Raw genomic sequence first — 72,089 nt, 5'->3', positions numbered from 1 at the left:
AAGAAATACGATCCTGGCCGGATGTCGCCAAGTATAACCTCCCCACAGAATTATTTAAATTAGAAATCAAGAACCATGAACCTCCCCACAGAATTATTTTAAATTAAAAACCATTAACCAAGTGTAACCTCCGCACAAAAATAATAATTAAATGAATTTTATATATTGTAACCTCTGAACAAAATTGGTTCCCATTTATAGTCTCCGTGCAGAAATGCATTCACATTTAATGTAACCACAAAATTCAATTCCTAAACACCAAAATAATAAAAAAAAATCATTAACCTGGTAAATTTTATGACGACAGTAGCGCTGCGCCTCGGCCCTGTATTCTGAATAAAAAAAGGAAAAATTCTTACCTCAATAAAAACTGCAAATATATCTGCTCTTATGTAAAAATTTTTCGGCACAGCTTCGTGCAATGCTGGCCTATTTTTTTTTTTTTTTTTTTTGGAAGGAATGATCATGCATTGGAAATTTTCTTTAAATTGCAATGAATGCTTTTCTTTAAAAAAATACTTTATATTATAAAAATTATTACTGGGGGCAATTTTTCTAAAAGAAATTAATGACAGTTAATATACACTGCTAGAAATGCGCGAGGCTGCTTCTTTACCTTCTACAATAATACTCATCCTCCAGAGTCCCGACCAGAGCATACTGCCGACACGCGCAGGCACGCGCCGACTACTGTCGACAACAGCAGACTACTGCAGACTACTGCCGACTACTGAAGACTACTGCCGACTAGCGACAAGCAACAACTAACTACGTACTACTCTCTGGTCAGAGACTCTGCATGCCTCACCCATCGCTGGCAACGCATACGTCTTACAGTACCACCTCCTAGAGGTAACCTTCTGTCTCTCATAAAAATTTCAGTTTGGCGCAAACACGTCTCTGGCTGTGTAGCGCAGGTGACTCACTGCATTTCTATTTCAAGAAGTTTCCTGACATTAATGATTCAACCGTTTTCACTTAAGTTGGTTTGGGTGAGACGTTTTCACGATATCATTTTTATGTTTTACGTTATTAAGCGGTGTTTGCTCTGTGCAATTTTGAGTAACATTACTGTTTGATTATTGTAGCTGACTTGCAGGTTTTATGCCATTAAGCTATTAAGGTGTGGGCGAATTACATTTTCATAACTTGTATTTCTTAGCTCATGCTTCAACAGAGTGATGCTTGTTATCAGTTCCTAGTTTTACGAGTTTTGGGTCCACTGTTTGGGGTGGCACTTGACCGCGGTGACCTGTTACTGTTACACACAGGCATTATGTATTTCCGGAGTGTTTGTGGCTGCCGGACATTACTTTAGTGGAACTGTTCGCGCTAGCAGTTTATTTCTTAGGTTTCATTAGCCTACCCTGTTATTAAGAAGCTCTTATGTTAATATTTTCCTCCGAATATTTTACGTCTCTCCTAAATTGGGTAATATTATCCGATTTATGGCTAACCTTCAGATTTTCTAAATCAGATTTCTTCAGCCGGTACTTATTGAGGTAAGATTTAGAAACTTTGAGCTTACTTTGTCTAGTGGTGAATGTTTAAGATGTTTTTCTCAGTATTTTGCAATGACTTCCGTATTGTACTCAGTCCACGCATGTGAAAGAAAATGTTACTGGATAGTAAAAGTTGGCACATAACTTTCGTGGTTGGTCTGTTCTGAAAATTGAATGTTTGGTTTTGTAATTTGGTAATAAGTAATCGCAGCTGCAGATATTCCTTTCGAAGGCTAGTCTGATTAATATTGAAATTAATTTAAATTTTTCTTAAAATCCTTTTAAGATCCATAAGTGTCGAATTGTTCTAAAGTTTTGGAAGAGTAATACTTTTGATTATTCCAAGGCCAAATTGATTTCATTAAGAAATATCTTGCCTTATTATCTTGCAATTTAGTGTTTATTACTGATTTCTTGCTTGTGGATTGAGGCCTTTGATCTGTGGCTTAAACTAATTGCCTGTAAGCAAAAATAAATAAATAAAATAAAGTAAAGTAATAGTCCTGTCGCTCATTCTCTGGCGTGGCTAATACTGTATTCGGTTGTTAGTGCATTGTGTTCTCTAAAAAAGTGTGAACTACCAAAGGAAAAATGATGTGATTATCGTGGATCAGCCCTCCCATGTGTCCTTTTCCTTTCCAGTATTATGTTATGCGATTCCACCAAGGGCTATGCCTTCTTGGGCGTCAGATAAATCAGTCTGTTTCAGCAGTACGATAACGGCTTCACTATTTCCGTGCGTGTCCTTGCGACACTCATTATATACTTTCACTGCTGGAGCTGCCGCCTGCCGTCTGTGAGTGGTCCTCTCACGATGACGTCGAACATAGGCGGTGATCACATTCATGTGACTGGACCGTGTATCAACAGGGATCGGCATACGCAACGAGAAAATCGTGGCCACTCATCCAAACTGCCTTTGGCCCTGTGTAGGTACACTCTTTATCTTTTGCGGAGCAGGATTCGACATTCTGAGCCGAAGGAGTCTCAGTGGCTGACGCCTGGAGCCGGTTATACTGAAATGTATCGCATCTTCCTCAGCACAGCTCGCATGCCTCCACCAAGACGAATATCCACCAGCAGTCAAACCATTTGTCTTCTAATTATGAGTTGCTGATATCCTTCCTATAGCGTCACAATGACCTGGAATTTTTTCAGTATCTACGTGTACGTGACTGGAGAATCTCAGGATACTCTACTCGTATTGTGCTATAGTGCGGGGTCCTATATGTCATTTTCACCCGCCAACAAGAAACGATGGAAGAAGGCACAAAATCTTTTAATACTTACCACTGCTGTCGTCATTTGGGTCAAGAAGAGTATAATTCTGACAATGAGTCTAAAAGCTGATTCTTTGGTTGACGAAACCTACCACATTGGAGAGTCAAGCTGTTAGCTGCCATTTCTCTTTTATCAAAGGTCTCGCCTCATTTACTTGTCAGTCACACAAACTACATGCTCTTAAAGCCCTTTTTCCGTCACTGCATGACCAGCAGTGTATGTCACAGTAAGTATATTACAGATCAATGCTAACTGATGGAGGTCTGGTGGTTCTGTGTTAAATTTTGCTGAAATACCAAACCGCAAGTTGAAACACTACCGCGAAGCACATTCCACGACTGTGTGATATTTCAGTGGCACTCTTATGTAACTAACTAAATACGTGTAAGGAGTGCTGTACAATTCACTCACAATGTGACGCACAGTTAAAGAACGCAAAGAAAAATTCAATTAGAACCATTATCTGTGACTGCAAGATAGCACAAGGGTAAGGGATGCTAGTTCAGGGACGTAGCTGGAATGTTTATACGGGCGTCTATTTCTGAGATCTGAAGCCGTATTATAGTCCCGAACAAAACAATAATTTTAGAACGTTACAGAGCTCCTTTATAGGACGCTTGGAGAAGAAGTTGTTAACCTGTTTCAGCCATTGATAGAAATGTGACCAAAGTCCACTGAAGCCCATCCACCCGTCTCCCCATCACCGCCACCACATGTCTTCCTAGTTTAAATGAAGGCAAAGTTTACCTTGTAAAGAGAACCTCCTAAGCTGTAAGGTTTTCTCAGAACCATAGCAAGGAAGGAGGAGATACCTTTTACGCAATAACTTCCCACTAATGTAAATTAAATTTACTTAAGTCAAAAACATTTTAAATAACTTCGATGAAATTTATTACATTTCACTTTTACAAAATTAAAGCGTTAATTTCATAATACGGCACATATTATTGTCAGGCTGATACTTTTAACCGCTTACCACACAATTTGAAACACACCAAACATGTATCTAAATCATCAGAACTACAATTAAAGGTAAACTGTGGATACCATAATAATTTCTGAAGGGAGAAGACACTTTCTGGAAATATTGAAGGATTCAGATTTTAATATCAATCTTATTGCAAATATAATGTAAAAAGTAACTGGACGGCATGCATTACTCTTTATTGTACAGAAGGTTATACAAATTCAAGTAAAATAAAATTAAAGCCAATAATTTCTTAAAGTAAAAGTTTGTTACAACGTCACATGACTCCATGTGAATAGAAGCTTCCTAGCTCTAGATGAGCGAAAACCAGTTTCAGGATCTGTGGTGCCGTTTGTATTAACTGGAGTCTCACATCACTCTGTAACATGCCTACGCTATGTTTCTTGCCTTTTTGAGGACTTACGAACAACACTACGACATTCTCCACGAATCAGGTAGATGGAAAGCCTAAAAGAGCAACTTTCCCTGCCACAGGAGAGTGTAGAAATCGTTCTAAAATAAACATACGGTCGTAGACTTATTGCCGAGAACGTGGTTGGGTTTGACAATCGTATTTGAACACAATCATCTGCTCTTGCAGCTTCAAATAAAATTCTTCAGAAAATGGGTAGAGTACCCACATTGGAATTTCAAGGGTGCATACGAGGTGCATTCAAGTTCTAAGGCCTCCGATTTTTTTTCTCCGGACTGGAAAGAGATAGAAACATGTGCATTGTTTTAAAATGAGGCCGCGTTCATTGTCAGTACATCCCAGAGATGGCAGCACCGTACAGCAGATGGAATTTTACCGCCAGCGGCGAGAATGAGAACTGTTTTAAATACTTAAAATGGCGACGTTTTCCTTACTTGAACAGCGTGCAGTCATTCGTTTTCTGAATTTGCGTGTTGTGAAACCAATTGAAATTCATCGACAACTGAAGGAGACATGTGGTGATGGAGTTATGGATGTGTCGAAAGTGCGTTCGTGGGTGCGACAGTTTAATGAAGGCAGAACATCGTGTGACAACAAACCAAAACAACCTCGGGCTCGCACAAGCTGGTCTGACGACATGATCGAGAAAGTGGAGAAAATTGTTTTGGGGGATCGTCGAATGACTGTTGAACAGATCGCCTCCAGAGTTGGCATTTCTGTGGGTTCTGTGCACACAATCCTGCATGACGACATGAAAATGCGAAAAGTGTCATCCAGGTGGGTGCCACGAATACTGACGGACGACCCGTGTGGCATGTTGCCAAGCAATGTTGACGCGCAACGACAGCATGAATGGGACTTTCTTTTCGTCGGTTGTGACAATGGATGAGACGTGGCTGCCATTTTCAATCCAGAAACAAATCGCCAGTCAGCTCAATGGAAGCACACAGATTCACCACCACCAAAAAATTTCGGGTAAGCGCCAGTGCTGAATAAATGATGGTGTCCATGTTCTGGGACATCGAGGGCGTAATCCCTACCCATTACGTTCCAAAGGGCTCTGCGGTAACAGGTGCATCCTACGAAAATGTTTTGAAGAACAAATTCCTTCCTGCACTGCAACAAAAACGTCCAGGAAGGGCTGCGCGTGTGCTGTTTCACCAAGACAACGCACCTGCACATCGAGCTAACGTTACGCAACAGTTTCTTCGTGATAACAACTTTGAAGTGATTCCTCATGCTCCCTACTCACCTGACCTGGCTCCCAGTGACTTTTGGCTTTTTCCAACAATGAAAGACACTCTCCGTAGCCGCACATTCACCAGCCGTGCTGCTATTGCCTCAGCGATTTTCCAGTGGTCAAAACAGACTCCTAAAGAAGCCTTCTACGCTGCCATGGAATCATGGCGTCAGCGTTGTGAAAAATGTGTACGTCTGCAGGGCGATTACGTCGAGAAGTAACGCCAGTTTCATCGATTTCGGGTGAGTAGTTAATTAGAAAAAAAATCGGAGGCCTTAGAACTTGAATGCACCTCGTATGAGATTGTAAATAGGGAAATCTATTGTCCGACCCACGAATGATGGCGGTTCACGCAGATCGGCAAAACGGACTAAACTGCATCGTTGCCAGTTCCAAGCGATACTTGCAGTACGCACAGACACGTGCGTTGCGCTTAAAGAAAGCGTCTATGCTGCAAAATATGTGTCTCACTTGCTTCTGTTTAATGTGTCGCTTACCACCACTTGCAACAAATGCAATGAAAATTCATTAGGTATATCGCTACGATCACGTATAATGCTCGCTTTGGGTGCAACATTCACAGCACAGCGCTCAGAACACTATAGAACGCTCATTGGTTGTCGGAGAATGCGTTACGTAGGTGCGCAGAACGAAACTAAACTCGATCGCCACCATTTGTAAATCCAATTATAGTAGCTACCTAGGATCATCCTTTGATTTGTCAAAAATGGCTATGAGCACTATGGGACTCAACATCTTAGGTCATCAGGCCCCTAGAACTTAGAACTACTTAAACCTAACTAACCTAAGGACAGCACACACATCCATGCCCGAGGCAGGATTCGAACCTGCGACCGTAGCAGCCCTGCGGATACGGACTGCAGCGCTAGAACCGCACGGCCACCGCGTCCGGCTTGCTTTTTGTCAATATGGGCAAAGACGGTATAAACGTATGCACCATCGTTGTGGTTAGTTTTTTGAAGACTCAAAAAGTAACTGGCTCCCATTGACCCAAGGAACTGTGAACTCAGTTCGGCAATGGAGAGAGATGTTATACTTAAAAATTAATTTATTTATTTTCCTTGTAATTTAGTCTTGCCCTCTCTGAATTTGTCAAATATATCTCGAAAACTGATGGTATCAAGACGGAATAATTGTATAGCTTCACAGACTCTTGGCTCGACCAATCGATGAAACTCGGCTATTTTTTTGAAAGTTCGTAGAAACTTCGCAGACATTTTCCTTTTGACAGCCGCTTCACCTTAAAATGCAGATGAAAGCGTTAGAAAACTTCGAAATGCGGACCGCCCCTCTTTTAACAACTGCCACCGGGGTTTGTTGAAAGTCTCCGTAACGCCCTCAAGCCGACTAACCGATATCACGACGTTGTGCACCTCTCTTCGTTGAATCTTATCTACCTCTTCCATTATTCCATCGTCGTAACGGTTTTAGGCTGATAAGCACTAGTTAGAAATATTCGGACAAGTGTTCTGTAAGCCACGTATTGCGTAGACAATATAAGTTTCCTCTATATTTTAATCATTTGTTTTTCCTTCAGATTATTTCTGTGAAAAAAAACTGGGGGTCGGTGAACCCACGTTTAAGTGAAATGATGTTAGACGAACATTCCTCATCACAGACAGAGGCCTGTTGCATGTCTGACAACTCTGCTGGTTGAGAAAAAATTGTCCGGACCATATTGTTCAGCCCACACTGTTGAATTTTAGGCACCACAGTAGACGACTCCTACTTGTCCCATGTTCACGCGACTGAATCGCCAGCTTCGTTTTCATTGTGTTAGGGATAATCAAGATTTGACCGCGTATATATGAAAACATGTCATTTGGTTGCGTGGTCCATGTTTCTTGTTGTACCGGATGGATGGCCGTGTTCGGATCCGTCATCATTTAGGCGAACTGCTGCCTAAAACGCGCACTGCGCCAAAGACATGGGCAGGTGGCGGCTGTATTATACTAATGGACGCATTCACCTGGGCTTTCATGCGGCATGTGACAGGAATCGAAGGCTCCGTGAGAGCTCTGGAGTACGTGAATATTATCTTAGGTCATATGCATTCATTAATGCTTGATGTATTCGCAGATATCAATGAATATCTCCTGCAGAATAACTGTTCGTGTCACTAGGCGAAATCGTGCTACAACGGTTTTTGGAGCATGATAGTGAATCGACATTGTTGTCTTGGCCAAGAATTTCATTTCATTTCAGCCTGTTGGAGCATATGTGTAAAGCATTCAGTCACCAGCTCCGCGCCCACAAACTACCGACCCGTAACTTACGCGAACTGTGTGGCCAGTTCGTAGATATCTGGGCCACATACCTCTGGGAAACTATCAAGGACTTCTCTGAACCATTCCATGGATATTGCCTCACAGAGGTGGACCAGCACACTAATAAGTACGTTGTCATTACACTTTGGCTCATTAGTGTCAGTTCCAATCAGAATTGTTGTTTTCGCTGCTATTCAAGTCCTGTTTCTACCATGTATATGTTCGTAATACATGTTGTTGTTGTTGTTGTTGTTGTTGTGGTCTTCAGTCCAGAGACTGGTTTGATGCAGCTCTCCATGATACTCTACCCTGTGCAAGCTTCTTCATCTCCCAATACTTACTGCAGCCTACATCCGTCTGAATCTGCTTACTGTATAGGTCTCTTGGTGTCCCTCTACGATTTTTACCCTCCACGCTGCCCTCCAGTACTAAATTGATGATCCCTTGATGCCTCAGAACATGTCCTACCAACCGATCCCTTCTTCTAGTCGAGTTGTGACACAAAGTTTCTCTTCTCCACAATCCTATTCTATACCTCCTCATTAGTTATGTGATCTACCCATCTAATCTTCAGCATTTTTCTGTAGCACCACATTTCGAAACCTTCTATTCTCTTCTTGTCTAAAATATTTATTGTCCCCGTTTAACTTCCATACATGGCGATACTCCATACAAAATACTTTCAGAAACGACTTCCTGTCACTTAGATCTATACTCGATGTTAACAAATTTGTCTTTTTCAGAAACGCTTACCTTTCCTCGTAATACATATGTGTATTATTAATACATACGTGTATTACATATGCGTACATGTGGGTACATATGTGTATTATTAATTGCAATAGAGATACTAGTTATGAGACTTAACAACGTACGCTACTGAAGTTTATTAATAGCATTTTAACATTTTCTCTATCTCTTCTATGAACGCGAACGTAATACATATGTTCTCTCGCTTATCTGTCCCACATTAGGCTACAAGAAATGAGAACTTAAAGGGAGCAAGGAAGACCTAGCGCTAAAAGTGAGTTTTTCGCAATGCCTTCATGAGCGCTGCGTGTCCCAAATTGTCATTTTCAACCCTAGAAAAATGAAATCGACTTATATACATTATCAGAATACAATTTTTTCAAGATTGTTACATAACTTTTAAAGCTGCACAGCTTCATTTGAAAATGTGATTTCACAAAACAGGTTAACTGAGAGCTGTATGTTTGTACGTGAAGTATTGAATTAATATTTTTAATTTTTATTTGCATACTGACGACCCTTCCGTTTCATGCCATTTGAACAAAATATACTTCCACAATTCTGCGCTCATCCACTACGTCCGCTCGCGGTTGCCCCCAAAAAATAGCATCAGCTTTCGTTACAACGCCTTGAAACGGTTAAAGTGTTAATTCGCACAGAATTAGCTATAAAGCAATTGTTGAATTCCTTGTAATGTTACAGATGTTATGGTTTCATGCTGAAACTAACTGTTAACTGAAATATGTTTTTGATCTCTACTTTTTATCGTCCTAATTTTTATGAAATAAATAATTGTAAGAATTAACGTAATTCCTGGTCATTTAGTAATGAGAACCTTCTCCGAACCCCTTTCAGTACTCCGTTATAATGCCCCCACTTCCCTTTTTTGTTCTACCATCGTTTGAGAAGTGACAAATCCCTGGATCTCGATAATGTCCTGGTTGAAAACTGTTGCCGTAGAATAGAAATTTTGCAGTGTTCCCATGTTAGATATCCGATTTAATATGGGTAAGCTTCCCTGAGTTCAGGCAAACAGCCTGCAACAAAGTGGGTGGCGACAGACACGATACTGAATGATGTTGAAACCAGGGCAAAGCATTTCTACTAACATACATGACGTGCCCTAAGTATTCCACAGACTTCAAGCGGAATAGTGGCAACTGACTAACTCGATTAACTGTTGTCATCACATGGTTGCAATTATTTCTCTGAGAAATACTGGTACACACGATACAGAACTTGAGTTCGAATTTTTTATTGGGGGCGTCTTATATATTGCGAACAGCCTAGCGAAGGAGAACGGCAAAGTCACAGCTCAACCAGTCGGTGAGAAAAAAAGTGTAGAGAAACCTCTTTTGCTGTTCCTAAAATGAAAATAGAAAAAATTCTAGAAATCTAATTCAGATTTCTTTCCATATCATATTTAAATGCTTAAAGCATCATTCTCATCACAGTTAGCTAGAAATGTAGAGTTTGTGGTACTTCGAATACGTGACTCGTGTTGTGGTTTCGCATCCTCAAAACTGACCTAAAACGAATACTACATTCAATAAATCTGCTTTCCATTTTTTACTCTCTTTTGTCTTCCATTTTCTATATTAAAATGGGGTTTGTTTGAGATGCTCTGAAGAGTAAATGCAACGATCCCCTTATTGGAAATGAAAAAATGAGGAGCAAGTAAGAATAAAAAATGATGAGAAACAAGTTCAAAATCTTTTCCTCGCTGTGCTATTGAACTACATATAACCTTTCTACAAGTAAAAATTATTCTGAGTTTAATACGGCAATGGATTACATAATATGATTTATGAAGTCTGAAAGGAAGTCCCTTTCAGCACATATATAGGGTCAGATAGATATTGTCCTCGTTCCTCGTATTTCATCATGTGGGATGCGAAGTTTTGGATTAATTATATTCCCCATTCAGCTGTATTATTAACGACCCACAAAACATAAATGATTTGTTTGGATTTTTAAATAATGTTTAGTTTCAGACCGTAAAATTGTTTATATTTTAAATACGTATATTTGAAGACAATATTTGCTAAATGGCTATGAATATGAAAATTTTGTGTCTCTACAACGAATTTTCGCAAATGATTCCTTATGTGCCACTGTCAGCTTCAGACTCGATGTACTGCAAGAATAAATGTTTGACAAGGGCCAGAATTATTCGCGAGAAGGACTTATTCGTTGTTTCAAACGTTGCTGTACGCAGATTTTAACCGCGGGAAAGGCAATGAGACATTAGCTACGATGCTAAATATACCGTTTCAGGTATCGCCTGTATGATCGGGCTTGGCCAGTGGCCAGGCGGTAAGCGTAAACTTTCCTGAGAGGAAGTTCAGCGGCCCGCCGCTTATCTGCAGGGAGTGGCGTCACCGGCGGCAACTTTTGTAACCTGCGTTCGTTCCCGAAAATATCAAGGTAGCCCCAGAGGTCGTCGCGGTGGCATCGGCATCCGCTGAGAGATGCCTGCTGAAACGATCCTACTCGCTCGCCCCCCGAGACCTGAAGGTTACGAGTTTCCGTGGCACAGCTCTCCCAGATCCACGTAAGTCGGAGAAGAATCGCTAGTTTTCACGAGGCCATATATTTCAAATCATGAAAAAAAATCAAAGGACGGATTTTTCCACGTACTATTCCACTGTGCCATTTTGTGCCCGATATTTCTGCGACATATTTGCGACTGTAAATGACCGTATCGTTGTCACAAATTCTTACTTCATTCGTTAATATCACCACCTTTAACTTCGATTTGCACCCGGACTGCTTCTTCAGCTTACTACACTGCCTAATTTCTGGTCGCTGTACGAAAGCCCAATAAAAAAAGGGACTCGACAGTGATTCGACAAATGTGAGAGTCGTTTACACAAGCGCAGGTGCAAATGTGCGTATAGCGCGCTCTGCGTCGTGAAGTACTTTTCGTTGCATCGTTGGTACCTGTAGTACATTAAAACGAAAGTACAGGATTTTTCAGAACAATTTAAAGGGTTGCAGCAAATGGTTACACCAAAACTCTCCGACTGTTAACACAGAATACAGGTGCTCAGTATGGGCTCCATTTCTCACCCTGCAAGCGTCAACACGTCGTTGGAGAAGCTGTTACAAATTACACGTGGAGGCATCACAGCTGCCTGCTTTGTAAATTTATTTTTTGCGTTACCTATCTGCCGGCACGAAGCACGACGATGCAACAATACGGAACGGATGTTTTGTCTACAGATCTGACACTCGTGACGCACGCGCATGTAAGATACTAATTACTGAGCTAGAGAGGACGTTACTCAGCTTTGGACGTGCAGGAGAATGTCGTGAGTTTAAAATCCACCTGCAGTGCTCAGTGTTTAATTTTTCCCCGCCTTCACTAAGGGGGTAGATCAGAGTCGAAATACACTCCTGGAAATTGAAATAAGAACACCGTGAATTCATTGTCCCAGGAAGGGGAAACTTTATTGACACATTCCTGGGGTCAGATACATCACATGATCACACTGACAGAACCACAGGCACATAGACACAGGCAACAGAGCATGCACAATGTCGACACTAGTACAGTGTATATCCACCTTTCGCAGCAATGCAGGCTGCTATTCTCCCATGGAGACGATCGTAGAGATGCTGGATGTAGTCCTGTGGAACGGCTTGCCATGCCATTTCCACCTGGCGCCTCAGCTGGACCAGCGTTCGTGCTGGACGTGCAGACCGCGTGAGACGACGCTTCATCCAGTCCCAAACATGCTCAATGGGGGACAGATCCGGAGATCTTGCTGGCCAGGGTAGTTGACTTACACCTTCTAGAGCACGTTGGGTGGCACGGGATACATGCGGACGTGCATTGTCCTGTTGGAACAGCAAGTTCCCTTGCCGGTCTAGGAATGGTAGAACGATGGGTTCGATGACGGTTTGGATGTACCGTGCACTATTCAGTGTCCCCTCGACGATCACCAGTGGTGTACGGCCAGTGTAGGAGATCGCTCCCCACACCATGATGCCGGGTGTTGGCCCTGTGTGCCTCGGTCGTATGCAGTCCTGATTGTGGCGCTCACCTGCACGGCGCCAAACACGCATACGACCATCATTGGCACCAAGGCAGAAGCGACTCTCATCGCTGAAGACGACACGTCCACATTCGTCCCTCCATTCACGCATGTCGCGACACCACTGGAGGCGGGCTGCACGATGTTGGGGCGTGAGCGGAAGACGGCCTAACGGTGTGCGGGACCGTAGCCCAGCTTCATGGAGACGGTTGCGAATGGTCCTCGCCGATACCCCAGGAGCAACAGTGTCCCTAATTTGCTGGGAAGTGGCGGTGCGGTCCCCTACGGCACTGCGTAGGATCCTACGGTCTTGGCGTGCATCCGTGCGTCGCTGCGGTCCGGTCCCAGGTCGACGGGCACGTGCACCTTCCGCCGACCACTGGCGACAACATCGATGTACTGTGGAGACCTCACGCCCCACGTGTTGAGCAATTCGGCGGTACGTCCACCCGGCCTCCCGCATGCCCACTATACGCCCTCGCTCAAAGTCCGTCAACTGCACATACGGTTCACGTCCACGCTGTCGCGGCATGCTACCAGTGTTAAAGACTGCGATGGAGCTCCGTATGCCACGGCAAACTGGCTGACACTGACGGCGACGGTGCACAAATGCTGCGCAGCTAGCGCCATTCGACGGCCAACACCGCGGTTTCTGGTGTGTCCGCTGTGCCGTGCGTGTGATCATTGCTTGTACAGCCCTCTCGCAGTGTCCGGAGCAAGTATGGTGGGTCTGACACACCGGTGTCAATGTGTTCTTTTTTCCATTTCCAGGGGTGTATTTTTCTTAGCTTAATTTTTTATTCCTTAAAATCTTCCTTAGACAATCTACTTCTTTTTTTTTAAGATTCATACAAAGTGTGCCACAAACAGCGATTTACTGCATGGCGTCCGGTGCATCCAAGTGCTCGAATGCAACCGATGTAATACTATAGTAGTTGCAGACGGAATAAGACTCCTGTCAGTTCAGGATAGTATCACAGAGGGCGTTGGTATCAAATAAAATACTATTATAAAGAAGGTTTCTCTTCGTAACAGGATTCTGTTATGGTACACAGTCTGGAACCGCGTTCTCCTCTCACGTCTGCTTAGCTTGACACGTAGCTAGGTTTTTATATACGAATTAAAACGTGAGTACTTGAAATTGAAAAACAAATGTATTTATACGAATAGAAATGGTTCGAAAAGTAGTGTGAATCTTCCTAAAAAAAAGCTACGATTGGTAAGTGGAAGATACTTAGTCAATATAAATTCGTGAAATGGAAAGTGTTTCAGTTTCGGCGAAAAGGTGGCTAACTGTATGGTACTGGCATTGTCTATTAAAGCCTTCAATATTAAAAAGAAACACAGGTTGAAACTTAAACCGCTGGTTTTGTCAAAACAAAATTTTTCAATTTGGTGGGAGCTATAGCGTATGAAACATACGTGCAATTACATTATACCTTTTTACAACTTCTGTATCCCCGTTAATTATACATTAGAAAATAGGTCATTTGCGATACATATTAGTTTCGATTTTTATTGCACATTCTTATAACAAATTTCCTGGCGAAACATTGTTTTTTTTACATTTTAGAGTGCCTGAATTTTGTTAACAGCCATTGTTTTAATATCCCTACTTATTACGTTACATAATATCATCACTTTCAAAGCACTTACTGATATTTTATTCTAGATTGAAAATTGTGCTGTTTACAGCGCATAATGTCTTCTGAGTGAAGTATTTTACTTAAATTCATGGTACAAACTTGAGGTGTACAATAGAGTTCTACAATCAGTTTGGTAATTTGTTTAATATTTTATTTGCGAAAAATCATGAATTTCGATTCGAAAATCGATCGTCTCGATGTTATGCCCCCTTAAATTGTAAGGCGCTTGCCACGGTGGCTCCATCACTCGTTTCGTTTGCTATCATTGTCCATTGTGCCTTATTTATAGTGACCCTGTAGTCTAAACGACGTCAGGGAACCGCCTCTTTCTATTTCCCTTTAAAATACGCAAATACACAAAAAACTCTTTAAATTCAATCTCTTCAGGGGCAGTTGTTATACTGCAGGCAGTTGCCACTCCGCTGCTCGACTCACTGCGGCTCACTTCGTTACCGTCGCTCGCCAACTCCACTGGTCCATCGCAGTATCTGGACGTAGAAAAGGAGGAATAAGCAAGAGTGCTGCGGCCGTCGAGTTCCTGCTATAGGCAGTCGGGACCAACTGTAGCGGCAAGAAGAAGAAGAAGAAGAAGAAGAAGAAGAAGAAACGGAAGCCCGTAGCACAATTACAGTGCTGTAAGTGTCAGAAGATGGGACAGATAGCCAGGACGTGCGACGGCGCCGTAGCGTGTGGTATGTGCGGGAAACCGCAAGATACACGCAACTGCGACAAATCAAGGGGCACTGCGGCCGCGTGCGTGAATTGCGGCGGCGCGCACGCCGCAAATTCGCGCAGCTGCGGCTACCTGAAGTCATGGAAGCGGCAGAACGGGGCCACCACACTTGAAGAGGTGGCCTAAGAAGACAAGGTGGACACCCCGCCCTCTTATTGAAGCAGGAGACGCGGGCCGCGCCACATCGGATGACGACGGCGTGTTCCGCGAAACGTTGCGGAAAGCCAGCGATGACGCCGTTGCCGCGCCCATATCCGCCATGCCGGAGGAGAGGGTGGTCCTGATTGCGTAACTGAACGATATGCGTTGCCAGGTGACACAACTTAGAATAGCCCTGACCCTCTCATCTCGCACGACACCTGAAGTGGCGCCGACCCCCGCCAGTATGGGGGTAGACGCGGAAAAGCAAACGCAAGCGACCGTCTCCCTGGCCTACGCGTCAACGCAGTTTGATAGGGAGGTGGTCATGGAGCCGGGGACACCCGCCAACAGGATGGACAAGGCCCCCTTGGAAAAGGCCGCCACTTCTGCCTCTGTACATACGCATACGGCGGAAGAGACGCCTACGGAGACCGAACGAGGAGAAGACGAGCCGGACTTTCGGCGCCTGCCCCTCCCCCAACAAGAATTGCGTGAGGGATGTACTCAGCAGGATTTCAGACTCCCTAAAAGATGGCAGCTATCCCCACCATGGAAATCCATACTCCTTCACGGAAACCGATATCCCTCCCCTCCCACACAAACCCTATCCGTTTCATTGGGGGTGTGAACCCTTAAACCAGACGATTAAAGGGAGGGAACTCGTCCGGCGTGCGGATGTGGAGCTAAAAATTGTTACCCGATCTTCACCGTTGCGGACTGGAAGTACATGACGGAACAAGACGTCCTGTACGTCAAACAGAACTCCCCGCCCGTGGACCACGCCAGTCTGAGCAAAACAGAGTTCGGACAGCCAGAAAACAAGAAGAAGAAGAAGAAGAAGAAGCCACCAGAGACATCGGGCAGATTGTTATTTGTTACAGATAACCCAGAGGCCCATCCAGAACCACAGGACAAAATACTCAACCAGTCAGGAATAGACGAGGAACAGCTTCCTACAGCTAAAACTCCTACAAGGATAAGGCCCGTCTTTTTAGCGTCAGCAGGCTGTTGTCGTATTACACTTTCAATTCGAACATATACCGGGTTGTGTGACCATAGGAACTACATGTGGTCATAGAATCAAACCTAACTCATTGTCAAGATGTTGAAGGGCGGTTGGTCACCATTGGCCGACCATGCATTGGTCTAGAAAAGTATTGACAGAAACAACCAAACTTCCCATTCTTTTCGTAACTTCACGTGTTTAATGGCGCTTTACAAGAATAATATACGGTGTTACAGTGGTGTGAAATGTACCTGAAGACGTGGGAAATGTTTAAACTGCTTTAACGTTTTGAGTTTCATCGTATATTTCCCGGAGCCAATGGCCGTGCTGCGTGTATAATCCGGTTCGGTACCCATTTAATCACAAAAAGCTAAGCATTGTTGGGTATGGCCAGTATTTGGATGTGTGTCAGTCTGGATACCACGCGAGCTGTTGACCATTTTCTCTTTGTATTGGCGACAGAGGTGACAGGAGGAGTGGTCACATAATGTCCGTGATAAACAGTCCTTGCGCCATGTCATGGATTCAGTTTCAAACCTCTGAGCAACGTCTCATGAACTGAGGTAATCTTGTGCCACGGTCAGTGGATCCCCTTTGCTGCTCTTCGAGAGTAGAAGACTATGTGCCGTCACCTGCTTTCACCCTCTCCTTCTCTCATCCTCTCCAACAACAACTTGACATTGCAGTACAAACACACCCATCATAGTCACCTGCGCGCGGATACACCCTTACACACGCAGCTCTCAATTTCGCGATGGGAAGGTGCCTGTGGGTCCGAAACATAGGAAAAATCTTTGTAATTCACAGGCTGAACCTGGCCTTCGGGGTCTCACAAACATTCACGCCTTACGACTTCACTTTACTTTCTTCTTTAAACTATGATCCGTACTCACTCCCTGCAGCGGCAGACATCAATCTCCTTTTAATTTTCTGTATTTTTCAGTGGTTTTCGCTGTATGACTTTAATCAGCTTCTGAATGTTAGTGTGCGAACATGTTAAATGAAGTTTCTTTTTCTCTATTCGGAGAACATCAGTTCTGGCATTGCCTTATTCCTGTTAACTTAATTCGTACACTTTATTTCTATTTACAAGGACTGTTTCCGTTATTCCCACTTACGGCACTGATCTTACATCTCAGCAGTCTTACATCTCAGCAGTACCTCTGTTAGCAATTTATTCCCCATCACGCTTAGCTTCACTATCCTCTACTACGTTTGAATTGCAGACAATAAATTACATTTCCGGTAATTCAAAAATTCAGTACACTCCAAAACAATAGCTATTGTGAAAGCGATCTCCGTCTTTAAACAATATTGCAATACTTCTAAACCCAAAAATCTTTCAAGGATAACAGGTATTCGTGGAGCTTGAAATGGAACCTTTGCAGAATAAAACATACATCTGTATACTTCTTACAGAAGTTCCCAAGTAATATAAGCGGAATTAAGATGGCTTTTAGTAAGCTAAGTATGTGTGAGGCTCTTCGTTTGACCTGTAATGACTGGATAAGAACCCAATAGGAAGCAGATTCATAAGAAGACTAAGAAAAATCTGACGCACAGAAAGTCGTAGTTTTCATTTAGTGAATAAAAATAGAAAAAGATTCCTAGGGCCGGGCTTAACTACTTCGTTGGTGAACATACACACTGCATGAATTTCACAAACTCAAGCAGTAAAATAACCTTGCTTCGAGATATTGTTTCGATGTATTTTCTGCTAATATCAAACATTCATACAGCTTTGAGGACCGACGTTATTGAATGGTGCTGGGAATATAAAGAAGATCGTTTTAAGGATAGTGACTGAACTGGCGTAATACGTTGGTGATTTTTAAGTTTCCCTATATCTGACGACAATTAATTTTTGCAAAATAATGGTAACGGTATTCACTTGTTAACGGTGGTAACAATTTTTTTAACAGTCTATTGTGGGAACAGTTGTCAAAATTAGGTAGAATCCACAAGGTATCATATCCGTAAGTGGCAGTGGAAGAAAACAACCTTTAAGTTAGTACTTCTATTTTAAGAACACATCGTGAAATAACAAAAATTGATACTAAATGCTGCACTTTGTTTTTCTTTGGATTAGGATATAATAAATGGGCCTTTAGAGGTATTTACAGCTGTGAAAATACCAGTGTGTTTAATAACTAATCTTTTACCGCGGACATTTTAATATACTAGAAATTGATGGTGCTCGGAGAGTACTTAGCGATAAAGGCGATTGTTATCTCAGTACTGCGTCAGCGCGTAATATAAATGTATTACTTTGCTGTCAACATGTCAATTACTAGCCACGAAAAGACAACGAAATGAAAATTAATTACCACTGTTTATGGGAAAAGAATAATAGCTTAAGTTACTCGTAATACGTATCATGAGCTGTCATTGTGCCTCCTCTGAATATTCGCCGTAATGGATCGCACAGCAGCGTTCTCCTAGCCGTCAGCCTGATATATTGTCTGGGATAAATTACTCCGTCCATAATTCGTTTCTCACTGTTGAATGATTGGGCTATTTCAAAAGCGGATGTTTCCCTCCCAGCACGCCATTCTTTTCGCGATACGCTCTGTGATGATGCATGAGCATTGCCTTCTAAACGAAACTTAGCAAATGGAGTCATCTATTCACGCCTACACATGAGAGAACAAGATGACGAAGAACCAAATAAAAGAGTGGAGTAGGAATTGTGTGTAGGAAGGGTATGTACCGTACGGCGTTTAGCTGTCTCCTGTTCTTCCAGGCGTTCATCAACAAGACACCACTAACAGCAAAAGGTATCTCTAAAGTAGCGTGACAAAGGAAAGTTGCTCTGTGTCTGAATGGACAACTGTATTACTCATCATCATCATCATCATCTTCATCTTCCCCTCAACCATTACGCTTTTTTCTTGTTTTGCATGTTACACTGCCAATCACTTTCTCGGTCTTCCTTGACACTTTCTTCCAAATGGCTTAAATCTCCTTATCTGGAGAGGTAATCTTCCTTCAATCATTCTTTCGAGATGTTCATTCTAGTTCCTTCTATTTTCTTGGATTCTATTGAGGATTTTAAATATATTTAGCTCTTCACTAATCTGCTAATTTCTAAATCTGTCGACTCTTGTGCATCCCTCTACTCCTCTTAGAAACCTCATCTCCTTTACCTGTTTGCGACTTTCTTAACGTTTACTTATAACCCACGATTCACGTCCGCAACAAAGCAGTACAGCTACTATTGCCTCATAAAATCTTAGCCCAGTTTCTTTCCCCGTTTTATTTTTGCAACATCTGTTTAATGTTCCGTATACATTTCCAAACTTCGCTAATCTTTTCTATCTGTCACATACTCATACGTGACGTCACAACCTAAAAAATAAATTTTTTTAACCTGTTCTATTATCTGTTGTTGACCACAGTTTTTGTCTGTACGGGATATTTCCCTTTGAAAGCCACTGATTTTATCTTCTTTTCTGAAATCATGGAACTTTGCATAAACCTTGTCTACTAAATTTATTCCTCTTTGTAGGGAGGACGACGGTTCAATCCCGCGTCTGGCCATCCTGATTTAGGTTTTCCGTGATTTCCCTAAATCGCTCCAGGCAAATGCCGGGATGGTCCTTTTGAAAGGGCACGGCCGACTTCCTTCCCTAATTCGATGAGACCGATGATCTCGCTGTCTGGTCTCCTTCTCCAAACAACCCAACCCAACCCCTCTTCGGAGGTCATCTTCATCGTCCGCCAGCAGTGTGGCATCGTCTGCGTATGGAAGATAACTCAAGCGGAAATTACTGTTCCTCTTAATTCCAACATTAAAAATCTCATTCGTTTCGGAACTGCACCCTCTACATAAAATTTAAAAAGTGTGGGTGAAATTCTGCACCCTTGTATTGCTCTTTCGTTTCAACTGTGTTAATTTGGTCAAAAATTCATATTTTTTCGTCATTCCCCTCAAATTCATCGTCCAATGATTCCTCAGTAATTATAAGCTCCCCAGAGAAAACAGACTCTAGCCTTAAAAAGTGCAGAACGGCCGCTTTTGGGAGCTACAGATGGTGGATAATTGGTACAGAGAGGCCATGTAACTCTCCACCACTTACGTTATTCATGACGGTGAGCTAGTGTTTATGTACCTGTCGGTTACACGGAATCGATAGAGTGAGATGGGTCTATGTGAAGAAGACAGAGTGGCTACATCGTCGGCTCATAATCCCACAGAAAATGACTGGGCTATTTGAAACAGTGGGTAAAGTGGAGCGATCAATATTCAGGCAATTCGGTAATCGTCTACAGTCGCATACGACTTACCTGATGAATGTTATGGATACTCTACCTCGCCAACATAGGGCACAAAGTCTATTTTGAAGGAAGGCTACTCAGACGAAACAGACAGGTGATATATCTAGGTGTCACGCTTTATAGAATGCCGAATTACAAACAACATCTACTAAGAATAGCTGCGTAAACCAAAATCGAAAAAACATTCACCTGAATCTCTGGTGCGTCATGCTGCTCCTCTGAAATTGGTTTACTCTGTGGCGGAAATAGTTCCCCAGCTTGGTTGAATAGTATTAAAACAAAACTAGTTGACACACAACTCAGCCATACCATGCGTCTTGTAATTAGTATAATCAGAGCTATATTTACTTTCTGGCTACCCACGCTCAGCGACATACCACCTTTATCTCTGCAGTGGGAAAGTGCACATGCACCGAAGTACAAAAAACTAGACAAAAATCCTCACTCCCTATTCTTGTAGACATACCAACCATCAGCGAAGGACGGCTACGCTGTCGTCAGACAATCCTGGCAACAGCAAAGACGTTAGTTGACAACAGCTTTAATAATGATGACTGCTGGAGACACACGCGACGGCGTAATGCTACTACCCAACAACCAAAGATGAAGTCCGCATCGACTAAGCCATCTGGCTTTGAACTGCTACGCAGGATCCGGTTAGTTCCTAACTGAATGAGAATCAACGCTGGAAGGTGTACCGATTCTCTGTAGATCTGGAAGAAAATAAGTTCTCCAAGCTGTGCTGTGGCACTGAAGAGCAGGCTGGTCGCCATGGCAGTCAAATAATTTTCTCTGAGACCTTTCGCTGGCAATCCAAAAGAGTTTCTGGGGGTGATGGACAGAAAAAGGGACTACATTCGTGTCCTGTATATTATAATAGTTTGTAATTTGCGACAATTTTAAATACTTTTTGCGATTTAGCTGTAGCCATGCGAGATAAATTTTTGTCCATTATGGTTAAGTTTCCAGTAGAGTATGTCCTTTCGTAATCAGTTAAAAGAAGAAAGTGCCCACTGTTGATGGCATGTTAGAACTTTAAATGACGGAACTTACAACAGAGTGCAGTTAAACGTCACTGAGACACATCGGCAGCTAAAGTAAGTTGTTAGACATGTAAAAATAATTACGAACTATGCGAAATCTTGGTAAGAGCGCACCGGCGATTTTTATAGGACGCCGTTAGTTTGAGCAAATATGACGAGATTGTTCACTGAACTGACTCGTTCTTTTCGTCTAAGGGAGTCGATCAGCCAGCATCCATCTCAGTCCCATAGCTTTAACGTACTAATCGTAAAACTCTTTTCAGAATGTAAGCAAGTGAACGAAAATTGTAACTAAAGGAAAAAAATGGTTAGGTGTAACCTGCTGGATTAATGATGATCACGAAATCAGAGTGTTACCTATACTTTATACGAATTAAATTGTTGATTACACTAAACTTTACACATAAAAATTAGATTATTACCTACACTCCTGGAAATTGAAATAAGAACACCGTGAATTCATTGTCCCAGGAAGGGGAAACTTTATTGACACATTCCTGGGGTCAGATACATCACATGATCACACTGACAGAACCACAGGCACATAGACACAGGCAACAGAGCATGCACAATGTCGGCACTAGTACAGTGTATATCCACGTTTCGCAGCAATGCAGGCTGCTGTTCTCCCATGGAGACGATCGTAGAGATGCTGGATGTAGTCCTGTGGAACGGCTTGCCATGCCATTTCCACCTGGCGCCTCAGTTGGACCAGCGTTCGTGCTGGACGTGCAGACCGCGTGAGACGACGCTTCATCCAGTCCCAAACATGCTCAATGGGGGACAGATCCGGAGATCTTGCTGGCCAGGGTAATTGACTTACACCTTCTAGAGCACGTTGGGTGGCACGGGATACATGCGGACGTGCATTGTCCTGTTGGAACAGCAAGTTCCCTTGCCGGTCTAGGAATGGTAGAACGATGGGTTCGATGACGGTTTGGATGTACCGTGCACTATTCAGTGTCCCCTCGACGATCACCAGTGGTGTACGGCCAGTTTAGGAGATCGCTCCCCACACCATGATGCCGGGTGTTGGCCCTGTGTGCCTCAGTCGTATGCAGTCCTGATTGTGGCGCTCACCTGCACGGCGCCAAACGCGCATACGACCATCATTGGCACCAAGGCAGAAGCGACTCTCATCGCTGAAGACGACACGTCTCCATTCGTCCCTCCATTCACGTCTGTCGCGACACCACTGGAGGCGGGCTGCACGATGTTGGGGCGTGAGCGGAAGACGGCCTAACGGTGTGCGGGACCGTAGCCCAGCTTCATGGAGACGGTTGCGAATGGTCCTCGCCGATACCCCAGGAGCAACAGTGTCCCTAATTTGCTGGGAAGTGGCGGTGCGGTCCCCTGCGGCACTGCGTAGGATCCTACGGTCTTGGCGTGCATCCGTGCGTCGCTGCGGTCCGGTCCCAGGTCGACGGGCACGTGCACCTTCCGCCGACCACTGGCGACAACATCGATGTACTGTGGAGACCTCACGCCCCAAGTGTTGAGCAATTCGGCGGTACGTCCACCCGGCCTCCCGCATGCCCACTATACGCCCTCGCTCAAAGTCCGTCAACTGCACATACGGTTCACGTCCACGCTGTCGCGGCATGCTACCAGTGTTAAAGACTGCGATGGAGCTCCGTATGCCACGGCAAACTGGCTGACACTGACGGCGGCGGTGCACAAATGCTGCGCAGCTAGCGCCATTCGACGGCCAACACCGCGGTTCCTGGTGTGTCCGCTGTGCCGTGCGTGTGATCATTGCTTGTACAGCCCTCTCGCAGTGTCCGGAGCAAGTATGGTGGGTCTGACACACCGGTGTCAATGTGTTCCTTTTTCCATTTCCAGGAGTGTATATTATACAACAAATAAATTGTTGGTTACACGAAAGTTTAGACGTAAGTGGACGATGACTTCACATGGATTACGTATTCATATAAAAAGGTCGTTAAGCAATAACACAGGGCTAGAGAAAGAATGTTTGTAAACATTTTTACGATTTTGAACCATTCTCGGAACATTTTTGCACACCACAATCCCAAAATGACAACTGTTTTTCTCCGTCAGGGCAGGAGCCAGTGTTAAACAGGTTTGAAAAAACTGAACAGGAAGCGTGGGTGTTTAGTGTACCCAGTCTGTTGCCTGCACAAAATGTTCATGTTGAATCACATCCAAGACGTGTTCGGTGTGGCTCATATCTGGTGAGTTGGGAGCCCAGCACATCAACAGGAACTAGCCGCTGTATTCGTAGAACAACTCCATCACACTCCTGGCCTTCTGACATGAGGAGGCATGTTGCCGAAAAACGCCACTGCCGTCTGGAAACAGGATCGTCATGAGGAGGTTTATGTGGTCTGCAACCAGTGCAAGATACACCTTCGCCGACATGCTACTTTGCACAAACTCCACTGGTTACGTGGATACCCAGGTGAATGTTCACCAGAACATAGAGGAGCCGCCGCCAGCTTGTTTCCGTCCCACAGTACAGGTGTCAAGGAGCCGTACCCCTGAAAGACGACGGACTGGCTCCTTCCCTCGACACGATGGAAAAAGTATCTGGATTCTACAGACCATGCAACACTCTGACACAGCGCCAACATACAGTGTCGATGGTCACGGGCTCATTTCAGTCGTAGCTGCCGATGTCGTGGCGTTAGCATTGGCAAAAGCATGGGACATTGGCCGCTTCGTTAGAAGTGTTGGGTGCACTGCGTGTTCTGACACACTTTTGCTCTGCCCGCCATTAAAGTCTGATGTTCCGCCACAGTTTGTCGTCTGTCCTGTTTTACCAGTCTGACCAGCCTACGGCGTAGAACTTTGGTAATGAGGGTTGGCCGTCCAACCCTAGGACGTCTGGATGTGGTTTCAGCTTTGTTTCGACACGTATTAAAGACACTCATCACAGCGCACCTCGAACACCCGACAAGTCGTGCAGTTTTGCCGCATGCTCGTGCCGAGCCTCTGGGCCATCACAATCTGCCCTCGCTCAACTCAGATAGATCGCGGCTTCCTCAGAGCACACACGCACAGCACGCTCACTGATACTGCATGCCCCGCGCGTATGTCTGACTAGCAGTTATTCCTTGCCAGGTGACACTGCTGTTGTCTAGACGGGTTTATGTCGAAAGCAGGACGGTGGTCATAATGTTTTGGCTGTCAGTGTACCTCATACGAGGTATATATAGTTCTCTCTCACCAGTCAGCTGGTAATTCATTATCATATGGAAATCTATCTTCGCGAATGGAAGTATAAGCTACTATTACCAGTCACAGTTTATTTATATACACAGCGCGTTTGAAAGGTATAAACTTCCATTAGCTGATTCATTTATATGCTTTAATATGACTTGTATTTGTCATATTCCCACCTCAGAGTAATACGTCAAAGTGTCTAATGATAAACAAAACACAAATTCAGAATATGGCTCTGCGGAAGTCTTTGCCTAAAAACCAAGAGTAAATGTAAATGTGAAAATAAACTACCTAAATAGATTGCCTCCAGTCGTCACACGTTCCTGTCTCTATGATAATACATCATACATAAACCGTCACGCTTTGCAGACAAAGATAGTTTCTAGAAGCTACTGGGCACAAATCAAGAATAGTAAGAACCGCCGGGCTGTTTAGAAGTACAGAGTAAGTTTTAGTATTATGGAGATGTATGGTTTTGTTGATGATTAATGTGATGATAATCAAGCTCTTATCTCTTACATTTATGTAGCTTAAATTCTGTGCCACATTTGTGATCAGAAGACATGCTGAAAACATTATGTGCAATAATTACGTTGCCAACCAAGGCCATTTCATAGATAAGTAATAATTTAGGCTGGGAACCAGAGATAGACGACGAAAAGATTGGGAAATAGAAAGCAAAGTACTGGTTACGGCAGAGCTTTAGGTTTTTAAGTCTGTATCTGCTACATGTACAGGTGGAAGTAATATAGATAAACAGTGATTGGTAACAGTAAACTTGCTGTTTTATTGGATATCGATAACAGCGCGGTAAAGCCTAACCTAAAAGGTTTTCATTCAAAGTTAACCTATCTTCTGTTATTCTATTAACACAAGTCTTCCATTTCATTTTATTCTCTTCTGTCTTCTCATTAACTGAAGAGATTTTTAAATCTGATCCTGATTTTAACTATTCTATTGCAGTCCCTGATATCTCTTGCGTGCTTCATCTCTACATCCTGAATATGTGATTTTTCTTTTTTGTTACTATCCATGGTTCGGAAACATATACAAGTGTTGCTACAGCCATAGCTTTATAGAATCAAATATGTCTCTTTTTTCTTGTTTTTCTCACCCAAGTACTTCCAGTCGGTCCACAAATATCGTGATATTTAATGACTCTCTTCTCCGTGTCTTTTTCATAGTTATAACGTATGTCAGATCTTAGATAACTGAAGTGGCATACTTGTTTTAAGATTTCCTAATCTATTATTATTTTCTTTCTGACTGCATTCTTGCAGGCCGCGGTGGTCTTGCGGTTCTAGGCGCTCAGTCCGGAACCGCGCGACTGCTACGGTCGCAGGTTCGAATCCTGCCTCGGGCATGGATTTGTGTGATGTCCTTAGGTTAGTTAGGTTTAAGTAGTTCTAAGTTCTAGGGGACTGATGACCACAGATGTTAAGTCCCATAGTGCTCAGAGCCATTTTTGACTGCATTCTTACCGTTTAAAGATATTATCTTAGTCTTTTTTCAGACATAGTTAAGTTGAAATATACTGTAATTTGGATCAATCTATATATTGTGAAATATTATCTACAGTTTCCTGTATATTATCTGATCATCAACATGTGACATACTACGTAATGGTTTTCTAGATCCTATTTTAATGCTGATCTGTATTTAATCTTTCTGCTTCGTAACTAGGTCGTCAATGTACAAATTAAATAAGATGGGTTATAGACTACATCCATGCCAAACACTTCAATATATTGAAATCCCACATTTTCAAATGTAAACTTGTAGCTATTTTCATATTTTTATACAGAGCCCTTTTGATATTGGTAATATGTTACGGAAAACGTTTTACTTCCACTGTTTTCCACAAAAGGGGATTTTTACATTATCAAATACTTATTCTTAATAAAATGCTTTTCTAAAGCAAATTTACGAGGGTTTATCAAAACTTCGTCCTATTGAAAATATATGATTGTGACATAAATGGCCCTTTCTAAAGCCTGGTGGTTTTTCTTAGATTTGTGCATCAATGACACTTTCTAATCTCTGGTTAAGAAAGTATATTGTGTTCCATCTTTCAACATATGCTTTAAAATAGAGAAAACAAAATTCTGGAATGATGATACTATACATAAGGCAGGGGCATGAAAGTAAATTTTATGAGACATTCTAAAACTAAACTTAAGCATATATTATTTTCAACAAGAGCTAATTTTTATTTTTTATTTTTCAGTGGACATCCTGTGTTATTTTGTACGCATTATTTCTTACACAGTCAAAAACATCAAAAATTGGAAATAGAATGGCGTTGGTTCATAGCAATATGTCAGTTATGTACCGAAGAAATGCAAAACGATGGTGACTGTTGACGTAAACGAAACGCACCACTCTTGCATGTCCCGAGGTGCATGCGTGAACCGACGTTGGCCGTAATCGCGATATGATTGACGTACTACGATGCGGCGAACGCTGTAGTTTATGGCTGCTTACTGAACACGACACAAATATCCAATCACACACAATGGAAAATATGGGAAAGGTTTACTCATTCGTGCTTTATTGATCTTTATTACGCTACTATATCGGTCATAACGGTAACGAAATACTGAATATCACCGACCAGAGTAAACATAATTAATGGCTGACCAAGGATCTAACGCAGAGGTAAAAGGTAGCTCTACATCAGTTACATATCTGCACGTGGCCCGTACAAGTCATGTTACTGAACATTTGCAGTGATTGCTTTACAACTGAACTTTTGCACATGATGAAACGAAGGCATAAATCTACTATGGTATGTTCAAAGCAAACATACATATTCTCAGAAGCACAGAAAAAGTACGCCGGTATGCTATCTCGTCTATGTAGACTAATAACACAAGCAAGGAGAAATCCGTTATTTACGTATCAATGTTTGTGGCAAGAAAACCCTGTTATTACTTTCGGCCCTCGTGATAACACTGACAGTAAAATTATCTACGTAAATCACAGCACGACTGTGAACAACGAAGGATCTAAGCACTATGGGACTTAACATCTGAGGTCATCAGTCCCCTCGACTTAGAACTACTTAAACCTAACTGACGTAAGGACATCACACACATCCATGACCGAGGCAGCATGCGAAACTGCGACCGTAGCAGAAGCGCGGTTCCTGACTGTAGCGCCTAGAACTTGCGGCAGCGGCGCGTTTCGTTTATTTCAACTTCGATTTGCAGTTACTCTGGAGGTATTTGACGTATTGCGATGCTACTAGTGCCATTCTTTCATTCTATTTTTCATGTTAATGATTGCATAAGAAATAATACGGCCTTTTACATTACATAAAAAAGAAGAAAAACTTTAAGCTTGTGTTGACACCCACAAAGTTACCGATCAGTATCCTTAACGTCAGTTTGCTGGAGAATTCATTAACATATTCTTTAACATGCTGAAATATAATAAATTTCCTTGACAAGGAAGAGATTCTGTCCAAGAATGAGCAGTGTTTTAGAAAACAAAGGAACGATTCACAGTGCTTACTTGCACGTGCCCCTACTTTACATTCATACCCACAAAAGTTTTTTTTTTTTTTTTCAACATGAGTTGATCTTCCAGAGGTATCTGTTCTGAAACGCTTAAGTCCATCCTAGCTGCCACTGTGTCCTCTTTATCCCTCTCACGTACCGTGCACACTCCTGTCATTGGGATAATCTCACTGAGGCACTCATGCGCCACAATGGTCTGCTTCCTGGCTCTGCTTGCCTCGGCCGTCTGCCTACCACGGCCGTCCCACGCGTCTCTCGTGCTACGAGCCGGCTTGTCGTTGTACCGCAATGCGTGCTTCCGTTAGCATAAAAGCTTTGTGAGTTATCGGTCACATGTATTTGCCCGCAAAGCACTTGATGCTGGTACGAAGTTTTCCGCAACGGAATCGTAGCACAAAAAGTAATCGGTTTACTTGCCGTGTCGAATTCGGCTTGATGTTCTCACCAGCGGCTATATTCGTTATCTGCAGGAACTGAGGGTATATTGTTTCACATGGGATACAGTAAATGAACTTCGTTGCACGTTAAGTCAGATATTTATTGGCACCCAGTATCCAGCAAGGGCTGGAAAACTTGTATTCCGATAAAGCTTGATAGATGACACACATGTAGATTGTTCCTGTAAGCCCCGTGTAATTTCAGTAACTTTCGTGGCTGGTCAGGCTGATTAATCATAAGTCTGTGGTTACTTTGATTAACTGCGGAACTGCGCAATTACGAAAATCCTGCACATATTGGCGATTGCAGCTCCATCACAGCGATAAAATCTATTAGAATCATCCACAAGCAGACTAGTCAAATCTTCATAGTCACTGAACTATCCACAGCTCCTAGGGAAAAAAGAGAATGAAGTAGAAGACAGAAAATTATAGTTTACCGTCCCATTGACAGCGCAGTCATCAGAGAAGAAGAACCGAGCGGTTCATCTAGTAGAGCGGTTGCATAAGAAAAGGTACGAGTCCCCTAAGGCAAATCACATTATCAAGAAATCTATTATAAAGCTTTGGTATCATTCCTTGAGAAATATTAAAAAAAAGTTCAAGGCAATTATGTTTCTCGAACTACACTCATGCTCATAAATTAACGATAATTGCAAAATGTGGTGCCACACAAAGTGGCAGTACGCAAAACTGGCGCTAATAGCATAGGCACATAGGGAACACACACGACACAGATCTGTAAGTCCACGGTATTGGTGATAAGTTGAGAAAACCGTCCCTAAACACATGTGCTACAAAACACCACTGTTTCCTGCACATGTACCCCGACGTCAGTATGGGATACGATCGCCATGCACATGTACACCGGCCGCACAACGGTTTGGCATACTCTGGATCAGGTGGTCGAGCAGCTGCTGAGGTATAGCCTCTCATTCTTGCACCAGTGCCTGTCGGAGCTCCTGAAGCGTCGTAGGGGTTTGAAGACGTGCAGCGATTCGTTGACCGAGAGAATCCCAGACGTGCTCGATGGGGCTTAGGTCTGGAGAACAGGCAGGCCACTCCATTCGCCTGATATCTTCTGTTTCAAGTTACTCCTCCACGATGGCAGCTCATTGGGGCCTTGTGTTGTCATCCATCAGGAGGAAGGTGGGACCCACTGCACCCGTGAAAAGGTGGACATACTGGTGCAAAATTATGTCCCGATACACCTAACCTGTTACAGTTCTTCAGTCAAAGACATGCAGGGGTGTACGTGCATCAATCATAATCCCGCCCCACACCATCAAACCACGACCTCCATACAGGTCCCTTTCAAAGCCCTTAAGGGTTTGGGATCTGGTTCCTGGTTGACGCCAGATGAAAACCCGGCGAGAATCACTGTTCAGACTATACCTGGACTTGTCCGTGAACATAATCTGGGACCACTGTTCCAATGACCATGTACTGCGTTCTTGACATCAAGCTTTATGCGCTCTCCTATGGCCAGGGGCTAGTGGAATGAACCTTGCAGGTCTCCGGGCGAATAAACCACGTCTGTTCAGTCATCTGTAGACTGTGTATCTGGAGACAACTGTTCCAGTGGCTGAGGTAAGGTTCCGAGCAAGGCTATCTGCAGTACTCCGTGGCCGTCTGCGGGCAATGATGATATCGGTCTTCTTGTGGTGTTGTACACTGTGAACGTGTCGTAGTGTGGCGCCTGGACACGTTCCCTGCATGCTGGAATCGTTGCCATAATCTTGAAATCATACTTTGTGGTACGCGGAGGGCCTGTGCTACGACCAGCTGTGTTTGACCAGCCTCCAGTGGCCATAGTATTCTACTCCTCATAACGTCATCAATATGTGTTCTTTGAGCCATTTTCAACATACAGTCACCATTAGCACGTCTGAAAACGTCTGCACACTTACTCGCTGCACCCTACTCTAACATGCACCAACACACCTCTGCGTATGTGGACTGCTGCCAGGGCCACCGCAGGTCAAATGCAGTGCTTGGTCATAACCCTAGGTGATTTAAAGCCGTAAACCGCCCACCAGAGCGTTGTTTAACCATGTATCAGCATTATCTTTAATTTATGAGCATGAGTGTACTATATGAGCATCTGCTAACCAATGGTGCAACGATCCACGATACTCGTTCTAGCGTACTTGATCGTCTCTTTGTAGTGCGTAATTTAAAATATAATCGCTAGACCACATTATCAGCACTGAGAAAAGACATCAAATTGTAGCCAATGTAAAATCGTCAGTGTGCTAATGTTGTACCGAGACGCGAACTTGCTCGTCTTTCAGAGTCGCTGTGCTGTTTAGAAGCTCCTGCTCTCAATATAAACACCTAATGTCTCTAGGATCATTACAAATGAATAATCGTTCATATGATGTGTGGACCTGAAGTGAAACATCTGCCCACTATGTTAAGAGATTGCGTAATTTTTTTCGTGGACAATAGAATACTTCTCGATATTGTTACTGATTGTTTCTTCATGCAATAAATTGCAATCACGTTAATAACGTTTAAAAAAGAAGATGCTTTAAACACAGAAAATAGAGAAACACACGAAATGTGTTATCAAATATTTTTGTTCTCATTCGATGGCATTAGCTTTAAGGCTAAGCTAAGGTAAAAAAAGGGAAACTGTAGAGGAAATTACTGAAGTGAGAAGCTCCACGTCCATATCTGAGAAGCAGATAGGCGAAATGAGAGAAATGTTTTGCCAGTAATTAAAAAGTAGTAGATTTCTGAATCAGAAGATATAACTAAAACAGATTTTAACCTGTGAAGAAAACTTTCTGCGAAGAAAGTGCCACCCATGTATCAAATAATACAATAAATTAAGAAAGAGATTTAGGAAATAGTACAGCTGGCGTACATGGTTGCGGAGAAATTAAATGGGATCGTGAGAAAATTAGATAAGCAACAGGTTGAAGCATGTAGAATAAGGTGACACATGAAGAAGTGAAAAATTGTAACGGACAGAAAAAGTTCTAAACAAAGAATTACTAGAAGATTTAACCGAGGAACACATTAAATGGACATTTTTTCACCAGAAAACAACACATTTTTCCTTGTATGATGACATAATGCAGTAGTTAATTTAGTGCTGCAAGGATGAGCGCTAAGAAAAAGATCATAATGTATAAAACAGACTCTTGCAGACATGTCTGAATATTATTCAACTTGTTTTATATTGACTTTGACCTACAATCAAAGATGACAGAATACATACCCATCAGGGTGATGTGATACGTACTGTTGTTGGCTGCGCCTTGGGAAACTATCATGTAGCAGCCCTCCTCCTCTAGAAGCTTATTAATGATTCTTGGGTGCCAGTTCTCAGACTGTACAAACAATGCTCAGATTAGCTTGATAGGTAGCACAATTAAATCAAGAAAAAGTGGCTATTAATGTACTACTTTAAATAAGAATAGAGCATTATTAATTTTCATATTTAATTTAATAATGAAAATGAACAGCTGCTTAATAATATTAGAGTTGTTGGATGACTCGACGGGTTAATAACGCGTTAATTAGTTCATGTGTAGCTTATGCGTTTTATGTATAACTTGCAAGTGTTCGTTACAATACTGGGTGAGCGATGGTGTTGCCTCTAGTGAAAAATTGAAAGTCCCTGTACCAAGGTCTGTCAGCAAGTGGAGTTCTCTCCAAATTTGGCCGTAATAGAAGAGAAAGTATCCTGGCGCCGTATGTAAAGAACACTGCAGTTGTTTACCCTATCCGCGTGGCGTTCACGCGGCTACAGTGTTGGGGAGAGAGCGGGAATACACTTCTCATACTTAGGCGGATATTTTGTTGCCTTTAAATTAGGTTGCAGAACAACTGTTTTCTTCAGGCATACTGATTAGTAATTTTATTTTACGAAAATGCTCTCTGTACTACACATGACGAGGATATCGGTCTGTACCTTCTCAGGATAACTGAGGTACCGTCAGCTTACTGTAGCTTTTGGCAAGTGATTCGTAATGATTCCACGTTAGTTTCACTTCGCAAACCACATTCAAAAATCTGTTCTTACGTCAAAACAGTTTTCGAAACTCATGATCCGCTTTGTTAGACATTTCTATTCTATTAAATGTATGAAATTCGTTGTGAGCCTGCCTTGATAACGCACAGAAATGCTGGTGAACTATGTTCTTTTACGTTGTGTGTAATACATTGCTGCAATAAAGCCAGTTGGTACAGAAAAGTGGAAAACGTCATCCGCTAGTCTCTAACACTTTCTCGAACAAAAAGTTGACAGTGTGCTTCAGCGTTATGAAATCTTGTACATTTTCAAATCTGGTGGCTCCTGCAAAGTAGCTGAACCTCCAAGCTCTGTGTAATCGCATATCCTAATAGAAAACTCTCTCAAAGTTGAACCTAAATGACTTTCAGATAAGGTGACCATATTTTTGACACACTTTACATTTATCGCAATGAAACAAGAGACAAAACAAAAGACGTAAAATGAATTCGTCATAAATACGAAGGTTTCGAAACTAATAGTCAATAAATAATTTATAAATTATAGACATAGTAGCACTGATTTCTTTTCAGCCAAACAGTCCTGCGGAATTCTTAGCACAGTAATCATTCCTTACTGATACTTTGCAGACGAACGGATGCATGGGTGTCCAAAGGAGTCGTAATTCAGAATAAAAAAGGCACGGCAATATCGTGATATCGTTCTTGTCATTTGTCCACAAACCATTCATGTGAGAAAATACACTTACCTTACACGTTCCACATCATTAAGAAGCGTCGTATTCATGATCTATGGAACAAGTACTAATCTTATCTAATCTCATGGGGGCGTTAGTTCTAGGTTAAAAAAGAAGACATTCTAACATTTGAAGGAAATTGGTGTAAGGCACGATGTTCATGTTATAGTGTGAAATAATTCCTTCCCAACTGTCCCTAGAAAATGCTTCTTACAGTTTCCATTTTCCAATTGTTTCCTGGGATATATATTGTTTAACTTACACCTCGGACAGAGGAGTATCGACTGTTGTAGTTGGAGGAGCAAACTGGCGATAGAAATTTTCAGTCTATTGTGTATCCGTCTATTGGGTACTCCAGTGTTACCCAACTGCAGTCCCGCTATCTCTCAATGGGTTCAAGCCACTTATTTAAATAATAACCTGAAATTTGATAAAATGTATGGACATAAGTTGAAATTGCGCAATCTAAGAATGATGATTCTCATTGTCCAATTTACCAGGAATTGACCTGACGACTGATGTTAGAAACAGCCTTCACCCATGAAAACTAAATTAACTTTTAAATCATTTAACGCAGAAATTACTGAAAAAACTGTAATTGTTCCACCCTCTACTCTTTGAACAGCTGCATGATAAGCTGTTCCTTGGAAGTAAAGAAACTACAACCTAAATTTTGATAACTAATTTCCAAATAATGATTCTATAAGAAATATAAAGATATTTTGAAATTCGAAATATGATTTTAGTGGAACAAACACAGGGAGTAAAGCAAGCTACCTTGTTTTGCTGTACCCGAAAACTAGTTTCTGATCCCATTGCACAAATCTATATTCTTTTTAAAGAATTTCATCTCTGATAGTATATACATAGAAATAAGAATATGTTTTAGAAACAATGCCATTCCGTATCAATAGGAAAGACATTAGCAGCCATCTGGATAGTATTGTGTATTAAATGAGCAGAACACCCTACCCCAAGTAAGTTGTGCCCAAAATTTCCTTTCAGTTTTGTAAAGACGGTGTTATCACCTTCCAAGATACATTTAGAATGTATTCACAAAGTGAGATTCTTATTTTTCGTGTGTTACTATTTTTGAAACACTTACTCAAAAACGTGGCGATGATTTCTGATGTTTCTCCAGGAACATATTCCAGATTCGGCATTTAAACCTGAATCCCCCTCAATAGGACTAAAGTAACTAACCATCAATGGAAATATTTTCACGTCCTTGTGATTGGTGCATCCGTCACTACCGAAATAAAATTTCCTTTCCGCTAATCACTTTCTAGTTGATAAATAGAAATGTTGTTACAACATTTAATATAATTGCCTCTGGTTTGCTATGGCCACAAGTATATTTTGGTTCAAAAGTACATTGAATAAGTTTAGCAGTACAGCTCACTGATCTGAAAGATTGGATGGTAAGCGAACGCTCCTTCAACAGCTGTTAATTTAATATCTTTATCATCAAAACTGTCACTTCAAAAAAAGACGTCAGTACTGTGTTGGAAGAAGCACTTGCACTCGTTATTCTTTCATGTTTTCCACTGTTTATTTCTTGGTACCTGATCGCCCCCATGTCTTATACTGAAAGTAGATGCACCGTTATTGCATAGACATCGAATTCGGAAACTGTTTTGTTAATCAATAGATATTCCTTTTGTAGATAACTGCTAAAAACACACTTCCTTTTCGGCGGCGGTATGTTATTAATTTTAAGTATTTTATCACTAGTATTTTACAAAAGTTCTCTGTATTGAACTCTTTTACAAATGCAGAACACAGTACTGTCTTACACAAAAGTCACACCAGATACGAAACTCTTTTGACTCACACTCAAACGTATGCGTTTGCCGTTTCCATTATTGTTAGCGGAACATGAGTGATTACGATTTGTTAGTTGATAGCACAGTTCACCACAGGTCACTTGCCGTCCGCAACTGTACTTTTCCAGCGAAATTTCTACACTGTTCCAGGTGTATGTACGTTGTACACCCATAACATGAAGTGCGCTTTGCCTTTGCCAGTTTTCAACGAACTGATGCAAAATAGGTTGTTCTGAAATTTTAGAAGTATAGGTAAAGGCGATTTAGGCCGATTAATTCATTGCCACAATAGAGGGACATTTTGGTTTCCCATTTTCATTAGAAATAGGCGAGTCAGAGACTGAAGAAAAGAGACTGTCCCGACTCATACACTTTCCTTTCGGGTAATTCTGGACGTCTTTGCAATATTTCTAAAACGTTTTAGGATTTCTTTGTATTTAAAATCGGTTGATAATAATGGTTAACAACTGAGTGTTACTTTGTTCGCTTATTTCATAGCACTACAATTATCAGCGAATTGGGAATTATATCAACAAGATACTCACATTCATAGTATTCTCAATCTATGTGCAATGGAGGAAGGTGCTGCACATTACAAATTTCAGTATGCTACACTGTCATTTTTGGCTGCTTAGTAACAGGGGGAGGGGACAAGTACTGGCAAGTGCAGAGTCATCTGAATAAGGCTGCATAGATAGTGGAACTGCTAAGACCATCCTCCTACGTAAGTATTGATTTGTTGCATTCGTTACGCAGTACTGCAACTAAAGATGGGTTCAACTGCAAGGTTAGGTTGAACTCTACAGTGCTTTCCAATGCGTGGTGATGTGGCTTTGATTTCTTAACACTGAACCGACTTATACAGCCAGACAGAGGGGACACACAGTTCAACAGGTAATCCGAAACACGTTGAGAGTTGTCTTGGTATTTTTGTCACTGTCGGGAGTGAGACAGAGAAAGAGAGAGAGTGTGTGTGTGCACATTCGCAATTATTGGTACATTGTTGCCATTTTCGATGTTAGAACTGAGGGGAACGCACTGAAAACGGTGATGAAACCGTGGAATGGACAATAGTTTAATTTTACTGGGAGCTTGAAAGAATTCATTTACGTCTACTGGATGCTCTGCCAATCACACTTAACTGTTTGGCAGGGGGTTCGTCGAACTACCTTCGTAATAATTCTCTAGTATTCTACTTTCGACAGTGCGCGAAGGAAAATAATATGTATATCTTTCCGTGAAACCTCTGTTTTCCATTATTTTTTTATGAAGATCGTTTCTCCCTTTGTAGGTCGGCATCAGTAATATGTTTTCGCATTCGAAGGGGAAAGTTATCGATAAAAATTTCGTGAGAAGATCCCACCGCAACAAAATACGCATGTGTTTTAATGACGTCCTCTCTATAATACAAAAACGTGCCGCCGATCTTTGAATTTTCCCGGTGTACTTCATTAGCTACATCTTGTGAGGGTTTCATATCTCGCAGCAGTACTCCAAAAGAGGAAGGACAAGCGCCACTGACGAAGAGTAGGCAGGGCTGCATAGCGGGCATCTCGAGACCTGTTTAATAATTGAAACATTATGCTGTCAGTGGAGTGGACAGAACATGCCTGTTTGCTGCCTTGAATATGTCCGGATCTGTATCCCGGAACAGCTATTGGGGGAAGTGTTAATCATCCGCTCTTGTCTTAAGAAATCTACTGTGGAAGGCCGACGTGTGGGCAACACGCACTGTTGGGTTAATTTTCGGCAGTTGAGAAACCACGATTGTGAGTTGGGTGGAAAATGCGTCCTGGTCGGTGTGGTATACCATGAGCTGCTGCAACTTGGTCCAACGGTGTTTGCTCAGTTCTACGAAACAAGTAAATTAGTCAGCGGCACACCTAAAGACAAATGCCCGTAATATGTTCAACTACTGGATAACATTGTGTGGCTTCATTACAGACTCAAACCACATGTTTATGGCAAACTGAGCAAAAAAGATCGTGAAGCGACTTTGATGGGGTGTATTACCCCACCCACTATACTCACGAGGAACCATCCAATCCGATGACCATTTTTATCGGATCATGCGGCGAGGCCTTTCTGAACAGCACCTCACCTTTTATCTATTTTGCAAGTAGGTTTCCTGAATGCATCACCTGACAAGAACCTGAATTTCTGTAGCGTGGATTCCATTTCTTAACCGATACGTGGGGAAAGATTGTCGCAGTCGAAGGACAATACTTTCAGTATTTTACCTTATTTCTGATTTTTATTAAAATAAACATTTGTTTTGTGTCCAACAAACAGTATAATTTGTTCTAGTACCTAATAGTTGCAGGAAATATAGTCCTGGCAAATTTAGAAAGCCTTGTGTATGTGAAAATGTATTTGCTTATGAGGTAACACGGTAAAGTGTATGACTGGCTTGACGTGACAAATATGCTGCAATCATGCATTCAGAGAGATAACAGTAGAGGCCAATTAATCTATTTTGTCTATCATTATTTTCAAATAAAGCGCACACACTGTCAACTACAGAATAACTTTTATGAGAGTAAAATAAATACACTCATAGTTGTTTACATGAAAGTTTCTTCAAACGTATCACTAGAGTGTTTGCTCAGTAACAGGCAAATCTTTTAGCACTTTCATATTTCTATTATTAGATGGTTGTGGATTGTAGGACTTGTAAGAGGATAAGATCAGGAAATTAAACTAATTTTCCTCTTCTTCGTGTTACCACTATCTTTATATGATAACTTTTGAGCGTTGCCGTTTGCTTGCATGCAATTAGACATTATCTTCAGCAGATTAAAAATAATGTACGAAACTATTCTACGGAAAAATGAATCACACTGCTCTGGAGACTACAAAACATTGCTATAGAATCACAGCTCGGGATACGAATGTGTATTTTCATTAACAGAATAGAAAGGGTAACGCGTTGAGTTTCCTGGTCTGCACTACAAAGTCAGATATTTAATAGTTTTCACTTGCAGAATTATGTCACGAAACATATACCTAAATAGCAAAATGACGTCCTCATAGTAATTGTACAGTATTAGGTACGCACAACATTCCGTCACTATAGCCACAGCCAGTTATACTTCACGTATATGTTTTCATTTTACACGATGGTGCTGTGATATTATTTTCGTTCGCTAATAAATTGCCCAACAGATACAATGTACTCATAAGCCACTCATATGTTGCTGCAATGAACTAATATTATTCCTTGTGCTCCGAGTTGTAGTACTATTAGAAATTTCTATATTAATGTAGAAGATAGAAGTGCGTCTACGTTAACATTCACCTCTCTAGCCGAACCCATCACAGACACTCCCTCTCTCTTCTCCATTAACATCAAATACTAGACATTAATTATTACACCCCCCCCCCCAGATGTTACTCATCAGTATCTTTAGAACATAATTTTATACTTAGTATAAAGTAACATATCCATAAGTAGGAAGCCACAGAATAATCAAGTACATGAATATTGAATGAATATCTTCACAGTATTTATATAGACCCACGTTTCTCAGACTTTTTCCCTTTGGGCCACATCAAAAAGAGTTTCAAACTTTCACTCCACCGCTCCTTGTGATTTCTTTCCCAGAAGCTAGAGAGCAAACACATGAAATACATGCAATACATTTTTTATGATGGAACGACTATGAGAGAAATTTTAGAAACATAGTACACAGAGACTTGAAGAGGAACAAAATTTTTATGTGCGTAATACTTTATCTACTGAATTAAGAAGGCATTAAAATTTCATAATACGCATCACATGTATTTGTGACACACCATTTTGTCGCACAGAAGTGGTTGAAAAACGCTTTTTTCTTCTTTTTTTGTACCTGCAATGTGAAAAATAAAGATTCCAGTAAAGTTTGCAGAAATACACTGTGTGACTCCAGAATTTCAACAGTTCCCAGTGGCTGAATGCGAATCGTCTGACACTTATTTTTCTACAGGTTCCAGCACAATAATATTTAAACGCTGTTCTTCGCAGTCCCAGCAGCATGCATATTGAACGAAAGCTGTGTACGTGGAATACATGAATCAGTGATCAACAAGTAATGTCTTCGTTTATATTCTCATTCATATGGATATTTTGCGTCGGTCAGCAGAGAAAGTACGAGTACGTTTTTACAAAATCCCTTCAGTATAATCCCTAGCTGATCAGTAGTAAGTTATAAGTATAGGAAATGTAGGAGGACCACGAAATTAGACTATATTTGCAGTTGGTGCTGGATAATAAATATTTTCTTCTTCGAACAAAAACCGATTCTTGTAGACTACTTAGAAATACTTTTCAGACGCACACCTCAAATTCTTACTGCTTCCTACTCTAATTTATACGGAAAGAGGAAATGTAAAACAATATATCAGTATGAGAAGCGTGACAAATTTTGAACCACAAGGCTGAGTGCAGTACACCATCGTAAACGATTCCTTTTGTGTTCGTATTGAGAGACGTTTTTGAACTTTCATATTGTTCACTTATCAGTGAACACCAGGATGTATCGAGAGAGTCCGCATACAGTCTGCAAACAAGGTACGTGGTTTTGGGGTAGAGCTGCTGACCTTCGTTGTAGGGATGGTACGGCCAATGTCGTACAAGATGGGACTGATAGGTTGAACGTGATCAGCAAGTTTAGCACTCTAGTTTGTGCCTTAGAATGCGACATCGGTCCAGAATCCTTGGTTTTAAATGTAATAACTACCGAAAGCTGAGTAAGTTACCATTCCCTTTTCACCAAACAGAAACTGAACAGGAAATTACTTTATTTGAAACGGGTTTTACTGTTGGAAAAGATAGAATACTGGACACTGACTGCCACACACTTGTAACCAAAGGATCACAAATATTCAATTAAGAATTACAAATGTTCTGCATAATGAAAAAGATGCCCATTCAATAACCATGCTAAGAATACTCAGTTTATTTTCTCTTTGTTGTACTCTTTGTTTTCATTTACTTCACCAAAACAACAGGAACATAATATTTCACGACTCAAAAACCACAAAGAAAGAAAGGGTCGATTAGTTGCAAAAGGTGTATCACAAAATGAGATACAACTCTTTTTTAAAACAACTTCCCAAAACAATTTCTTTTCGTACACAGAATATTTTTCTGACGTTAGGCAATATGACATTACATTGATTTGTAGACGACACTGATCGGAATTAAAGGGGTTAGTCAAAATTACGAAAAGACCCTGAGAAAAGCATACTTGAACATAAATGCAGGTGCTGGCCAAGCCTTCTCTTAGATTTACGGTTTCGTCATCCGACTCCTAATGTTCCTACTCTTTCCTAGACGATACGACCAACTACGTATCACACAGCCTTTTGTTCACGTATTCAATAACATCATAGGTTGTCGATATAACACTGATCATCACAAGGTGGACTTACGTCTCGCTAAAAGTTTATCTGCGTTATCTGACGATAAACAGCGTTTCACAGATCCTTGTCGTACTTTAGTTATACATTTAATGAGACGCCCATGTGAGAAAAGGTTGTAAACAGGTTAAACTTGAATGCGTACTTAATAACGTGTCAGTTTACCAACAAAAAGGTACTCCTCGAAATGCTGGGAGATAAAGGAAAAGTAATTGCAAAGGGTTTTCAGTACGTCTTATCTTGAAGCTCTCAAATACCGAAGAAAAAACATTTTTAACTGATGGAACCTAAGTCGCTATTTAGTAGTTGGGTGACTAGTTTCGGGCTCTTCCATTTTCACAAGCCGCCTACTGCACAGAGCAAAATTTTACAAGTCAGTGCTTAGAATGTCACTAATAAAGGTATTAGTAAGACTCTAAAAACCTTTTTTTATGTCTCGACCACACTTTTTATTATTTACAAAATCACCTAACGCGTGTCGGTGTTCCGTCAACTTCAAATGCTGTAATATACAACACAGAACTGGTGTCAGAAGATATGGAAATATGTTACGTTTCACCTTTGATCAAAGACATAATGCAATTAGTAGAATATCGCTTTCTAACTTACCAGTGCTATATCAATCATTTCAAGTTGTTTATTGTACCTCGTAAATATTCTCAATCACGAGAAAGGTGCAAACTGCTACCAAGAGAGGAATTGGAAGCCAGGTGGACTCAATCACTAGATGGCGCTTAATACGTGCTCCACGCCGCATTTGTTTGTTTAAAACTACATTTTCATCGTTATATCGTAGAAAGCAAATTCATCAGTGACAATTAATGGAAATCCCTTTGCAAGTTTTGATAAAAGACGTATTTATTTTAAAAAAAACTTGTTACAGTGGTTCTGAGTGGTCAAATATAATACATTGGAAGAGCACGCTAGGTGGGGCTGGGGTACATGAGGCCAACGGTCTTTTAACAACATATTTTTGATAACTTACAATGTTAAAATTACTAGCGTCAGTAAAAGTTCATAAATGCAATTTTAGAAATATTTAAAATATATAGAAATAGCACGTGAAGCATGTAGCATTCACTTACGAAGAACAGGTGGCGCCCATACAGTGTTATTTCTGCCATTGGGATCAAATGGATGTGGTCTATACAGGAAACTCAGACAATTAGAGAAAAAAATTGGAGCCCCATAGATTAATTCCATCACCAGTATATGGCAACCATCCCAGATGGAGGTATCTGATATAAATTTCTTAACCTCCAAGCACCATAAAAAATACAGTCATATGAAAACTAGTGCAGTACTACTGTCAATGGTACTCTATCAGGTGTGCTAAGTTACGTAAATTGTTCAATTTAACTTATATTACATATCACAATTCTTTTCTCAGGAATAAAAGAGAACTCTCACAGAAGTGGGTATAACTATATACCAGACCATCAGCTGTAATTGTACGTATGGCTGTTGAAAAAAAAACTAATAATTATAGGGATTAATAGAGGATGAGAAGGGATTGATATAGAACTGGCAAACATAATATATTGTACATAAGATATTCTGTAGTTCTAAGTCCATAAAACTGTTTTTTATTAATAACAAGCTTTGTAAAATGCCATGAATCAATTAAAGAAAGAGAGGTGGGAAGAAGTAAATAAAATTAATATTGACACTTTGAAAAATCCTTTGAAACTGGTTCTAATTGCATGACTACAAATGTTTTACAAAATTACATCTTTAAGTAAAATAACACACAATCGTTATGAAAACGCTATAGCAGCGTTACTGTAGAGAATTTTCAACTTTTGGTACGCAGAGTTAAGCGCTGAGTAACAGCTTATAAATACTCAAAACGGCCTATAAACGGGTCTACTGACAATCTGAAACTTGGCATTTTTTAGAAATCCAACATTATTTTACACACGCCATTATATCAGCGGCTTTATTCCACCCAAAAATGCACAAATAGGACTTTTTTGGGCTATGCTAAATAGATTAACAAAGCTGTACGAGACGTCGTGCTAAACCCGTAGAACAGGACAGGATTTGGAAAGAGACCAAAATGAGCGGCTGTCAGTTACACTCAAACACAAAAAACTTTATTTATTTGACCAAAAATTAGAGTACAAATTCTTGAACTTAGTTATCGGCTAAATGCGCCACACTATTTTATGCCTCAAGGGCACAACCACTCTAATTAAAAATGAAACTGGCAAAAAGCCATTAACTCAAAATTCCGACGCAAAAGAGAATATTTAGAGGGCGGAAGGCCTCACGTCAAGTAAGTCCTACAATTTGGCTAAAGGCCAGAAGCTAACACTTGAAAAGCAACAACCTTCATTTAAGGATGGCTGAAAGCCCATGATTTAAGACTCAAGGCAAAATTAAATAAAAAAAACACAAGGAAGAAGCCCTTATCTTCAATTAGGCTGGAGATCACAAACAGTCTGATGTTCGAAAGACAAAGATCCTTCATTTAAAAACGGCTGAAGGTCCCATCACTTAAAACTCAAGGTAAGATAAATTTAAACAACAAAGCCTTATCTTAAATTAGGATGAAGGTCCCAAACAATGTAATACTTGATAATAAAAGAACTTTAATTTTAAAATGGCTGTAGGCCCATGACTTAAAACACAACTATAATAATTTTTTGCAGGCACAAGGCCAAAGCCTTTATCTTTAAACAATATATTAATCATGCTGAAGGCCCAAACAATGAGATACCTGAAAAGCATGGAAGTTTTAATTTTAAAATGGCTTGAAGCCCATGACTCAAAACACCACTAAAAACAATTCAGCTTTAATTCAAAACCATCGGCTATGAGCCATACAAATACACTCACCAGAAAATAAGATAAGGTAGTGCAGCTAACGGCGCTCAGAAGTTTCGGGGGTCGGCCATCACTTGAAACACTAACGATCCCTTAGGTGAGACAGGCAGTTGACCTAACCATTCTCGATCCGTCGACAACCCAACCAATAGAAAGTCAACGGAACCACCGACAAGGTAACTTGTGCTCCACTCGACCAGCACACAACCGGGACTTCAATGCAGGACGTAAAAGACATGGACGCCCACAACCAAGCATACATTAAGCTGTCAAACTACACACTGTGCTGGACAGCGACAACATGGTGAGGAAAGGACACTGCCTGGATTTATGTCAACGACCAGGACAAGTAACTGGAACTTTAACGACCACAAGGCAGAGTATTCCGCTGGTGCATTTCAGTTCCAAATAACCAAATAATGTTAGATTCCACCAGACGGTGACTAAACCTTTTCCAACTAGAAAACACACCTTGTTGCTCGCGGGAATGTCCCAACAGCCAACAACGAGAACGAGACGGCACAATGTGAACAGTCTCGACATTCTGATAAGTTAAATCCAAACTCAACTTTTGTGTCCAGGGTCGGTGAGCCACGGATCTCGTAGCAATATGATCATCCCCACACACTCGGACACTGACTAGAGACCGCCAGCGGGCCTGGCCAAACCGCGCCCCGTGGAGATCTCCTCGCTGCTCCACGGCAACCAGGGACTGCCCACACGCAGCGCACCGGAAACTATAAGCACCAGACCACAGATAGTACAAGGTGCGAATATCGGTACACACCGCTGCTGCCTCTCATGGAGAGAGTGAACAACAGCATAATCGAAATAACCACAGGAAACCAAACACAGAATAGGAACCAAGGTTTAAACCATGCATAACATGAGCCCAACAAGGCACACTGTACTTAAATGAGAATGCAGTGAGCAAGAGTATTACATATGAAACAGATAACAAGGTCGAATGATTACAATGGTAAAGAAGTTACGTCTATTGACAGTAAGCTAACAAATGACAGAAGCACTAAAAACAAACCAACAACATCAAATGATTTTTACATATAAAGAAAAATTTACTGTGCGTGTAATAAACAGATTCAGGAGGCTAATATCAGTTTGGTGCTAAAATTTAACAGCAACTCAGGGAACTAATTAAGACACTCAACTGAGACCAGATGTGATGTGCATGAAGGCACAGGGGTTTACGGGATTAAGAGTAATTGAAAAAGAAAATCTATATAAGGTAGACTAGTAGGGAGTGTTACTGAAACATCGATGGATAACACATTCGATATTCTCGGCACTGTCATTAAAAAATTTAGGTTTTTTAATTAACCATCGTCTTTTTCAGGTAGGTATTTCCAATGAAAAACACTTTTTTAGAACTTTTTACTGTTTAAAATTCAACATTGCAGGACATGCAAAATTTGTTTTATAATAAGTACATACATCTTCCTTTAATCTGATGCGTTTTTCATTTGTTATTTCTCTTGCCTTGGAGAAAACCCTCTGTTTAAGGATTAAAGTAGCTGGAGAGCTCTAATACAGGGTGTCCCACTCAAACCCCCAGATATTAAGGATCCAGGGGAGAAAAATCACAGTAGATACGATAGTAAAAAATGCAGCACATTGTAGAGAATCTCAAAGAATTTATATTCCTGGGTCATAAGTGTCTGTATCGGCGCGAGAGTGCAGCATGGTCGCATGAAGTAAAAATGGCACGTCCACAGCAGTGCACGCAAGCAGTAGTGTCATTTGCAGAAACAAAATTGCCGATTACTGTGCAAAGGAATCATCGTCGTGTGTATGAATATGATTCACCTCATGTGAAAACAATTAAGGAACGGTTTAGGAAGTTTCTGGCATCAGGAAGTGTTCTGAAACATTCTGGCAGTGCACGTTACTGAGTTTCAGAAGAGACAGTGGAGGACATCAGACAAACGTTTCTCAGAAGTCCACGTAAGTCAATTCGTCAAGCATCTAGGCAACTTGATGTTCCTCAGTCAATATTGTGTCGTGTAGTTCACGAGTGTCTTCGTACGTGTGGTTACAATGTGCAAATTCTGCAACATCTGACGCCGAACGACAAACGACGCCAACAGTTGCTGCAGAGTATTAATATCGATCCCAGCTTCCTAGAAAGATGTTTATTCTCAGTTGAGGAGGAGGAGGATGATGTTAGTGCTTAACGTCCCATCGACAGCGAGGTCGTTAGGGACGGAGCGCAAGCTCGGGCTAGGGAAGGAATTCGGCCGTGCCCTTTCAAAGGAACCATCCCGGCATTTGCCTGAAACGATTTAGGGAAATCACGGAAAACCTAAATCAGGATGGCTGGAGACGGGATTGAACCGTCGTCATCCCGAATGCGAGTCCAGTGTGCTAACCACTGCGCTACCTCGCTCGGTCTCTCAGATGAGGCAACCTTTCATCTATCAGGAAGCGTCAATAGGTATAATGTTCGGATTCTGTGTTGCAAAGTCCACACCTTGTCATTGAACATGTTCGTGATAGCCCTGAACCAAACTACTGGTGCGGGCTAATGCACGACAGGATTGTTGGACCGTTCTTCTTTGCAGAACAAACAGTGAATGGGTCACTGTATCTGGACATGTTGGAGCAGTTTGTGTACCTTCAGATACAAGCAACCCAACATCATTTCTCAACAAGATGGAACTCCGCAGCATTGTTCAACGGAGGTTCGCTAGTTCTTGGATAGGAGGTTTCCCAATCGTTGGATCGGACACGAAGGACCCACTGCGTGGCCACCACGTTCACCCGACATTACGCCGATTGATTTCCTCATGTGGCGGTTCGTGAAGGACCACGTGTATGCGACCAAAGTTGACGATATTCCTACGTTGCTACATCGTATTACTAATGCGATTGCAACAATAACAGAGGAAATGTTACAAAAAAACTTGGCAAGGAACTGAATATACACTCTATATCCTTCGTGCTATAAATGGGTCACTTGTAGAAGTGTATTGATGATGGAGGTGCTATACAATATGGTGCATTTTTCTTTGTCGTATCTAGTGTGGGTTTTTTCCAAGGTGTTTGAAAACAGGGAGGTTTGAGTGGAAAACCCTGTATTTAGTGGCCATGACACGCAACATACTATTAGATTTTTCCCAATATTATAGTACACAATAATACTTGCCCAATCAGGGGTTTTTCGGAATACTGACGTAGATCAATTATGGAATCGCTGACTGATGTAACGAATTCAACGTTACGCTGTTGCTGAGTGAGCAAGAAAAGTAGATCTTTCCATTTCAAACTGATAGATGTATCAATAGACGTATTTGCACTGCTCGTGGATGCTTCTGTTTCAGGTATTATTCTTGGAGCTGATGCGAAAATAGTAGCGTATTCTTTCTGCAGTAATTGTGCAGCGTTCTCTGCTTCTCGAAATGTGCTAAAGCCAAGTTTTTTTTAAACCTAGGATCTAATAATGTCGCAAGCATATTAACAATTGCTCCTTGACTGATTAAATAAAGGAATCCAGAACTCTTTGTGCTTCATTTGCTGTTAAGGTGCTGTCCAAATCTGGCAACTTTGCAGATATACCTCATATAAGTGGTGTAATTAAGGAAGCAGTGCGTATGACTCCCCTAAGATTGTTATTGTTTCTACTTCAGAAGGTTAATGAACACCTATTGCCTCTCGTATAGCTAAGTAATTTTCTGTTGTGAGGAAAGGCTGTGCATCTGAACCCTTATTGATCACTTCGTACTTCCGAAATTCTTTTGAGTATATCGTATGAGCTGTTCCGTCGATACGGCTCCTCTTGTATCAGTTTGAGTTATTTTTTGATTGCTCTTTTTTGAACACAGCGCAGTTTCTCACTGGCTACTGTAGAGCTGAGTTAGAAAGTCACAATATCTTTCGTTTTCAGTAAAATTTCGGGAAATGATTCCACTTTGGAACAGTCTTGTGCTGTTAAGTTGATGCAGTCGGTAAAACGGGGTGAATGTCAATTACTTAAGACATCGGCAATTTTTTTTTATTTTCATAACTGCAGTGTTGGCTGTAGCCACTACTACTGTCTTATCACGAACATTACGTTCTAGATTTGATTGAAGAGCTGAAAAAAAGTGATGTTAAAATCAACTGCCAATGTGTCCGAAATTTTGCACAATATTCTCAAACAATTTCTATTTTCCAATGCCTTGTTATATGAAAAGTTATTTTCGTATATAAAATAAATTATTCTCGTGAAAATCGAGCCAGTATATTACTTGTGGAAGCTAAATTGAGCTTCAGCCACTTAAAAACTGGGGGAAAGCAGGAAGGGGAAGAAGAAGAGGGAGAAGATCACCACGAGGAATAGGGATGCGAGGGGTGACGTGTTTACTGGTCTGCCATGCAGTGCTGCTACCTTATGTATGCATGCTTGCAGATGAAGTGTAGCACATATGTTATAAACAGCGCACGTGAGTAACAAGGTTAAGTGAAAGCGCACTGAAGACACCAGGGGTGGATTCGTCGATCGTTATGTGTTTTACTCAGTCGAGGTGACACTCAGTAGAAAACAATAGGGCCATCACTGTACTGCAGTGATACAGCTGCTACATCACTCAGATCCGCAGCATTCGTAGTCGTAATACAGTCGACGTAAAGTGTACAGTTTCTAGAATTTTTCTTGGGAGTTTTGCCTTTCGCAGAGAGAAGCGCACGGAGCGGTATATAGAGCAAAATAATGTTATGAAGGCTAAGAAAATGTGCAGAGAGAGACAGCAGTACTGGCACTCTTCATTCTTCATACCGATGTCTTCTTATAATGTACCCGCGCCGCTCAGAATTTGCATTTGATACTTCCTGATAGACAGCGTTAAGGTCGGCTTCACTGTGGTTGCGGTACAACGGCTTCCATTACGCAATAACTGAGAGTTTCCCATTACTATTGGAAAATTCCAATTCGATTAATACAGCCTATATTTACAACTTGATATGATAAGCCTTTTTTGGTAAAAAATGTCGATTAATAGGGACTCCATTTTATAAGCACCAGAAGTTTTAGTTCCTTTCCGATTCGCTAACACAATGGGAAGCACTTCCGTGGAAATTGCACACCAAAGCACGTTGTTTATATAATCAGAAGACAGCAACACACTAATTATAACTCCATGACCAGCTGATTTTTTATGCTATACTAATTTTGTTGAGGCGGCGCTGGGGTTCGCTTTCGTTTCTCACTAACTCTGTCGTCGTACATACTTGAAATCCACCTCTCAAGTGTAAACTTCGCGGTATTCTGTAAACGACGACCGGAAGTAACAATATTTTGTGAAAGCACATTACAGAGATATCCACATCCAAATGTCTTGCTTATTTTTAGTAATGAATAAGAAAGTAAATTAAGCCTGTTGTAACACAATTATTCAATACTTTGTTAAGGTTACCAACACCCACAGACAGAACAAAAATGACATAGCAGCTTCAGATTTTTATCAAAAAACTTTACAAGCTATACCGAATCGACCTGAACTAACATGTGCCCATCACAAGAGTCAACCGAAACTCAGTTTGGCACTGACAAATTAAAAAAGAAAACGTTTGATAAGTGTTATTTACATATGTGATAGATTTACCGTTGTGATGACTTGCAATGTTTTTCACTTTTACTATTGGCGAAAGTAATTTTTCGTCCATTATTATATGGCAAGTCAACCACAATACGCCTTTGCCTTGCTTGTCCATATGTTCGTTGTAACACTCAAAATCTGGTTCTAGTCTTTCTCAAAACATTGTTACTTCTGCGCGTCATTTTCAGCGGACTGCCCAGAGTTTACACTTGAGAGAGTCATGGCGTTTCAACTACTGTGAGTACCGCGTCCTCTAAAATTATTTGAGTCTCCTGCATACACGACATGCATTTGCTGCCATTGCTGGAAATAGCAGTGCATGGAAGACATCTGTTGCTCATAAGTGAATGTTACATGCCTCAGCTGCTGTTTCTAGACTTTGAAAATTCTTATGAATTGTATTTAGGAGCTTTTACTGATGCAAGTAATATAAACGCTGCAAGTCATCAAATGCTCCCTAGCGCCACACAGGGTGCTCTTGCAATGCATTGTTTTCCACCACTCACAAGGTCTGTTACACGTTGTTTAGGGAAGAAATACCTTCTTGTATGAAAAATTGCATAGTGACTTCCATGAACTGTTACTGACGAAATTGCTTTATAAAGTGTAACGATAAAAACGTGGTTGTAAACAAACAGATATAAATGCAGTGCGTAGCATGTATGCTGTGCCGCCTAATGCTTTAGTCCGCCTGGGTTCCAATTTGTCTCTTGATAGCAGTTTGCTCTTTTCTCGTGACTGAAAATGTTGACAAGGTACAGTGTATCAAACGAAACGTTTGAAATGATTGATAGGGCACCAGTAAGTTTGAAAGCGAAATTCTACTCACTGCATTATGGCTCCCATCAACGGTGAAACGTAACATATTTTCATATCATCTGATACTAGTTTTGTGTTGTATATTACAGCTTTTGAAAATGACGTAATAGGGTAACGCATATGGTGATTTTGGAAATAATAAAAGTATAGTCAAGACATCAGAAAAGTTATTAAAGTTCATTCATTTGGCCGCTTTGTCACATAGTATTTTCACGCAAATTGCAGTGTTTATAAGAATATCGTCCACATTGTAAATTCTAACGTGTTTGATATTTGCTACCCTTGATCTATGTTTCCTTGATCACAGAGTAGGAAATCACAGATCTTTTGGCTGCAGCTGTTCATATGTATTTTGAAATAACAAACATAAAGTTTATCTTATGAATTTTTCAAATAAATATTAATGAAATCAGTCGCTGACTGTTCTGTTATGTCTGTTACTGCTGATAATATGAAACCACAGTGTTGTCATTGCATGTTAAAGATTAACAACACTTCGCTATAACCTAAAATATGGCGAATCTTATACATTTGTATAATTCCTGCAGGTGGGAAAACGGTCATGGAACTGCCATGGCATCGTTCAAGAAACAGGAAAACAGGGACTTTTGTTCACTGTAGTCCACTACAAATGTAGACAAAGAGATAACTTCGCTACTGTGCGCCGCCACAGCCTCTAGAAATTTCGTGAAGGAAAAGGTGCTCCATAGTGGGCTGTATTATTATTTGGTAACGGTGTTATTGGCCGAATTCAGCATTTATGTCATTATCGAGGATCCATGATAAAACATATCGTCGTGGAACACATTGTGACCATAATACATAAGTCGTACAGTAAAAGCCGACAGGATATACAAACATAAAATAGTTTTGCATCACCCCAATTCCCAGAACTCATTAAGACGGACGTTAACTGTGGATGTTTGAGACACAGTCCCTTCGACTGTTCAGAGATGTCACTAAACCCGACAAGAGATGTGAAAAACCATGCATGGGCAGCGCCTATTAGACGGAGGGGGTCCGACAGCCGATCAGTTCCAGTCATTCCACCAGGAAGGAGGTACACGGCTCGTGTTGTCTATAGTTCAACCATGCGTAGATGGTCAATACCGCGGTTCGATCCCGCCCGCATAATTACTTTGTGCCAGGAAGGGCTCTCAACAACGGAAGTGTCCAGGCGTCTTCGAGTGAACCTAAGCGATGTTGTTCAGACATGGAGTAAATACAGAGAGACAGGGTCGATGATATGCCTCGCTCAGTCCGTCCAAGGGCTACTACTGCAGTGGATGAGCGTTACCTATGGATTATGGCTCGGAGGAACCCTGACAGCAACGCCACCATGTTGAATTATGCTTTTCGTGCAGCCACAGGACGTCGTGTTACGACTAAAACTGTGCACAGTAGGCTGCATCATGCGCAACTTCACTCCCAACGTCCGTGGCGAGGTCCATCTTTGCAACCACGACACCAAGCAGCGCGGTGCAGATGGGCCCAACAATATGTCGAATCGACCGCTCAGGACTGGCATCACGTTCTCTTCACCGATGAGTGTCGCATATGCCTTCAACCAGACAATCGCCGGAGACGTTTCTGGAGGCAACCCGGTAAGGCTTAACGCCTTAGACACGCTGTCCAGAGAGTGCAACTAGGTTAAGGTTTCCATTTGGGGTGGCATTACGTGGGGCCGACGTACGCCGCTGGTGATCATGGAATGCGCCATAACGGCCGTACGATACGTGAATGCCATCCTCTGACCGATCGTGCAACCATATTGGCAGCATACTGGAGAGGCATACGTCTTCATGGACGACAATTCGCGCCTCCATCGTGCACATCTTGTGAATGACTTCTTTCTGGATAACGACATCGCTCGACTATAGTGTCCAGCACGGTCTCCAGACATGAACCTTATCGAACATGCCTGGGATAGATTGAAAAGGGCTGTTTATGAACGACGTGACCCACCAACCACTCTGTGGGATCTACGCCGCATCGCCGTTATGGAACGGGACAATCTGGAACAATAGTGCCTTGATAAACTTGAGTACGGTATGCCACGACGAATACATCCATGTATCAATGCAAGAGGGCGTGCTAGTGGGTATTAGAGGTACTGGTGAGTACAGCAATCTGGATCACCACCTCTGAAGGTCTCGCTGTATGGTGGTACAACAGGCAACGTGTGGTTTTGGTTAAAATGGCTCTGAGCACTATGGGACTTAACATCTGAGGTCATCAGTCCCCTAGAACTTAGAACTACTTAAACCTAAAGACATCACATCCATCCATACCCGAGACAGGATTCGAACCAGCGACCGTAGCGGTCTCGCGGTTCCGAACTGAAGCGCCTAAGACCGCTTGGCCACCGAGGTCGGCCATGTGGTTTTCATGAGCAATATAAAAGGGTGGAAATGATGATTATGTTTATTCCAGTTCTCTGTACAGGTTACGGAACTCTAAGAACCGAGCTGATGGAAAACATTTTTGATGTGTGTAATAACAGTCTTCTTAAAGGCATTTCATAAGACTTTACCTCCACTTACATGTGGATGAACATAATAAGACGAGATTATATGTGGCCTGTAATTTTGATTTCTATGCCTTACTCGAGGCCACATATTACTTTGCACATATGCAGCATCATATGGGAATGAAACAATATCATCAACCTTCCGATAAGCGCGCCTTCTAGTCGGACAAGGGCGGTCACGGGTTTCGCGCAGATACCACTTGTTGTTTATAAACTTTATGTCTTTTTAAACATCAAATTTTTATCATAAAAGTCAATTAGGTATTATACATGGGTTATACAAACAAAAGCAAGGTGAAAAATTTATTTAAAAATAAATTGGTTTTTCAAAACACACATTTCCTTCGCACAGTTTCTCGAGGTACTGATACTTACTCTCCGTGTGTAAACGTTAAATTTATACGGGATTGTGCTTGAAATGTTCGTTTCTCAATATATTAATGTAATATGGAAGCTGAAAACAATCAATGTAAACATTTCTTGAATGATGCAAACAAAACATACTGTCTATATATCTCACATTTGAAACGGGTGATTGATCGGCCGGAATGGTCGAGCGGTTCTAGGCGCTTCAGTCTGGAACCGTGCGACTGCTACGGTCGCAGGTTCGAATCCTGCCTCGGGCATGAATGTGTGTGATATACTTAGGTTAGTTAGGTTTAGGTAGTTCTAAGTTCCAGGAGACTGATGACCTCAGATGTTAAGTCCCATAGTGCTCAGAGCCATTTGAACCATTTTTTTAAAAGGGTGATTATTTAGAAGCTGAAATACATTCATTACAAAAATTTATTGAATACTGTAAAAAAATAAATTGTCCACATATTTCACATTTCCTGTAGTCTTACTGACTAAACATGGCCTACATTTTTTCTTCAGATGGTCCTGATGTTCATCTTCTCCTCTTCTTTATTGCTGTTGGTGCTCATCTTCTGTGAGCCACACATTTAAAACTTTTGGATGAAGGCCTGCAGTTACTTTAGAACTTCTCCTTTTACATGTTCCTGCACAATTTCTTTCGAAACACATCTGAGATATTTTCTTCTCTTGAGATTATTGCTGGTGTTACCTTTCCTGATTACAAATGAATTTATGGCAGCAGCGTCCATCATAGAAAAAACCAACTCCAGAGCCCATCGCTCTTTTATTTCTAGCAACGTTGAAAGACCCACAAAGTTTTTCGACAGTGTCAGCGCCTCCTTTTTTGTGATTATGAAAGTTATAATTTCTGGTTTCTTGAAATCATCCGCTCCTTCATCGATTTTTCCAACGCTGAGAAGGCTGGATATCAACAAAACATACTTGTACGTTTTGGCACTTATGAAACAAGTGTTGCCTCTTCGCGATCGCTGTGTATTCTGGGGGAATTTGAGGCTCATTTTTAAGGAACTGCCAACGTATGAAATTTTTTTAAGCCAATTTCTTTACAAAATCGTAAGCCGTAAACCAATTGTCGGTCTTGATATTTCTCCCTTTGTAGAAAATGGGTGCTCTTAACTTTTTCACAACGTCAGAAGGTTTATTACTTACACTAAGTGCACGTTCCGGTTGGGTTCCAGCGTATATTTCCGTAGCATATGCATAAAATAGCGGAGAGTCGACTGTAGCACAATTTTTATGCCATATTTGCTTGTTTTTTTTTTTGGCATATATTGTATGAACCCGTATCTACCTCGAAAATCTTCGAGTGTTTCATCGATTGTGACATTTTCATCCAGCCGATGTGGCGGAACGGTTCTAGGCACTTCAGTCTGGAACTGCGCGACCGCTATGGTCGCAGGTTCGAATCCTGCCTCTTGCAGGATGTCCTTAGGTTCGTTAGGTTTAAGTAGTTCTATGTTCTCGGACTGATGACCTCAGATGCTAAGTACCATAGTGCTCATAGCCATTTGAACCATTTGTATCTCACACATATAATTTAGTTTAATTTCATTGTTGATTAGAAACACGTGTAAATTCAGCGTATTCACTACTTTCAATTACTAATAAGCATTAAACATTTAACAATAAATAATGGAAAATGAAAAGTTAAAAACTGACTTGGAGGTTCGCTCGTATTTCTCAGATACGGAACGCATGTTACTAGCTTGCTGTTTACCGTAGCGGGCAGCGACCAGGGTGCCTATTCTGTACCTTTCCGGTATTGTGCAATTCGTTTCAGTACTCAAGAGCACCGAACGGTCTCATACTCGAATTACAGCCCCTGCGTTATTCAGTATGCATTTCGGAAGTGATACCGTTCGGATCTAGAGAACCAAAGCGCTGTTGTCGGTTCGCGTCGCTCAAGCCAATCAAAAGCAAGCGGCCGCAGATCCGCGCATGAGCACTGCAGCGCGCACAGCGCCACGAACACAACGTGGCTAGCAGACGACACAGGCGCGCTATTCTTCGAAGTACCGAAAACGTAGCATATTTGACTATATTCTACAGATTGTCGTAAATGCCACATGATGTCATCTTGTAACGCCGGAAATGCATATCCTCCTATTTCCATCTATTGTACTATAGATTTGTTTTCCTTATTCTTGTTACCTGAATATATGACATTTCTGTGTCTTTACATATTGTAATTGTTTTACTATTTGTATATATATATTTATGCATTTATTTCGATGTATAATTGGTTTGTTTCGTAAATATTATTTGTATTTTTACGCTGGGTCTTGCCTAGGGAAAACTGCTATCGAACAAATACGTCGATAGGTCGTGTGGAGAACCAGAGTGTTTAGGATCTTTGGTAGTGTTAACTCCGTCGCGTGGAGCGCGGGCAGAGCAGAGGGAGTCTGGCGGGAGTAGCGAGTGGAGCAGGTGTGTTGTGTGACGCTCCCGCGAGTTGCCGCGCTTTCGGGGTTTGGCAGCATGTAATTGAGCTCGACTTGCGATGATAGTTTCTGACATGGTGTCGCGGACGGGAAGCATTATCTGGCGCACATCAAGAGCCCGTTTCGTCTGGTGACCGTGTCGAGAAGAAGGCGCGCCAACATCCAGCTTCTGCAACAGCGACGGCCGACAATGAGTGACTGTCGCCACCTCCTCGATCGACGGCTTCAAACCTTCAATCAACCAACAAGGAAGACTGGAAGCACGTAAAGTTTTAGAACTGTATGGCAGACCTCAGCTTTTCAAACTTTTAAAATCGTTGCATCAAAATTACAGCAACTTAGCATGAACCTTTGTTGCTCATTGTCCCAATTGCATTACCAAGCAGGGTCCCTTCCTTTTCCGGAATGAACCCTAGTGTCGTTGAAATTCAAATGCCAGCATTAAAGCAAGGTTATTCTATTTCACTGCTTTAATTTCAAAGTCAGTTAAGGTATTCATAGCTGGCTACAATGTTCAGATTACACAAGCACAAATCAAGAGTGCGACTTTTGTTACCGTATTTTAGCTTACCTGTGACTGCAGCTCAGCTTGGTACGTACTAAATTTTACTACTGTTAATTGTTCAGAATCATTTAATTCAAGTTCAAAGTTAAATCCCTGATTTCTAAATCGCGTAGATTCAAGTAGCTTTTGAAATGATTGTTGAGGTAGTCCAAGACTAACCGTATTTTACTGAATTTCGATGTGCTTCAGAAAGAAAGCTCACTATTAACTTCAGTCACTAAATTAACTTTCGGTTTTCCGGTTTTATTAATTCTTTTGCTAAATTAAGTAAGAGTGTAGCGAAATTCATTGCTTCTGACAAACTTTCCGTTTTCACACAACACATGTCAACCTTCAGTTGCCACGCTCCTAGTGCTAATTATATGTGTAATAACCTTTCTTTTCAGTTACTATAGTAATTGTCCTTAGGACTGGCGACCGTAATTTACCCCAAATCTCAAATATCTAATTACCTCTAGTTAATTGTTAACGTAATGGCCGCACATTTACTTTCTTTATTAACTTTACCCCTTTTCAAAATTAATTTCCACCAGTTTCATTTGCATTTTTCCTTTCATTTAGATGTAACCCTTTCCTCCCTCTTTACCGACGAATTTACCTCGGTGACGATTGCTTTTCCCAAATTTCCATTAGGTACACGCGGTTTAATTTTTCACTGTCATTAAGGTCGATAAGTGAGGGGGAGGTTACAATCTTATTCTCATTCACACTGACATCGTGTTTTGGAATTTACGTTTCACAAAATGAGTTAGGAACAGTGTTTAGTACCACATTGTACAAATACATCTATAAAACACCCCAAAAATTGATTATGAGAGTTTCTAAGAATAAGAAGATAAACAGAATGTGGTTATAACTCGCTCCTAGAGATCCAAATGATTAAGTAGCCCACTTCTTTGTATGATACATCAACGATTAGGGTCTTAAAAACAATATTGAAAAAAACGCATTTTCGAGAGCTCCTGCAGTTCGTCGAAGTTTATAACACGCATAGCATGAATGAAAATGTTTCGTACATGGTGCTACAGTCTAAAAATATTACGGCGGAGATCTTTCATCTCTGTCTACTGTTGTTGAGTATTCGATCGCTGATAAATACTTGTGACAAGCAGGATAATGAAGATGACTGCTGCTAGTTACATTCTCTTTATTTTAAGTTGTGCTCTTAGATTCCTGTCTAAATGCATACTCGGAAATCGCTACATATTCGGAAAAAATGGTGAATTTTTTCTGACAAGAAAAAATATAAAGGTTTCTATTGGATGTTTGACACACAGCAATTTCATCTGCATCAGTTTCATATTTCGTTTTTTAAACACACAGAAATCACGAAATCATTACTGAGGAAGTGCGCTCTTACATGTATGTAACAACGAATACTTCAGAAAAATCTTAACTTCCTCGAATAACAATGTCTCAGAACGTGTTGCATATATGAAGATGACAAAAAAAATTTTGTGCACATCCGTACGCAAACCAGAGTCTTTTCGTATCGAATTCCTGCGTGCTAAACACTTAAACACGTCAAACAATTGGTACCCGGTCCTCAATTCTTGTAGTATTGCTTAGAGGAACGTAGGCTGACTTCGTTGCCAAACGGCTCTGCGTCAATTATAAATACGTAATAGTTTGGAAGGTTTCCAATATCAGACTTCACATAATTGATTTCCACTGTTACTTGAAAGTTGTAAACACGTTTCGATAGTTACTAACTAAACAATTTGTGGGAAAAAGTTCACGAAGTCACTAGTAACGTCAGTTCACACTCATGTAATATACGTAAGCAGAGCCTATGTCTTGATATTTAATGATCTCTAAACTCTTATTTGCATAAAATTGACACGTATTTTGAGAGAATATTGACTGAAAACGTTCTTTTTTTATATAATCATTCACAGTAACAACATATCCTAACCATATTTCTCACAAAGGAAAATAGTTTGTTATGACCTCACTTTCCAACCGGTTGCGTCCTCTGGTGATTCTTTAGTAACACAATCACTAAATCCAAAGCTAAAACCGCTAAATATGTTTAAAATAACAAATTATAGGTGTACATAAACCACAGCTCACCGATCGACAGGGCCACACCGAAATCCAAAACCTGTCAGTAGAATTGTCGTAAGATCGGTGGGAGGACCGTTCGGTAACAGGTCTCAGAAGCTTACAGAATAGGATATTTCGATAAAGAACCGAAAATGACGTCGTTACCGAGACTAACCTACTGCACCGATCGGTATGAATGATACAGAATGGGGCCCCAGGTCTGAAGCAGGGTAGGGTCGAATGAAGAGGCTAGGACAAAGGGGCGATTTTCCTCCCTTCCGCTTTCCAAGTAAAGGCAACAAACATTGTCGCTGCGTATCTGACACATACGCGCGCCTATCGGAAGGTTAAATTTACGTGATCATATGACAATATCTGTAAGCCCCCAGCCAGTCATTACATAAACTGATAGCTACATTGAGCTGTTACTTGGTACTGTCAAAAACAGAGTTTACACATAACATTACTAATTCTCGACTATGGCATCTCTGAGTGCATAAAAATTTTCGCTAGGGCGCCAAGGAATGTCAGTATATGGTACTTTCTAAAATGGAAAAACAGATCACTCAACTAAGATACACAAAAGTCTGTGAACAGACACATGAATCGCAATCTCCGTCATAGTGCCTTACATGAGCTGCACTGAACCCAGGAATGTCCTCATGAATGTTCCCAAGCATAATGGAGAAACCTCCGACTTGTCTCCGTTTCACAGAACAGCTGTCAAGGAGCACCTGGAAGAACACGGATTCACGCCCTCCCATCGACATTATGAAGAAGGTACCGGAATTCATCAGACCATGTTATGTTCTGCCACTGCGCAAACGTCCATTGCCGATTGTCACCTACCCAGTTCAGTCGTAGTCACCGATGCCATGGTGTTAACATTGGGATGCAAGGGTCGTCGGCTGAAGAGGCCTACCGTTAATAGTGCTCTGTGCACTGTTTGTTCAGACACACTGTACTCCGTTCAAAGTTGAAGTCTTGTGTTAGTTTCACCACAGTTCACCTCCCTACGACGTGCGACATGTGTAATGAGGGCTGGACGCCCACGGCGTCTGGAAGTGGTTTCACCTTGGTTTCGCCACTTGTTGAAGAAACTCAGCACAGCACTCCTCGATCACGCGACACGTCCTGCACTTTCCGAATTACTCATTTCTAGCCTCTGGGCCATCACAATCTGCCCTAGGTCAGACTAAGATAAATTGTCATTCCACACGCGGACAGCATGTTCACTGATACTTCATGCACCATGCGTGTGTCTGGCTAGCAGTCATTCCTCGCCTGGACGGGCTCACGTCGATAGTGGGTTCGTGGTCATAAAGTTCTGGCTTATCGGTGTATCTCTGCATACTTATAGCTAAAGAAATCCAGTGTTTGACACTCATATTTCACGAGCTAAATCTCTTTCTTTTTCTGCTTGTTTTTACATTACCGGTAGCAGTGAATAACTGAGATTCGTAAATATTTCTGTGTTGAATTGCCACGAAAAGTTCAGATAAAATTCCGAGCTTTCGGTGATGTGCTCCATCAATTTTGTCAGGGATTCTAACTGACTGTCGTCAATGGGTCTTTTTTCCTTTATCGAATTTCAATTCCCCATCTGGTGCAGGCTAGCTGCAGCATAGGAGCTGCTCTACATTTGAGAGACAATTAGTACAGAACCATGAGACATTTAAAACAAAAGAGAAAATACAGCTAAAAATAGATATAAAAAAGGGGGAACGTAATGGAAGATAATGTACAAAAGGGGAGCTCTGAAAAATGGAGATTAAAGAACACAAAGTAAAGTATGGCCCAAACATAAACGTTGTGATGGATGGTTCATCACAGAACAACCATGGACAGCAACACTATGCATTAGTCCAGCACTTGAGGTCACTGTAGAACAGCACCGAACATAAGACTGATGTAGCACACTAACGACAAAGAAGAAATTGGGAAGATCCGCAGGGGGTAGGGATATGAGGGAGAAGGAAGAAAGGGGTGAATGGGCAGTGCTAGAGGGAGCAGGGAATGGGACAGGGGATGGGGGGCCCGCCGAAGGGGGCCAGGGAGAGAAGGGGGGAGAGAGAAACATCGGAGGGGGTTGAGAGACTCAGGAGAAAGGAGGAAAAACCGCTTTGGGGAAAGGAGGGGAGAGGGAAAGGGGGGCAGAGGGGTGGGTGGGGAACAAGGCCAGGCGGCAGTTGGTAGGCAGGGTAGACGTAATGGTGAAGTGAGTCATGCGGAAGGTGGAGGTGCTGGTAATTACCCTGATGAAGAAGATGGAGGGTGTGCAGGTGGAGAGAGCAAGGGCTACAGCGACAGAGCTGTGGTAACAGGTGGGGGGTGGAGACACAGGAGGAGACCATGGGGTGGGGGAATAAAGCCTGTGGACAGTGTTAAAGAAGAGGATATGGCCGTGGACTGCTCTTTTATATCCACAGAACAACAACCGATTGTCTGGATTATGTCACAGTGGCGCAAAAGGAAATGGTGCCCTCTGCATCAACAGATTTTCTTGTGCTCTCTATCTATTATCGCATGCATGGTCATCCATCGCATCAGGCAGTGAAAAGCGAGTGTAAGTAGTATTCCTCTGTCTTTTTCCTTGTGAAGTGGACAGTTCCATACACTGTAACATGCATAGTCAATGTCTATATCGAAGTTGTTTTCTGGAAGTCTGATTTCAGCAGCTCCTCCGATCACAGTGTCCCAACAGTTCGAAGTGTGTGCAAGTATTCTCGTTTGCTCAAACAAAATCTTGTGATTAAAAGTGACATGGCCTCACAGGCGTTAGCTGGGATAGATACCGGGAAAACGTCAGACAATGCACGAAATCCAATACCTCGAACACATAACCTCTTGGTTATGGGCCCAGCACGCTTCTACTTCTTTTATTTTTCGTTTTGTTACGTGCCACCAACCTGCACCATTTTATAATTCTTATGTTCACCTCATACACCAAATGTGCAAGTAATTCTTCGTCGGAATACAAGGGCAGAACCCAAAAATCACCTCTGAGCCCTGGACTGACCACACGATGATCGCCATACGGACAATACCGACCCTCCACACTAGGATCTTCGAGACACGGCTTTCCGTCCCAACCGGCTGCTTCCGTGGGGCCCACCGACGACAGTGCGGTCTTGACCTCCGACACCCACGTCGCTCTTCACGCCAAGTCCAGAGCTAACTCCCAGCAATCCCCTTCTTCCTCATTCGGTAATCTCGCGGCGCCTGGGAAGCCAATTCACCAAAGATATACAGTGACGAGATGCTTCAATCCGATCTCAATATTGACATCGCGGCGAGTACTGAGAAGGTGGATGATTAAAATAATAATAGTAATAATAATAATAATAATAATAGTGAGCCGTGCCAACTCAAATAGGCTACGCTCTACCCCATACTGGCTCAAGCAGGCTGCACTCTATCACTGCTGACTGCCCCCAGTCATGGCCGCATGACCTACAGACACTTGAAAGAATTTCATCTATTCTTCCTTAAAAGCTAGCCACCCTTTACAATATAATTCGCCACATGGGTTTGTATCCTTTGCCATGGAAAATCTCTCGATCATTCTCTTCCTCAACCAAATGACCCTCTTACTGACGCCTACTTATACTGTCCCATAAGCCTCAACTCTGTGTTTAGCAAGGTTTTCGAGGCCATCTTATCCTGTCATATTAATAAACACCACAACAACTCCTACTCATTTCTCTCCATCAACAAGGCTTCCATCACAATTTCTTCACCAGTGACTGAGTTCTGTATCTTAATCATCTCCTATCCCTCCAAACCAACAACAGTAAATCTGACATTTTTGTCTCTCTTGATTTTGAAAAGGCTTATGTCCGTGTAGGGCATTCTGGCCTCCTCTATATGCTTCAGATCTATGTACCTCCCATCAGTTATGTCCGTCTCATTGCATCCTGTCTCTCTAAATACCTATATTAGGTATCATCTAGAACACCAACTTTGTTCAACTGCACGTATGCCACAAGGTTCCGTCCTCTCTTCAATCCTGTATGTTCCCTACACCAGTAATGTGCTAAAACTCCGCACCCTAGTTCAATCCCATCATTATTTTGACTCACACCTTCACGAATTAATATTACCTGAAATAAATTAAATTTAACCCAACACAATGAATTCAAAATATTACTGGGACCAAAACAGTTCATTAGAACAACATTTATCTTTATTTATATTTTCATTATGATATTACGTATTCCAGTATGCCGATGCCACAGCATTCCTCATCCTCTACGCTATCCCCAAGAAATCCCAACCATCCCTTCAGCTCAACATGAATCAGTTCATCTTTTGGTGCAATAAGTGACTCCTCGAAGTCAACTCTGCAAAAACCCACGCAGTAATTATAGGCTAAACCAACCACAGCTTCTGCCCCACCACTTTTACCTTGCCATTTACGACCGTCTTATTTAGTTAATTACCACACTAAAATTCCTCTGTGTAGCACTTGGTCACCGAATAACATGGAAGGCCCCCCCCATAAATTATTGATCTGATCCATACTCTCCTACCCCCTCTCATCAGTGCCATCATATAAAATTTTCCTTCCCCCCTCCACCACCTTCAACATCTCCGAATATCCGACATTACCCTTCAACTCGACTCTACATACTCTCTCCCCTGCTCACTGCTCCTGGTGCACTGCCACACTACTAGCACCACATTCCCGATCCCACCCCACCCTCTCTGGTCAGGGCTCCCTTCCTTTCTACTCTTCTCCACCACATACTAAGTCTTGGTCCATAATTTCATCCTGCGTGACTTCTCTGAATTCCTCCTCCAAACATCTGTCCACACAAATATCCCCTTCTGTACTACCCCAGATGCTATATTTCCATGATACCAGTACCTCTCGAAATCTTGGCCCACTCACCACTTCACTCATCTATTAATGTGTTTTCACCAGTCAGCGCACTGGCCATTTTACTTCTACAACCTAAGCAACTGTCCCTCTGTCTTTTATCTTTTGTGAAACGTTCATTTGTCATTTCATCTGTGTCAATTTTTAACTAATCAACAATTTCAATAATGCAACTCACTCTATATGTTTTTATTAAGTCAAGCAGTAATTTTGTTAACTGACATGTCCTATATTAAAATTTGTTTTAAACTTCTTACTCTCATATGGCTGAATGGCAGAGTCTTGTATCCACTGACATTATGGCTCCCACCCATAAGAGGAGAGAAGAATGAAATTACAACAAAGAAATAAACCCTCCACTGATTCACACAAATTTCTGTTTTAATGGCGACTTCGATGCTCGAGGCAATGGTCGGCAACCGTCCGTGTCAACTGGACCGTGTAACTCTTTCCATACTCGCAAGAAATGTTAAAAATTCCCGGTACTCTCAGGCGGAAGTTATGTTTAACCAGTCGTAACATTTCTTTAATTTTTCTGGGAGATCAGAGGACTGGTCTGATTTCTGCCCTATGTGTATCTTGCTACTTGTTGCACCGCAAAATGGAAGCCGTGGTATGTGTTGATCCTCTGCGCTGGTTTGAACAGCGTCGGGTTTTCGTTTTCTCAACAGCTTTGAGACAGGAGACGTGGTCCTACTAAAAACCGTCTTCAGATGTTTAATCTCGGAACCGAGGTGGTATATCTCCGAAATAGTTCTGGCTCCAGGTACTACAGTGTCCAGCATATCTCTCTCCTGAAGTTCATGGTGAAAGCTACGACCATTGAGATACAGATCTGTACACGTCGGTCTCCTGTACACAGAATGGCCGAGTTGTCCATCTGGCTTCCATTCGACCTTAATATCAAACAAATGTATCTTCCAGTTCTTCAAAAAATGGTTCAAATGGCTCTGAGCACTATGGGACTTAACATCTGAGGTCATCAGTGCCCTAGAACTTAGAGCTACTTAAACCTAACTAACCTAAGGACATCACACACATCCATGCCCGAGACAGGATTCGAACCTACGACCGTAGCGGTCGCGCGGTTCCAAACTGAAGCGCCTAGAACCGTTCGGCCACACCGGCCGGCTCCAGTTCTTCTCCAGCTCAGCTGTACCCCTTGTGTTGGAGTGTACACCATTCAACTGATCGACAAAATGCTGTAGCGCCTCAATGCCATGCTATAAGCAACGTTAGACAGACAGCGAAAGCAAAATGTATGGACGTATTGGGTGCCGCTTCTGTACGCATCATCATGACGTAATGCAGCCAGTCATACGCCGTTCTGTAGGTGTAAAAAAGGGAACCTTGTCAGTTCACGACAGTCAATTTTGATCCCTGACGAAGATGATGGAGCAAATCATCGAAATCTTGGATATTATGCGAATTTCCCGCAGCAAGTGAACTGGGGAATTTTTATGCAAGAACACCACGGAATACGGAAGTCCACCAGGCGGACTTGTGTCGAGGTCTAGTGAGCTGGGCGGTCTGTGGATGGTTTTTAGTCGGTTTTCCATCTGCCTCGGCGAATGCTGGCTGGTTCTCCTTGTTCCGCCTCAGTTATATTCTGTCGGCGATTGCTGTACAAACTAGATCTCCACATGCTCGTACACCACCATTACTCTAGCGCGTAAACATAGGGGTTACACTCGTCTGCTGTGAGATGTTCCCTTGGGTTGTGGAGTGAGGGGTCCAACAGGGCCCAAACCGCACAATAACCCTGAAAGAGTGGATGCAGCAGAGGGGTGAAGTGGACTGCGGCAGTCGTCGTGGGGTTGTGGACCAGTGCGGCTGCGGCTGGGATGGAGCCTCTCCATCGTTTCTAGGCCCCAGGTTAACATACAATATAACACAATAGAAACACATATTCAGTTGTTAAATATTTTAATGTCATGTTTTCATATCAAATTATCTACATCTCTTTCATGGTATTACATATAAATGCATACCATTATTGCGGTAAATTACTGGTTTTGGTTCCTATTGTGTATAATTTAAATAACAAAATGGCGCCATGACTTTTATTGGGGTCCATGTCTTTTTCGTTTACATGCAAATTACCTTACGTTCTCAGGTCTGTGTAGTTGACCAGTGCCACCTCCTTCTCTCCTTCCCTTGTCCTCTCTCGTTCCCTGTTGTAATTGTAGGAATGAATTTTGTTCATAACCGACTCTGCTGTTATTTTACAAAAGAGTCATGCAAGTTAAAAAGAATAAACTTTTAGGGCAATGTGGTGTCTAATTTACGTCCTTTTAATCATGCCTTTAACGGATGTCTTAACGTTCCTTATATCAGTAACTGTTTTACATCCGTTTTGAGAGTAATGTTCAATGAATCGGCAGCCAGGTATAGTTTGAAAAATGCAGGAAAGATCTCGTTGGCTTGTGTCACTTGTGTAACCTTAACTACCATCCTCGTTCACCTGTAACTGTTTTCCCTTGCATGAATTGATGATTAACGGTGACGCAGCGGACTGAACTTACGTGGAATTCAATTTGGCTCCGCACGTGAAATTTTAAAATGTAACTTAATGATAAAATCCAGATATGATAAAAGGCAAATGATGACGTTTCATACGTGATGGACAGAGCTTTAACCTTCTGATTGATAAATTTGTTGGATTGATTTGTATTTATTTTGTGTAAGATTTTTTCGTATATCTTGATTCGCATATGTGCATAGTGTCAAGAGAATTTTGTTTCATATCAGTGTTTCTAAACATACATTGATCTGGGATTAGCTGCGCACTGGTATACATATACTAAATTTCTAATGCCAAAATATTAAGTCCCTCAGTCATCTTGTTTTCAATTAAAAATCTACCAAAATTGTTAACCTAAGTCGTTGTAGAAGTAACGACTACTTGTTGTATTATCCACATTTCGTGTAGGAAGATTATTAATCAGTCCTCTGGCGTAAACTCTGCATCATCTGCCTCTTGAGAGTGATCTCCCTGAAGCTTACCGGATAGGCTGATCGAATTAAAGAAATTTTTCTTCAAGAAAATTCGGGACACAGATAGTCAGGGATCTATCTGTTGCTCCTGATGTCATGTACTTCCTACAACATAGCAGTTTCTTCGTTATTGTTATTTCATTTCTCCTCGCCCATGTCGGCGAGGGGGAGGTGAGTGGAGTGGAGCTCAAGCGGTACAACAAACTCTCTTCAGCCAGTTGAACTTGTCGATAACGTATACGACGGAACAAAAACGAAACAAGGAGTCAGGTGTACTACTAATTAATAATTTTTTCAAAGGAGGACTCAATGGAAAGATATAAGTTATGTAATGCCCTCTTGATGCAGTTTTTAAACATAGCAATAAAACTGTGGACAGAGAACACAGTTAAAACCACTTCAGAAACACTTATAGAACACCAAATGCTCCAAAGAAAAACACTTAAAAAGACATACTGAGTACGCCGTGTGCAGCTCGCGTTCATGCCGTTTGTTTTTCGGCATTTTGTCACATCGAGTGGCGTCTTGTTTCTTCCTTACTTATTAGCGTAACGAAGTTGCTGGCTTTCCTCCTTGAGTGGCAGCAGCAGCGCTCATCGATACTAGTACTCTCGTAATATCTTTGGTGTGACGGGTAGTATTTCCAGGGGGTCGTGATGTGCTTGGTAGTCAGTCGGTTGGGACAGGGCAGCTAGGAACTCTCTGTGGTGCGCGGCCAGCACGGGACAGCTGGCAGTGTACACACGCTGTCAGATCGTGAGGCGCTAGCTGCGAGAGCAACAAAGTTCGTCGCCCACCGAACCTGGAGCTGAAGTTGAGTGATCCGTTAACCTGTTATGAAGCCTCAACTATTGTGATATCTCTTCGTTCTCTTTGTGGGTTGTTGCTCACTGGGTATTTCGGGTTGGCGTCAACGTATGATTGTTGCGTTTGGCAAAATCTTGCAGCAGTCTTCCTGTATTGTGAGTAATGATTAAATTGACTGTTACTTACCTGTGAAGTGCCCCAGCGTTTTTTTCTGCCCTGTGGCCGTTAACGCCCTTGTTACTTGCCCTTATCTTTAGCGTACTTTTCTGGTAGTTTGCCTTTCCTCGTCGTGTTGATGCTGTCTGGCATGGCACGTTGTTCGACAAACTTTTAAGTTGTTTGGTTCACATTTGCTTAGAGTGGTCATTGTCTCCTTGGATGTTTTTAAACACCAGTTTCTGAAGATGTAGTGCTGTTTGTATACACATCCCTGGCCGATATTTTCCATCATTGTGCTATTGGTCGGACGGGAGGGCACTGGTTAAATTTTGGTCGGTCCTTGGACCATTCCTAGTTTGGGATGCCATCCGATTATTTAACTTCAACTCTTGGCTGCCTGTGTCACCTCACCTTACGTTTGAGCCACCTTCTGAGGCTGACCCTTGAGACACTTCTTACCATCAGCTGTTCTGTTTATTTTAGATTGTGATTTTCACTTTAGTTTGAAATATTGTGTGAGGCTTTCAGTCGTGTTTTAATTCAGTTCTTTTAATATTTTACATTAAAGCCTTCAGCTGTGTTAAATTAAAATTCTGGTGATAGAATTTACTTTAAGAAAGACAAACAAAATTGTTCCTTATAATTGGTTGTATCTGAAATTGTTTGTAATCCAGGCCCTAAGCCATTAGTTGTTTGATGTGTTATGTGTGGCCTTAAGCCGAGGATTTAAGTGAACCCCTTTTAATAAGGCCTCCAGCTGTGTGTATTCTTTAAAGGAAATTTGTTATGGGATCTGAGAGGTTTATTTTGAATTGTTTTTCTGATTTGTTGTTCAGGTCTTCAGCCATTGTTCCAAATTTGTTTGTGGCTTTCAGTTGTGCAATAAGTTAATATTTCTTTAATTAGGCTTTCCGCCATTCTGCTGTAAGTTAAAAAAGAAATTTCTTGGTTGGAAAAATTTTTTATAATGTGTTTTAATTTTAGTTGTCCTTTAGTCCTGTAGTGTAGGCCTTTAGCCGTTATTTGTTTTCAATTGCATGTTTCTTTTTAAGGAAATAGTTTTTACTTTCTACTTTTAATTGCTTCTTTTGATTTCTAGGCCAGGCCTTCACCTATTCTTGTTTTTGGTGTGGTTTTGGGACTTCAGCCCAGAAACATCTCAAGTTCTTTAACTAGGTCTTCAGCCATATTGTTTAATTGTGATCGTTTAAAGCAATGTGTAAATCAGTTGTTCTTAGAAAGATAAAGTTTTGTGTTTGATTGGGCAACTCACAGTAACTGTTTACGGCCCCATCCACAATCATAACCTCATCCTGTGCGCTCTTTGAGTACCTGCTAACCTGGGTTCACTGAGTATGACAGAAGTTATAGTGACCGTTAAAACAGAGCACTGTACACTTCCACTAAAATAGTGGACCGTAAGTTGTAGGGGAAAAGAAGGGTATGTGCAGATAGTGAACTGAGAGTGGCGGTAATCAGGAATGACGCTTGGTAAGAGACGGTAATGTAACAGGTATAACTGTGGGCTCAGGGGAAGCAGGATAGCTTGTATAGGGATCTACAGATGTACATTTGAGAGGGAAAGATTCGGCGTGGTGACAGTGAGGGAGAATGAGAACACAGGAGGTGTATTATTGGAAGATGAGGAGGAGGGTGCCCTTAGCTGGAGGTGGAGAGGGTAAGGGGATTCAGAATTGGTTCGATAGGTGTAACTTCTGGTGGAGCTCTTGATTTGGCAGCGAGAGATGGTTGAAATTTCTTTGGGATGGTATACTGATGCTGGGCTGGTGGGACATGCAGGCAGAGGCGTGGCAGCACACTAGGATACAAAAGCTCTGAGGCACAAAAGGATTGACGGAATCAAGTTCACAGATAGTGAACATTATTTGGAGCTGTTCAATCTAAGTGAGGAAATTAATGAGATGTTAAGGATCCTTATGGGGGAAGGTACGAAGATGCAGATAGAAAGGCAGAGAGTAATGTGTTCGAGGATCTGGATGGACTTGCACAACTTAGGAGGGGCATAGATCCATGCAACATTTGCGTAGTAAAGGTTTTTCATATGTGAAGGACAATGGAATGGTCACCATGTCCATCTGGTTAGTAGCCTTAGTAGTTCTATTCTATTGTGTAATTTCTGCTCGTTGGTTGGTAGTTGATGTTTCAACATTAGTTGTAGTTAAAGATCAGTCCGAGGGATTTTAGCACATTAGTTATCTGGATGGGATGGTAGTAAATGGCTGTGAGATAGAAGTGATGGAGACGGAAGGTGTGGGTGCCGCATCCTATAGTTATTACCTGGGTTTTGGCGGAGTTAATCTTAAGGGGCCGATGTTTATATCAGGAGGTAAACTGAGGAAGATGAATCTGTATGGATCATTGGTATTTCTGGACTGAAGAAGAGAAGGCGAGGAAAGCGGTAGCATACTGACAGAGATGGATAGGAGGAGGTAGTTTGGGCATATCAGCATTGTATAGGAGGTAAAGATGAGGGGGGGAGGGGGGGGGGGCAGAATGGAACCTTGAGGCCCTCCAGCAGTGGAATGGAAGGTACGGGAATTGGTGCTGTTAGCAATGACAAACGGTGGGTGATGTGAGAAGAAGGATGCAACGGGGTGGACATAGTCAGTGGGAAGTGCATATGTCTAGAGTTTGAAAAGGAGACCATTGACAGTTGTTAAGCTGTTGTATCAGGAGGTGGGTGACGTTTACAAACTGATTATGAGCAGAGAAGGAGTGCTGGAAGCCACACTGTTCGATAGGAAGTAGATGATGTTTCTGCAGATTGCGGTGGATTTCACAGGAGAGGATAGATCCAAAGGCCTCGATAAACAAAGAGGTGAGACAGATGGGATGGTATGAGGCGGTATCAGTGAGGGGTTTGTTTAGTTTGAGGAAAAGCAGGAGATTGGAGGCTTTCCACACTTTGGGATAGTAGCTTGAGGAGAGGTTAGTGCTACACATGGTCGTAAGGGTGATGAGACAGGAGATAAAGCGTTCTTTGAGGTGGTGAGAGGTAAAACAGTTGAGACTAGGGGATGATTTGCGTGTTCTGTGAAGTGTTCGTTACGTATTCTATGCTGTGACTGTCGCATTTAAGTCTGTTTCTGGTGTGTTGCTCAAGTACCAGAAGCTGGGAGCCAGGGGTGGGACTGTAATATCTGGGAATACATGGACAGTAGGCGATTGGGAGTAATGAGAGTGAGGTTGTCAGGGATGGAGAAGACATCAAAGAGATAGGATGCAAGGTGATTTGCTTTTCTCAGGCATCAGGTAAGGACGGGTTGTAGTGAAGGATTCGATAGTGAGGGAGGGGATCGGTCCCAATGTCGGTGGAATCTTTCAAGTATTTAGAAGAACTCTAGGAGTGTAACATTGAAACTGACGCATGTCTAGCGTCAGTCATGGCGTTTTTGGCAGTGAGTAAATTTCTGAAAGGTCGCTGTAGTTGCTTGTGACAAGGGATCGTATCCAGTCACAAGTCCAGAGGAAGGAGCAATATCAACAGGGAACGAGGATAGCTTTTGGTTGGAGAGAGTGGCGATGAGGATATGGGGCTTTAATGGGGATGTGGGTGGAAATAACACCTGACAACGTCTGTTGCACGAAGGCTGTGGAAAGGGAGATTTCAGTGGGTTGCTGGAAGGATACGGGGTGGCTTCCAAACAGTGTATCTATTGATATCTGGTAGACATTCCAGTTGACATTTGAGCAGTCATGGACAACATTTGGATGGAATTGGGATGGGCTGCATAGGGATCTGATAGTGCATAGGATATAGTGAGGAGGACAAGTAGGTGGTTACATCCAAAAGGATCTAGGTGTTTTGCAGTGAGGAGTCTGAAGACAATAAGAGACGTTAAGACGACATCTAGGAAGTGCTGTCAGATGGACAAAATGTCACCTAGAAAGGAGTCAGTAAACTGCCGCCGCCACCAGATTTATTCAGGGGGCCTACTCCAAATGTTGTAATCAGTGGCAATAATATTAGTGGAGGAGGTACAGTCGATGTGGGTGAGAATTTATTAGTGGATGGGGTTATAAGTCAAATGTAGATGATAGCATAGGTAATAGCTAGGTTTTTGAAGATGAGGCTAAGGTGTACTGTGGGATTATTGAATAAGGGTAGTGGCCAAATGGGCATGTTCCCATGGTGGCCAGTTGCTACTCCAGCTCTAACCAGGAGGAGGCAATTATCATTGCATTGGAGGATACGGGGAAAGGTGTGGGTGGAATAAGGGTAATGGCCAATTGGGCGTGTTCCTATCATGGACAATTGCTATTCCACATCTAGACAGAAGGAGCAGATTACTATTGCAGTGGAGGATATACGGATAGGTATGGATGGAGTTGTGTGGCCGGAGGAAATTTCATTGAGAATGAAGATATTAATTTCATGTTAACACAGAGTATGAATAAAATTGGGTCTCTTGGTGAGTCGGGAGTGGAAGTTGCTATACAGAATTTTGTAGATCTCCTATGCTATGATGAAATGCTAAGATGTGTGTTGCAGGGTTTAGGGAAGGACACGTTTATATAAGGGTGCCGAGATGGGTGTTCTGGAGGATGATGGTATGGAAACTGATGATATCTTCAGCAATGGAAGCAGGAAGAGGTAGATTTTGACTTGATGGAATGGCCAATAAGACTTCAGATTTGATGGATTTGATAGTTGGAGGTTTGGCCTTGCACTTCAAAGGGTAAGGAGAATTGGTATCATTACAGGTGTTGCAGGTAGAGGGGGAGAGCCTAGTTTAGGACACTGATCAAAGAAATGGAAATTGCTTATACCGGGAGGATTTTTACACTCAGGCATTATAGATGAAGTATTTTTGTCATCTGTAGGATGGGGGTGGGGGAGGTGGTTGGAATGTTTGAATTTGTGATAGCAGTTGTAGATGATGGCTTCCTCCTTGAGGAGGCTATTGATGGTGGTAGCATGCTCTGTGAATGCTCACTGAAACCTGGTAGTCAAGGGAAGGAAGGATTCGGTTACAATTGTGGATGGGGACGTAATCAGTTACTATTGTTTGCCTTTTACAGATAAACTCTATTTTGAACCAGTAATTCCGGACGCAACGATAAAATAGCGCACGTTATTAATGAAGGAGTAAACAACTGCGTAAATAATGGTGTTTTCAGTGAGTTAAAATTTAGCAAAGCACCATTAAATACAGATACAGCAGTTAATGTTTTAAAAGTAAGCCACTGTGATATGGGCAGAAGGCCTTGCACTCCAGGAATAGCAATAAATTAAGAATGGTTTAAAACTCACAGGAACTTACAAGTTACAGGTACTGAAATATTAAATGCAAGTCGCAACAAATGAAGCAGAAGGCATCAGACACCAGGAATGGCAGTAAATAAGGTTTTAAGGCTTACTGCTAAAATACAAATACCAAATTAAAATGTATGGCAAACGACAACAATCACGACTGAAGGGCTTACACGCCACGAACGGCAATAATATATTTAAAAAATTGGAGACCCTCTGTAAAACAGCAAATACAATAGCAAAGGTTAATTTAAAAACAAGCATCTGATCACCAAACAGGTGAAATAAGATAATAGTAAACTTTGTAACACAACCCTTAACATAACTGAAC

The sequence above is a fragment of the Schistocerca cancellata genome, chromosome 3 (genome assembly GCF_023864275.1).
Source record: "Schistocerca cancellata isolate TAMUIC-IGC-003103 chromosome 3, iqSchCanc2.1, whole genome shotgun sequence".
NCBI classification, from domain to species: domain Eukaryota; kingdom Metazoa; phylum Arthropoda; class Insecta; order Orthoptera; family Acrididae; genus Schistocerca; species Schistocerca cancellata.
Note: the sequence above shows the minus strand (reverse complement) of the source record.